Source organism: Lontra canadensis, unplaced genomic scaffold (assembly GCF_010015895.1).
Source record: "Lontra canadensis isolate GAN:19392208 unplaced genomic scaffold, GSC_riverotter_1.0 scaffold77, whole genome shotgun sequence".
Classification (NCBI taxonomy): domain Eukaryota; kingdom Metazoa; phylum Chordata; class Mammalia; order Carnivora; family Mustelidae; genus Lontra; species Lontra canadensis.
Genome location: NW_022631071.1, coordinates 7986 through 80074, shown reverse-complemented (window position 1 = coordinate 80074; position 72089 = coordinate 7986). Strand labels below are relative to the sequence as shown.

The 72089-nt window shown below is 39.3% G+C and overlaps 2 protein-coding genes across 2 annotated transcripts; both read left to right on the top strand.

Moving 5' to 3' along the window:
* Positions 1-5759: 5759 nt before the first annotated feature.
* Positions 5760-8506, top strand: LOC116881791 (melanoma antigen preferentially expressed in tumors-like). The gene is made up of 3 exons (XM_032881819.1): positions 5760-6068; positions 6516-7118; positions 7958-8506. The coding sequence occupies exons 1-3, from the start codon at positions 5779-5781 to the stop codon at positions 8469-8471; spliced, it is 1407 nt and encodes a 468-aa protein (XP_032737710.1). The 5' UTR covers positions 5760-5778; the 3' UTR covers positions 8472-8506.
* A 51461-nt stretch (positions 8507-59967) lies between these two features.
* Positions 59968-70747, top strand: LOC116881790 (nuclear RNA export factor 2-like). Its single transcript, XM_032881818.1, has 21 exons — positions 59968-60095; positions 61299-61482; positions 61716-61869; positions 62174-62257; positions 62373-62477; positions 62594-62674; positions 62795-62864; positions 63011-63099; positions 63220-63327; positions 63506-63615; positions 65014-65050; positions 65464-65532; positions 65619-65674; positions 65814-65921; positions 66042-66100; positions 66210-66325; positions 66418-66460; positions 67036-67108; positions 67661-67843; positions 70315-70375; positions 70514-70747. The coding sequence occupies exons 1-21, from the start codon at positions 60083-60085 to the stop codon at positions 70556-70558; spliced, it is 1848 nt and encodes a 615-aa protein (XP_032737709.1). The 5' UTR covers positions 59968-60082; the 3' UTR covers positions 70559-70747.
* The last annotated feature ends 1342 nt before the right edge of the window (positions 70748-72089 follow it).

Here is a 72089-nt window from a genome sequence, read left to right as displayed (position 1 = left end):
TTACCATGTGTTCCTGGACAGAATTTTGTTCATAGGGAGTTTTTTGTTACTGGTTCAGTTTCTTTGCTGGTTATCAGTGTGTTCAAGTTTTCTGTTTCTTCCTGTTTCAGTTTTAGTAATTTATATGTTTCTAGGACTTTATCCATTTTTAGGTTGTCCATTTTGTTGGCAAAGAGTTTTTCCATAATATTCTCTTATAATTATATTTCTTTGGTATTGGTTGTCATTTCTCCTCTTCAGTTGTGATTTTTGTTTATTTGGGTTCATTCTCTTTGTGAAAAATCTAGCTAAAGTTTATCAATTGCATTAATTTTTTCGAAGAACCAGATCCTACTTTCATTGATCTGTTCTATTGTTTTTTTAGATTACATTTCATTTATTTCTGTTCTAATCATTATTATTTCCTTCTTCTGGCTTGGGTTTCATCTGTTGTGTATTTTCCAGCTCCTTTAAGTATTAGATTAGGTTTTTTTATTTGAGATTTTTCTTTCTTCTTGAGGTAGGCTTGTATTGCACTAAACTTCTTTCTTAGGACCACCTTTGCTGCATGCCAAAGATTTTGGACTGTTGTGTTTTCATTTTTGTTTGTTTCCATGTATTTTTTAATTTCTTCTTTTATTTCCTGGTTGACCCATTCATTGCTTAGTGGCATGTTGTTTAACCTCCATGTATTTGTGGTCTTTCCAGGTTTTTTTTTTTTTTTTTGTAGTTGACTTCAAATTTCATAGTATTGTGGTCAGAAGAGGTGCATAGTATGACTTCAAAATTTTTGTATTTGTTCAGGCCCATTTTGTGACTTAATATGTGATCTATTCTAGAGAATCTTCCATATGTACTTGAAATTTTTGCTGTTTTAGGATGGGATGTTCTGAATATCTCTTTTGAATCCATTTGATCCAGAGTGTCATTCAAAGCCATTGTTTTCTTGTTGATTTTCTGTTGTTTCTGTTTAGGTGATCTATCCTTTGATGTAAATGGGGTGTTAAAGTCCCCCACTATTATTGTATTATTATTGATTAGTTCCTATATGTTTATTATTAATTGTTTTATATATTTGGGTGCTTCCATGTGCACAAATATTTACAACTGTTTATCTTCTTGTTAGATTTTATCTTTTGTATTTCTTTGTTACTGTCGTTTTAAAGTCTGGTTTATCCAACGTAACTATTGCTGCTCAAGCTTTCTTTTGATGTCCATTTGCATGACAAATATTTCTCCATTCCCTCACTTTCAATCTGCAGGTGTCTTTAGGTATAAAATGAGTCTCTTGTAGGCAGCATATAGATGCCTCATTTTTTTGTTATCCATTCTAATATCCTCTGTCTTTTGATTGGAGTGGTTGTTCCATTTACATTCAAAGTAGTTATTGATAGATATGTATTAAGTACCATTTTGTTATTTTGTCATTGTTTCTGGATATTTTCTCTGATCCTTTCTCATCTTTGTCACTTTTGGACTCTCTTTTCCACTCAAAGTGTCACCTTTAATATTTCTTGTAGGGCTGGTTTGGTGGCCAAGAACTCCTTTAATTTTTGTCTGGGAAACTCTTTATTTCTCTTTCTATTCTGAATGATAGCCTTGCTGGGTAGAATGTTCTTGGCCACAGATTTTTGCTGTTTATCACATTGAATATATTGTGCCTCTCTCTTCTGGCTTGCCAGATTTCTTTTGTAAAATCTCCAGCTAGCCTTATAAATTTTCCCTTGTAAGTTAAGGCCTTTTTCATGTTGCTTTTAAGATTTATTTTTCTTTATCGCTGTATTTTGAAATTTTAATTATAATATGTCTTGGTGTTGGCTTGCTTTCATGATCTTGATGGGAGTTCTCTGTGCCTTCTGGATCTGGAAGCCTGTTTCCTTCCCCAGATTAAGGCTGTTCTCAGCTATTATTTCCTCAAATAATACTTCTGCCTCCTTTTCCCTTTCTTCCTCTGGGACTCCTATAATACAAAAATTATTACTTTTGATTGAGTCACAGTTCTCTAAGTCTGTTCTTATGTTTCATTATTCTTTCTCTTTTTTTCAGCTTCACTGTTTTCCATTATTTTATCTTTTATATTGCTTATTCGTTCTTCTGTTTCTTCCATTCTTTTGTTAATCACATCAAGTGAGTTTTAACTCTGTTATTTTGTTTTTCATCTCTGATTGTTTTTTAATGCTTTTATCTATGCAGTAAGGACTTCCCTGAAGTTTTTCATTCTTTTCTCAATCCCATTGAGTATCCTTATAATTGTTGCTTTAAATTATTCATTTAACATATTACTTGTACCTGTTGTGTTTGGATATCTAGCCATGATTATATCTTGTTCTTCATTGGGGATGAAATCCTCCATCTTTGCATTTTGCCTAAGTCTCTACCTTCTTTTTTGTGTTAGAAAGGCTAGTTGTGTTTCCTGCTCCTAAAAGTAATGGCCCTATGCAGTCATGTAGTGCCCAGGGCCTGGTGCTTTAGGTAGTGTCTCTGGTGTGTGCTGCATGTGCTCTACTGTTGTGTTTTGGCTGCTCTGTACTTCAGGCTTGTCATCTACAGAGTCTCTCCTTGCTTTCTGTGGGAAGTGTTTGGTCCCTGGCCTTGAATGGGGCAAGTTTTATTTAGATATCCTCTGGTCTGCTTATGAAATGAGACTGGACACCTCTTCTACCAGAGCTGAAGCCTGCATAACATTTTGGTCAGGAGATGTGGTTTAGGCAGTGGTTTGTGCTGGTCTTCTGGGGTAGGAGCCTTCCACAGTGTGACTGAGACAAGTATGACTGGGATGGATAGATAGTTCCATGGGAGTGCAGGGAGGTGGGGCTTGGTGTAAGCAAGTTAGGCAGCCAGTGTCAGCAGTACACTGCTTCTGATAAGTGGCTCTGTGTTTATGCTGAGCAGCAGGGGAGGGAAATGGTACTGGTCAGCTACTTTATTCCAGAGAAGTGTCTCTGTGAATGCTGCCTCTCAAAATTGCACTCTGAGAAGAGTAAATTATCTCCCCACTGTGTGCCTCAGATGTTCTCTGGATTGCTATTTCTACATTGTCTGCTCCTGGGTTTGCATTCCTTCTCTCCTGAGTAGCACAGTGTCCTACAGGCTTTATCCCAGCCAAGCCCACTGACCTTTAAAACTCTAGGCTTTAAGCCCTCTGGTTGTAAGAACTCACAATTCAGAGCCTCTCATTTTCCAAGTCCATGACTTTGGGGAAACATTTTCCTTTTCTGTTCCCCTGTGTGCTCCTCTGTCTCTTGCCCTTCTCTGTGCCATGTCTCCCTGCACTCTGCAGGACCCATGATCCATTTCTCCTTAAACACCATCTCCATACTTTTTGTCTTCTTTGATGTGACCTTTTCTCTCCATTCAGTTGTAACATTTGTTATGTCAATATTCTGGTCGATTTCTGGTGTATTCAGGATGATTTGATAGTTATCTAGTTGTGTTCATGGGATGAGGCAAGCATAGAGTCTTCCTACTCCACTCCCATCTTCCTTCTACCAAGATTTGTATTTCCTTTTAACTTAAGAATTTTTAAATAGAAGCTTATAAAAACTTTTGCAGGTAGAAAGCTCTTTCTGCTTTCTGTTTTGTTAGTAAGCTTAACTTTTGTTGTATTGTGATTAGATTGTAATAATTCTACTTTATGGAAGTTAATGATGTTGTTTCTCTGAAATAATTATCAATTTTTAATAGAAAGATTTGAAGAAAATGTATTCTGTATTCCTTGTCTCTCTCTCTCTCTCTCTGTGTGTGTGTGTTTGTGTGTATGTGTGTGTGCACTATGTGGTTTACCTTATTGATTATGTTGTTTATATTTTCTACATCTGCATTCTTTTCTTATACCACTTGATCTTTCTTGTACTGAGACTGGTTTCTTAAATCCCCTATTATTACTGTTTTTTAAAATCTGTCTCCTTTCCCTTTTGCTTTATAACAGTGGTTGCTGTGTTACTTGGTAAGTAAATATTCCTAAGTGTTATATCTTTATTGTGCATCTTGGCTTTTATCATCAAGACATATTGTCATGTTTAATACTTTTAAAAATTATCCTTAACCACCTATTTTCTTAACAGTTTACTATCTTGTCCATTCTTCATCCCCCCACTGGTATCATTTAATACCCACCTGCTGCATTATGGAAAAAAGTTTACCCTATTCTATTTCTCTCCTTATGCTCATTTTTAGTCACATGATTTCTGTTTTTCTTTTCACAACATGAAGCATTTGTACATTAGCCTTTCTTCTTTTCCCCTATCTTGATTTTAGTGTTAGATGTTAAAATCAGATATTTTGGTGACATTTTCCCTGTCATCACATGTAAGCTCACATTCTCAGTTCATCTTTTCAAAGATTACTTTCTGTAAAGACTTTCTGTAAAGAGACACTTGGTAAATATTTTAAGCTTGTGGGCCATAGTGTCTCTGCTTTAACAGCTTTGCCATTGTAGTGCAAAAACATCCATAAATAATACATAAATGGTTGATCACAACTTTGTTCCAATAAAACTTTATTTACAAAATCAGGCAGTGGACTATATTTGGCATAATCTGGCCACAATTTGCAGAGCCCTGCTCTAATAGATTCCTCAGGAAAGACTGAGGGGTGGGGAATTTCCTAAGTTCCTGTATGTTGAAAAACTCACAAGAGTCTTAGTTTAATGATGTCCTTTTCTGTTATTGTAGTAAAGTCCAGATCCTTTACTTATTTTGTATGTTTTTTTGGTAATGGAGGGAGGTATGAATGCACTGGTTTTGTGGTTCTTTGGTGATTGGATTGTGTGGCAAGATCCTTCCTCTTCCTCTTTTGTTTATTTCCCCTGTCATACCTAGTTGCTAAAGGGTGCTTCTCCCTTCCTTTTTGCCTTTATTCTTTTCTAGAAGTTATGTCTTTCAAAGACTGAACCTTTAAATATTTCTTCTCCTTTACATGCTCATATTTTGGAGTCCCTTCCCTTGGTTACCTGCTCTCATCTTCCAGGGTATCTTTTTCAGACTTGTTTTGTGCTTTGTCATTCTTTTATAGTTTTAGATCAGCTTTAAGCTCCTCACCATCTTTCTTCTTCTGTATCTTTTGAAGCTTTTCTTATTCTGTCTTTGCTTGCCACGAAGCCTACTGATGGGAGTGTAACAGATTGTATTCTGGGATTTTATGAGTTTTTTTTTAACTTAAAATTATTTTGAAGTTTCACACTTTCCATTTTATTTTTTTAGAAAGAGAGAGAAAGTGAGCACAAGTGGGGCAAGGGCAGAGGAAGTGGAAGAGGGAGCATCTTAAGTAGGCTCCATGAGCATTGTAGAGCCCAATGCAGGGCTCAATCTCACAACCCTGAGATCATGACCTGAGCCAAAATCAAGAGTCAGGCACTTAGCTGACTGAGCCACCCAGGTACCTCTGGAATTTTCCATTTTAAAGTAATGATAAAGATATGGCTTTTATTCACATTTACATTTTCCTTCTTACTGGTTTATATCCTTTGGGCAGGAAATATTGGGAAGAAGGCAGCTGGGTGGTTAACATTGTGTTCTGCTAACTTACCTCTGATTTCTAATGGCCTTTTATCTTATGCAAATATATATATGTGTGTGTGTGTGTGTGTGTGTGTGTATGCATGCACATATATACTTAGACACACATAGAAGTCTATTTTTGTTCTGTTTCTTTAGTAGAGGTCACCTGAGTTGGCTGTCTGATTCACTATATATTTATTCAATAACCATCTCATTCGTATCTAATCTTGGAGGCAGATAAGACTATAGATATCTTCTCAAGATTTCTAAATATTCCTCACCCTGAAGCACCTTCACAAAGATGGACCAAAAGGCCGTAGCCACACTGCTAGAGCTTGCTGCAAAAAGTCTGCTAAGTAACGAGCCTGCGGCTATCCATGCCCTGGAAGAACTCCCAAGAGACCTCTTTGTTCCCTTGTTCGTTGATGCCTTCGTGGGAGGGCATGAGAAGATACTAAAAGCAATGGTGAGGGCTTGGCCCTTTCACTGTCTCCATATTGGGGCACTGAGTGTACAAGAGTCATATTATGAAATCTTGGAAGCCATGATTGATGGTCTGCAGATCCTCCCTGACCAGAACTCTTCCTCTTGGTAAGCCTATGTCCAGAAGAAACAGTCAGCTGAAGAGTATGCTAGAGCCTGGGTCAGGGGGATACCTAAAAGCCTCCCAAAAGTAGCCAGTGGTAAATGCTGAAGATCTCTGTGGGGCTATTGGTCCAAAACTTGAGGTTACCTTAGGGGCTCTAGTGTCTTACAGGCTTGATTATAGAATAGAGGTTACTGAGGTGGTGGATTTATCTCCTGAGTGTGATTACATAGAAGTACATGGGTGATGAAATTGGGGAGGACCAGAGGTGAAGTAAGTATGGAAAAGAATGAAAGATGCTGAATTTGTATAAAAGGACTTCCTGGTGAATGGTATACGGAATGAAAACCAGGGATAAAGAGTTCTGTTTCAGCTTCCCATCATGGATCTTACTGGGTTATATTAAAACCAACTACTTCTCATGTGTGTTCTGTCTCCTCCTCTCCTTACAGGGGGCCAAAACTGAGGATCCTAGATTTGAGGCAGGACCCAGACTGTGGAACAACATGCTCAGAGATCAGTACCACATTTCCTTTCTGTTTTCAGTCTTGTGTTTACTCTCAACACTCTATCCTTAAAACAGAAGAAGCCCAGCATAGTATCAAGTGTCTTGGAATTGTTAATTCAGAGTCTGAGCCTCTGTCAACCCAGAAACCCATGGAATTATTAGTGGACCTTTCTTTCAATGGTACCTTGAGAACAAAGCAATTTCTTTCTTTCCTTCAGAGTAAAGTTGAGCAGAGCTTTGGGTCTTTGCACCTCTGCTGCAGAGATTTGCAAATTGATAAAATGTCTGCCCACAAAAGTGTCCTGCAGTTTCTGGATCTAGGATGCATTGATCACCTGGAATTGAATCAGGCTTATCTGAAAGAAGTCACCACACTATTGGCTCAGATGAACCACCTGAACAGCATTAGTTTGTCTAACATCTCCTTTAAACATTGTAAGAGGGAAGACTTCAGAACTTTTCTCATCCAGCTTGGGCAACTACCCAACCTCCAGGAACTCAGCTTGGCTTTATTCTGCCTTACAGATCAACTTCATAAACTGCTCAGGTGAAGGGGTGGGGAGGAACCTGGGTTCCCTAAACACCCCATTGTTAAAACAGGAGAAGAGACCATACTTAGATAGCCCAGGCTCCTTGTAACCTACATCTCCTTCTGCATCAGCATGTGCACTGGCAGGAGCTTGAAACTGGCCCGGCTAGTAAGAGGTATCTCATTGTGAAGAGACAGACAAGACAATATTTGAAAAGAAAGCTGTGTTCATTCTTTTATTCATTCATTCAGTTGACCATGTGCAGACAGTATGAAAAGTTTGTAAATATATTGGTGAAAAATACTCAGTTTTTCTATTGGTGTATATAGCTTTCTAGACAGGAAGGGGAGGCATTCAGATGTTGCACATCCCCATAGGCTAGCTGCAATAATTAACACTGCCCGATCATTTTGCTCCTGCGTTTTCTCCAAGGCTTAGACCCTGAATGGAGAACTTGTTTTCTGGGACTTAGTCAAAGGGAACCCTCAGTTGAATGCTTTCCTAGACCTATCTTCACTGACTAAGTGAACAAGATCCATTATTGACTGTGTTGTATATACCAAGTGCATACAACTTTTTTCACTTAATCTTTCCCGCAATGATGTATCAGAATGTATCAGAATAACTGTTGTGTGCACATTTTAAAGATTAAAAACCTGTATCTCAGAGGGGAAAAGTAACTTTCTCAGAGTCACAAGCCTATTAAGTCTGATTGCAAAGCCCACATAGTTAACAACTGTTGCAAAATATGTACAAATTGTTTTATTCTAGAGCCTTAGGTATTTATAATTCTGGTCTCGTTGCCCTAATCCAATCCTCATTTTTCTGAAATAGCCTTTCTTTTTTCTCTCTACAGAATCCTGCCACCTCAGTTGGATACATTGTGTCTATCTTTTTGTGGCCTGTCTAACAGAGATATCACTGTCCTGTCCCAGAGTTCTCAGGCCACCTACCTAAAGCTATTGAATCTCAGCAACAACCAGATATTCTCAGAAGTTTATGAGCCCTTCCAGACTCTGCTAGAGAAGGTATCAGGCACCCTGCAGTATCTGGAGATAAATAATTGCCTGATAACTGATTCTACTCTCTCTGCTGTCCTCCCAGCCCTGAGCCACTGTACCCACCTCCGTGTCCTTAGCTTTGCCTTCAACCCCATTACAATGCCTCTGCTCATGGGCCTTCTGCAGCATTTAACATGCTTGGTAGACCTGAGGCATGTAATTTGTCCCGTTCCTGTCCACTGCTATGAACAATGGAATTTTCCTGGCAGTTTGGACCGACAAAAACTTGCTAAAGTGCAGGCCCAATTGACAGCAAGGCTGCAGGTATTACGGCGAGATGACATGACCTGGACCACTTGTCCTGAGTGATTTCCATAGTACAAGGAGTTGTTTGAACACTGATGTGTGACCATTAAAGCATTCAGTGTTTTGTCTAAAGCTCAGATTAGTTAGACGCACAGATAAAATTCTACTGTTTGAGGAAATGGGTTAGGGAGATTGGGTCTATACCTGACCTCTATAAAATAAAAACTCTAAAAAGAAAATAGAAGAATTTGAAAGGTCCTGTGGACCTTTTGCTCATTCCCCTCTACATCCTTTTCTGGTTACTAACCACAATGTTGGATATATGAGATAGGCTAACCCAGTGACTGTACCATCATTTTTGTTGTCACACTGATTGGTCCACTTATCCACTTATGGACATATGACACAAGTCAGAACAATTAAAACTTCCTGGTTATGGTAGTTATTGAAGCTAATAATTTTACCCTTTAGGGTCCTGCAAACTTCTTATATTTATGATTGCCTTGGGTTGCTTATGAGAAATCCTGTATGAGTAAAAGGAAACAAACTATGCCTATGACCTACTGGTGTTTTTTGTTGTTTGTTTTTGAGTATAGTTGACACGAAATGTTACGTTCATTTCAAGTGTACAGAATAGTGATTGTTTCTCTGTATGTTATGCTATGCCCACCACAAGTATAACTACCATCTGTCACCATACAACCCTATTACAATATCATTGGCTATATTCCCTATGCTGTGCATTTTCCTGCTGATGTTTTTGTTAATGTGTTGCTTCCTGCTTTCCCAGGTCTCAGACCTCTGGCTCAGTTATTCCTTATTTCACATACATTCACCAAATACCTATTATAATGTAAGTATTGTTCCAGGTGCTGCAAAATATAAGGTCCTTGATCTCAAACCAGTCAGCGTATAGCTAGTCCTGTGATTTTTCGGTTTCTCCACAATTTTTTAGGGCATTTGCAAAAATTATTTGCCCCTCCCCCCCAGATTTGTTTCACCTTTTCTCTTACATACTCTGCTCAATCCATGTTGGCCTCTTTATGTTATTGTACTACCTTCAGGTCATGGCTTAAATTTTTCCTCCTCAGGTAGGTTTTTTCTCTATCCAAGTAGATTGTCTTTGCTGATGCTCTCTCTTAATATACCATGTACATTTCCTTCATGGTACACATAATTCCATATGTATTTGCTCCCTCTGCTCTTCCACTAGAGTTACACTATTCTTTATGGTACACATTAGCCATATGTGGCTACTGAGCACTAGAAATTTGCTCCAAGTGTTAAATGCACAGTATACATCCAAGACTTGATAAGAAACAAAGATATAGCATAACAAATTGATAACTTACTGATATTCTTTATATATTGAAATGATGATGTATGGCATGTCAGAGACCATAAAGAAAAAAATGCAAATTAACTTTTTATTTTTTTAAATTTAATTTTATTTTTTCATTGTTCCAAGCTTCATTGTTTATGCACCACACCCAATGCTCCATGCAATATATGCCTTCCTTAATACCCACCACCAGGCTCACCTATATCCCCAACCCCTCCCCTCCAAAACCCTCAGTTTGTTTCTTAGAGTCCATAATAATGTTTACATTTTTTAAAGATTTTATTTAGTTATTTGAGAGAGAACCAGAGACATAATAGGGTAGGGGCAGAGGAAGAAGCAAACTCCCCGCTGAGCAGGGAGCCTGATGCCCTACGCAGCTTGATCCTGGGACTCTGGGATCATGACCTGAGCTGAAGGCAGTTGCTTGCTTAACCCTCTGAGTCACCCAGACACCCCATATTGTTTGCATTTTGAAATAATAACACTGTATTTCAAAAACTTGTTAAGAAAAAAATGTTAATGATTTTTTTTATATATTTACATGTTGGAATGATAAAATATTGCATTTCAAAGACTTATTGAAGAATAAGAATCTAAATTTATTCCTATCATATGTTACAATGATAACATTGAATTTCAATGATTTAGTAACAAAAAAATGAATGGAAAATAATTACTACTTTGTGTATAGTCTTTCCTTGTTGAATGAAAACAGACTTTATTTTAAAGAAGAATGTACAAGTAACAATGATATGTTGACGTTGTTTCCATGTTGAAATAAAACATGCATTTCAAAGACTCACTAAATTTTTTAAAATTATTTTTTCTTATTGCTTACAACCCTGAAATGATAACAAACTGCATTTCAAAGACCTAGAGAAAAAAATATGAAAGTTGATCATTAATAAAAATAGTTAATAACCTGTTATTTCCATTGTGTGATAACACGCTGCTTTTCTGACTTAGACAAACATGTTAGAATAACTAATAAGTGAATTGTATATACTGTTTCATGGCATTTCAAATGTGTCATATGAAAAAAAGAATACAAAATTAGTAGTTTCATACTGTTTACATATTGAAACAATGATATAATGCACTGCATTTCAAAGACTTGGTATAAAATATAAAATTAATTCATAATTTATTCATACTGTTCCCAGGTAGAAATGATAATTTCTTTAGTTTTGTGTTAAAAATAATTATTAGAATTAAGTTCACCTTTTCCTTTTAACTTTTTCTTTGGTTTTTTACTTTTTTTGGTCTGGCTCATACTGCATTTCTCTTGGTCAATATGGCACTAGACCATTAACTCCATTTGGGCAGACTGTTTCTGTTTAGTTTATGTATTAATCATGCCTTTTTATTTTCTGTATTTTCTGATGTTTTGACATCTGGGGTCTTGCTGACACTGGAGAGACTGCCTCTCCCAAGGCTAGCTAATTCTTAGGGAGTGGAAACTACTCATCTGTGAGCATGCCTTTCTTACGCAAACCAGCCAATACAGAGCCCTAACCCCCAATCACCTTCTTTGTGCTCTCTCACAAGGCTTTTAATATTCTGGGCTACTATTCTCCTGCCCCAATCACCCCAGGTACAGGTAACAAATAACTTGGAGACAATCTCTATGCTGCAGTGCCCACTGAAAATACTCAGGCTAGGTCATTATAAGCCTATTTAACCTTCCTTGCCTTGTGTTTCCCTTAGAAACCACAATAAATGTCAAGACTTCTAGAACGCTATGCAAATAGATAATTAGGAACATTATTCCTGTGGTGCTGACGATGTGAATGACATGTTTAGATTTTTTTTTTTTGACAGATTAGTGGTTCCCAATGCTTTGCTTTCAGAAGATTGGAAGAATGACCTAAATGACTCATCAGGGAATCATTAAAAATAATTTTGGAGGAGGGGCACTTGGGTGGCTCAGTCAGTTAAGCCTCTGACTCTTGATTTCTGCTTAGGTCATGATCTCGAGATTGAGCCCCACATTGGGCTCAGTGCTGCTGAGCATGGAGCCTGCTTAGGATTCTCTCTCTTCCTCTCCCTTTGCCCCTCCCCTGCTCTCACTCTCTAAAAAAAACAATAATTTTGGAGGATATCATAAGACATTCAAAGAATTGACTTCTATTTCTACACAAAAGTTCTGTATTACTATTTGTTAGGGTCATAGAGATAGACTGACCTAAGTCCAGGAATTCATTCCACTGTGTGTGTATGCCACATTTTGTTTATCCATTCATTCATATATTGTAATTTGGTTATTTTCACTTTTTGGTATTGTGAAATAATGCTGCTATGAAAATTTGTGTGGAAATATTGTAAGAGTTCCTGATTTCAGTAATTTCAAATGTATACCTAGAAGTGGAATGATTAGATCATATTGCATGGAGCACTGGGTGTGGTGCAAAATCAATGAATTCTGTTACACTGAAAAGAAATTAAAAAGAACTCTATGTGTGATTTTTTAAACAATCACCATAATTTGTTTAATATTGGAAGCACCATTAAAAATTCTCATCAGCAATGTAGTTTCCCCATATTCTGGTCAATCCTTGCTATTTTCTGTTATTATTATTTTTTGGATAATAGCCATCCTAAAGACTCTGAAGTGGTTTGTCATTGTGGTTTTGATTTCCCTTCTAATCTTTTTTTTCTAGAATTTTAAAGGTTTTCTACATATAAAATCATGTCATCTGCAAAGAGATAATTTTTCTTCCTTTCCAATTTATATGCCTTTTACTTCTTTTTCTTGCCTAATTTTTCTGCTAGAGTTTCTGATACTATGTCTTTCAATTTTCTCTTTATTATTTTTAATGAATATATTTAAGGTATATAACTACATGATTTGATGTACTTATACATTGTGAACAAATAACCACAATCAACTTATTACTAACATATCCATCATATCACATACTTACCTTTCTTTTATGGAGAGAAAACTTGGGATCTATACTCTTAGGACATTTCAACTATACAGTATGGTATTGTTAACTAGAATCACCATGATATACATTTCATTATATGTATGTATCATACATTCTTTATCCATTCATCTGTTGACAGGTTGTTTCCATATCTTGACGATAAGAATGCTGCAAAGAACTTATGAGTGCATGTATCTCTTCAACATCATGATTTCAAATCCTTTGGATAAATATCCAAAAAATGGGATTGCTGGATCATATGGTAGTTCTATTTTTAATTTTTAAGAGAAACTCCATAATATTTTCCACAATAGCTGTACCTATTTATATCCCCATTACAGTGTACTAGAGTTCCAGGGTGTACACACACACACACACATACAAACACACAGATTAAAATATTACTCAGCCTTAAAAAAAGAAATGCTCTTATTAGAGATAACATGGATAAACATAGGGACATTATCTTAAGTGAAATAAGTCAGAAAGACAAATACACACTGGGTGTGGTGCATGAACAATGAATTCTGTTATGCTGAAAAGAAATAAAAATAAAGAAAGACAAATACAGTCAGACAAAGTCAGACAAAAAGACAAAAAATACAGAAAGACAAATACAAGGACAATACCACTTATTTTCAGAAATTTTTTATTATGTTAGTCACCATACAGTACATCATTTGTTTTTGATGTAGTGTTCCAAGATTCACTGTTTACATATAACACCCAGTGCTCCATGCAATATGTGCCCTCCTTAATACCCACTACCAGGTTCACCCATCCCTCAACCCTCTTTCCTCTAAAACCCTCCATTTGTTTCCCAGAATCTCATGGTTCCTCTCCCCCTCTGAATCCCCCCCTTTATTCTTCCCTTCCTTCTTCTAATGTCTTCCATTATGTCTCCATATGTTCCACAAATACATGAAACTATAGATAATTGACTTTTCCTGCTTGACTTATTTCATTCAGCATAATCCCCTCTAGTTCCATCCATGTTGATGCAAAAGCTAGGTATTCATCCTTTCTGATGGCTGAGTAATATTCCATTGCATTTATAAAAAAGTCAAATAAAGTTAATCTCATAGAAGCAGGGAGATTGGTGTTTATCAGGGCTGGAGATTAGGGACAACTGGGAGACGTTGGTCAAAAGATACAAAGTTTCAGTTTCATAGGATGACTAAATTCTGGAGATCTAATGTACAGCATGGTGATTATAGTCAATAATATTTGTTTCTTAAAATTTGCTAAGAGAGTAGATCATAAATGAATTGCCACCAAAAAAGGTAACCATGTGATGTGATAGAAATATTAATTAGCTTGATTATAGTAATAATCATTAATCATTTCACAACATATACAAATATAAAAACATAATTGTTATGGCATCTTGGTGAATTGATCCCTTTATCATTATTATAATAACTTCATTGTCCCTTGTGCCACTTCTTGACTGAAAATTTATTTTGTCTAATATAAGTACAGTCACCCTGCTCTTTTGCAGTTGACATTTGTGTGAAATATCTTTTTCTATCCTTTCCTTTTCAGCCTATGTGTGTCTTTTAAGCTAAAGTTAGTCTTTTGTAAGCAGTCTATATTTAGTTCCTGTTTTTTGTATCCATTACCCACTCTATGTCTTTTGATCAGAGATATAATTCATTTATATTTAAAGTAATTATTGATAGGTAAGAATTTACTATTGATATTTTGTTGTTATCTGACAGTTTTTTTTGTCCCTTTGTCCATTTATTCCTCTCTTGTCGTCTTCTCCTGTAATTTGGTACTTTTTTTGTAGTGCTATGCTTTGATTCCTTTCTTTTCATCTTCTGTATGTCTACTACAGATTTTTGCTTTGTGGTTACCATGAGGTTTACATAAAACAGAGAGATAACAATCTTAAGCTGATAACAACTTAATTTTGATTGTATGCACAATTCACATCTTTTTATATTGTGGGTCCATTAAACATTATTGTAGCTATACTTTAATAATTTTGACTTTTTAATTTTTCTACTAAAGTTAAGTGTTATTTATTCATTACAGTGTTAGATTGTTCTGAATGTGACTATTTGCTTATCTTTACTAACAAGTTTTATATTTTCATCTGTTTTCTTATTGTTAATTACTGTCTTTTTGTTACAACTTAACTTCTTTTACTTTTTCCTTGTGTGTCCATTTTCATTTTTAATTGACTGAAATTATTTTTTTAAATTTTTATTCAATTCCAGTTAGTTAACATACAGTGAGGTATTAGTTTCAGGTGTACAATATCATGATTCAATTTTTCTATACCTTATGTTCTGCTCACCACAAGTGTAGCTATCATCTGTCACATACAAGTTTATTACAATATTATTTTTTTGTCCATTCATTTTTTTTAGATACACACAAGAGTGAAATCATATAATATATGTCTTTCTCTGACATACCCTCTATATCCATCCATGTTGTTGCATTTGGCAAGATTTCATTCTTTTTAATGGCTACTTATCCCTGTTTATCCCTTCAGATCTGTTAGTATTAGCTTAATATATTTAGGTAACCTAATGTTGGGTGTGTATATTGTTGGGTCCATGGTCAAAGGAGTGAGACTGATACAAAGCGAAGGTCAAGCAAAGCTTTATTTCACGCCAAGCACTGAAAATCAAACAGACTGGTTTCCCAGACTTGTTTCTAAGTAAGTTCCTCTGGGGGGGGGCAGGGTCAATCTAAGTTTACTGCATAAACAACAAAATGGCTCGCTCTGGCTAAGCAGGCCCTTACATATATATTTATGATTGTTACATCTTATTGATGAATTGAACACTTTATTATTATATAATGACCTATTAATTCTTGTTATTGTTTTTGGCTTAAGGCTATTTTGTCTGATATAAGTGTTGCTATTCCTGCTTTCTTTTAGTTTCCACCTGCAAGGAGTATCTTCTTACATCCCTTCATTTTCAGCTTACATGTCCTTAAAGCTGCAGTCAGTCTCTTACAGGGAGCATATAGTTGGATATTTTTTTTTAATCCATCCACATACTCTGTGCCCTTTGATTGGTGAATTCAGTCTATATACATTTAGAGTAATTATTGATATGTAAGTGCTTACTAATGACATCTTATTAATTGCTTTCTAGCTGTTTTCTAGTTCTATTTTTTCTTTATTCCTCTGTTTCTGCCTCCCTTATTGAATTAGTGATTTTCTGTGGTGATGTGCTTTGATTTCCCCTTCTTTATCTTTTGTGAATCTACCATAGGTTTTTTGCTCTGTGGTTACCATGAGTCTTACATAAAACACATTACAGATAAAACAAATCTAAGATAATAGCAACTTAACTTTTTTCACTTACAAAAGCTCTAACATTTTACTCTCCCCCTTATGTTTTTGGTGTCACAACTTGCCTTTTTTTGTTTATTATAGTAGCTATAGTTACTTTAAATACTCTTTTCCTTTAACTTTTATACTATAGTTAAGCAGTTAATACCATCCTATTATAGCACTGGAGTTTTCTAAATAAGGCTGTAAATTTACTTTTACCCAGTGTTACTAATTAGTGTCTTCTTTTCATCCTAAAGAACTCGTTTCATCATCTCTTACAAGGCAAGCCTGGTGGTAATGAACTCCCTCAGCTTTTGTTTATCTGGAAAAGACATTATTTATTCTTCATAACTTTACTGGAAATTCTTGGCTGACAGTTTTTTCTTTTCTCTCAACAATTTGAATACATCATTCCACTCTCTCTTGGCCTGTGGGTTTTCTGTTGAGAAATCTACTGATGGCCTAATGGTTTTTTTTTTGTTGTTGTTGTTGTTGTTGTTTAGACATTAAAATTTTCTTCTTGCTGCATTTAGGATTCTATGTTTTTTTTTTAAATTTTGACAGTTTTATTCTAATATGTGTTGGAGAAGGCCATTTTGCATTGAGATAATGAGGTGACCTATTAGTTTCATGAATTTGGATATCCAAGTTTCTTCCTAGGTTTGGGAAGTAGTCAGCTATTATTTCTTTAAATAAACTTTTTACCACCTTCTCCCTCTCTTTTCCTGGAACTCCAATTTCAATATTTGTATGTGTGGTGGCATCCCATAGATCCCATAGTCTTTCTTTGCTCCTTTCATTCCTCTGAGTTATTTCAAAGTTTCTTTATTTTCTGTTTGGTCTGTTCTACTGTACTAGAATGGTAATTCCCTGTTGCATTTTACATTTCATTCACTGATTTCTTCAGCTCCAGAATTTCTGTTTGGCTCTTTTAATGCTTTCTATTTCTTTGTTAAATTTCTCATTTTATTTATGTATTATTTTCCTGATTTGGTTGAATTACCTTTCTGTGTTCTCTTGTAGCTCATTTCATTTCTTCAAAACAGCAATTTTGAATTTTTTATCAGCTATATTGCAACAGTCTGTGTCTTAGAGTTCAGTTGCTAGAGGATTATTGTAATCTTTTTTATTGTGGTAACATGTTTTCTTGATTTTACATATTCCTTGGATTTTGTGTTGTTGCTTTCACAGTTGAAGTAGGAGACACCTCCTCAAATAGTTACTAATTGTCCTCTGGTAGGTGATATTTTAGTTAGTCCTGCTTATATCTGGGATTCCTCCACCTGTGAATACACTTCTCTAGACAACTTACTCCTTCTCATGACTGAATTCTTAAGCTTGTATGTCTTCTCTGATTCTTACAACTCACCGGGCTGGGCTGTTGGAAACCTCTCTTTTGTTTTCCAGAGGGTCGCACTACAGATCAAGTTTGTGATTTCTCTCTTGCTCACAGACTCTGGCTTGATATTCTGAGTGCACTTGCAATTTACTAGAGCTTGCTCTTGCCAACACACTCAGGAGAGAACACAAGGAGACAGTTGTAGAGTAGGAGGCATTGTGGGTTTAGCACTTGGAACGCTGGGGTGCCCATGGGCCAGATGGGGAAATCCTTAGATGAGGATTTTCCAGCAGCTTGTGGGTAGGTTTCCTGCTGGAGTCCTGAACACAGTCAGCAGGAACAATGTCCCTTTAATGTCCTTTGATATTCTTGTCTGCCTCTTTTCTCAACTCCTCCTACCCCCTACTTATGGAGGTCTTGCCTCAATATACTGGGTGCTGCTGGAAAGAAACAGGTTTTCTCTGACAGGATCCCATACAGCTGGAGTAGCCAGGCACTCACTCACTGCTTTCCATTTCTCCTGCAGGAGAGGTTGCCACTAGCTATTTCCGCTCTGTACTCATCTTGGGATAGAGGCAGCACTGGCAAAGTTCCTCTTTTCCTTTCTATTGTGTCTCTCTCTATATATAATTTGCTCCAGCTGAGAGTACTGGAGTATCTCATTGGGAACCTGAACTTCTACAAAGTCTCTCTTATCCATGGGTATCTACCCAAGTTAGTATTCTTCAGATTTTTCAACCATGACTGAGAGAAGTTGCAACCAGTTCACTTAGTGGACAGAAAAGGGGACAAAAAAGAAGGATGTCTTACATCACGGTGATACTGATTACACTACTAGATTAATTTTACATACAGACATTGAAATCACTCAGGATTGTGCTAAAACTACATATAGAAACTCTGAGTAAGTTGTAAAATGTTTGATTAAAGATAAATATGTTGTTTTTATTTCCTTTGCCTTTCCTTCTCTCCCTCCTTCTTCCTTCCTTTCTCCCTTCCTTATTTCCTTCCTTCCTTCTCTCTCTTTTTTTATTGAGGTATAATTGACATATAACATATTGGTTTCAGGTATACAATGTAACAATTCAATATTTGTATATATTGTGAAATGATTACCACAATAAGTCTAGTTAACATCCATTACCAAACATAGTTACAATTTTTTTGTGCATGATGAGAACTTTTAAAACCTACTCCATTAGCAACTTTCAAATATGCAATACAGTATTATTAAGTATAGTCGCCATGCTGTACATTACATCTCCATGACTTATTTTATAACTGGAAGTTTATAATTTTTGACACTCATCACTCATTTTACTCATCCCCTAATCACTTGCCTCTGGCAATTACTAGTTTGTTCTCTGTATCTATAAACTCAGATTTTTTTTCTAGATTCCACATATAAGTGTAATCACATGCTACTTGTCTTTCTCTTTTTGCCTTATTTCACTTACTATAATGCCTTCAAGGTCCATCCATTTTGTCCCAAATGGAAAGATTTTATTCTATTTGTGGCTGAATAATATTCCATTGTGTGTGTGTGTGTGTGTGTGTGTATGTGTGTGTGTGTGTGTATCATATTTTCTTTATTCATTCTTCCATCACTGGACACTTAAGTTGTTTCCATGTCCTGGTTACTGTACATAATGCTCTGTGGATGCATATCTTTTTGAGTTAGTGTTTTTCATTTTCTTTGAATAAATATCCAGAAATGGAAATGCTGAATCATATGGTAGTTCTATTTTAAATTTTTTGAGAAACCTCCATACTGTTTTCCATAATTGGTTTGTACCTATTTCCATTCTCACCAGCATTGCCTAAGGTTTCCCTTTTCTCCACATCCTTTTAAACACTTGCTGTTTCTTCTCTTTTTATAATAACCATTCTAATAGGTGTGAGGTGGTATCTCATTATAGTTTTGATTTGCATTTCCATGGTTATTAGTGGTGTTGAGCATCCTTTCATGTACCTATTAGCCAGCCATCTGTATGTCTTTTCTGGAAAATTGTTTATTCAGATCCTCTGCTCATTTTTTTCCCTCTAGCTTACTTTTAAAAAAAAAATATTTATTTATTTATTTATTTATTTATTTATTTTCAGTGTTCCAGAATTCATTGTTTATGCACCACACCCAGTGCTCCTTCAGTGTTCCAGAATTCATTGTTTATGTACCACACCCAGTTCTCCATGCAATACATGCCCTCCATAATACCCACCACCAGGCTCACCCAACCTCCCAACCCCCTCCCCTTCAAAACCCTCAGGTTGTTTCTCAGAGTCCACAGTCTCTCATGGTTTGTCTCCCCCTCCAATTTCCCCCAACTCACTTCTCCTCTCCATCTCCCCATGTCCTCCATGTTATTCCTTATGCTCCACAAATAAGTGAAACCATATGGTAATTGACTCCTCTGCTCATTTTTTAATGGGGTTGTTTTTTTGATATTGAGTTAGATGAGTTTTTTATATATATTTTGGGTATTAACCCCTTATTATATAAATGTTCTGAAAATATTTTTTCTCATTTGGTAGGTTGCCTTTTCATTTTGTTGACTGTTTCTTTTGCTGTGCAGAAGCTTTTTAGTTTGGTGTAGCCCCACTTATTCATTTTTACTTTTGTTACCTTTGCTTCTGGTGTCAAATCCAAAACCAAAAATCTGAAAAAATCATCACCAAGATTCTGGAACACTGAAAAGAAATTAATGTCAAGGATCTTATTGCCTATGTTTTCTTCTAGGGTTTATGATTTTAGGCCTTATATTCCAGTCTATATACCATTTTCAGTTAACTTTTAGATATGGTATAGAGGGTGTTCCAGTTTCATTCTTTTGTATGTGGCTGGCCATTTATCGATGACCCTGTCCTTTCCCCATTGTATATTCTTGTCTCCTTTGTCATAAATTAACCATATATGCATGAGTTTTTCTGGGGTGTCTATTCTATCTATTTTCTTGCACTGATCTATGTATCTGTTTTTGTGCCAAAATCATACTGTTCTGATTATTAAAACTTTGTAATATAGTTGTAATATAGTTTTAATAAACTTGTAATATAGGTGGAAATCTGGGCATGTGCTCTAGTTTTCTTCTTTCTCAAGATTGCTTTGGCTATTATGGATCTTTTATGGTTCCATACAAATTTTAGGATTATTTGTTTTATTTCTATGAAATAAATTTATTTATAATTTATTTCTATGAAAAAATGCCATTGGAATTTTGACAGGGATTGCACTGAGTCTGTAGAAGGCTTTGGATAGTATGGACATTAAAACAGTATTAATTCATCCAAACCAGGAGCATGGCATATCTTTTTATTTATCTGCAACTTCTTGACTTCTCTCATCAATGTCTTACAGTTTTTGGTGTACCAGTCTTTTACTTCCTTGGTTAAATTTATTTCTAGGTATTTTAGTCTTTTTGATGCAATTGTAAATGGGTTTGTCTTCTTGATTTCTCTTTCTCATAGTTTGTTATTCATGTACAGAGATAATATTTTCATAAAGATTTGGTGTCCTGCAACTTTACTGAGTTTGTTTGTTAATTCTAACATTTTTAGTGAAATATCTATGTTTTTTTAAAATATAAAATATCACATAATCTGCAAGTAGTGACATTGTTATTTATTCCTTTCTGGTTTGGATGCTTTTTATTTATTTATTATTTTTGTTTGGTTGTTCTGGCCAGGACTTCCAATACTATTTTGAACAAAAGTGGCAATAGTGGTCATTTTTGTCTTGTTCCTGATCTTAGAGGAAAAGCTTTCAACTTTTCACCACTGAGTATGATGCAAGTTGTGGGGTTGTCATATACAGCCTTTATTATGTTAAAGTACATTCCCTGTATAATTACTTTTTCAAGAGTTTAGATAGATGGATGATAGATTTTGTCAAATGCCTTTTTTTATATCTATTTTGATGTTTCTATGACTTTTATCTTTCACGTTGTTAATGTCATGTATCACATTGTGTGATTTGTGGATTTTAAAAAATATTTTATTTACTTATTGAAAGAGAAAGAGAGAGAAAGAGGAGGGGGAAAGGTCAGAGGGAGAGGCAGCTAGAGAATCCCAAGCAGACTCCATACTGAGCACAGAGACCGACACAGGGTTCTGTCTTACAACCCTGAGATTGTGACTTGAGAAAACCAACAGTCTGACACTTAACTGACTCAGTCACCCAAGTGCCCCTGATTTGTGGTTGTTGAGTCATCCTAGCATCTCTAGAATAAATCCCATTTGATCGTGGTGTATGATACTTTTAATGTATTCAGTTTGCTAATATTTTGTTGAGGATTTTTGCATCTATGTTCCTCAGACATATTGGCCTATGGCTTTTTTTTTGTAAAATCTTTGGTTTTGTGATCAGGATAATGCTGGCCTTGTAAAATGAGCTTGGAAGTGTTCTTTCCTTTCCTATTTTTACTATTATTATTATTGTTATTACTATTATAACTAATATTTTGGTAAAGTTTGAGAAGGATTGGTATTTATTCTTTTTAAAAATTTCTATTTTAGGCTACTTGGGTGGCTCACTCAGCTGAGCATCCAGCTCTTGGTTTTGGCTAAGGTCATGATCTCATGGATTATTCATGGAGCCTTAAGCTGAGCTCTGAATTTAGTGGGAAGTCTGCCTGAAGATTCTCTGCTTCTGCCCCTCCCCCGGCTCTCTCAAACAAACAAATCTTTTTAAAAAGTTTTTATTTAAATTCCAGTTAGTTAATGTACAGTGTAATGCTATATTCACATGTAGAATTTAGTGATTCACACTTCCATACAATACCTGGAGCTCATCACAATGCAATCCTTAATCCCCAACACCTATTTAACACATCCCCCCACTCACCTCCCCTCTGGATGGTTATCAGTTTGTTCTCTATAGTAAGGAATCTGTTTCTTGGTTTGCATATCTCTCTTTTTGTCTCTATGATTGTTTTGTTTCTTAAGTCCACATATGAGTGAAAGCATATGACATTTGTCTTCCTCTGCCTGGCTTATTTCACTTAGGATAACACTATCTAGCCCCATCCATGTCATTGCAAGTGGTAAGAATTTATTCTTTTTATGGCTGGGTAATATTGCATTTTTTATACCACATTTTACTTATTCATTCATCAGTTGATGGATATTTGGGCTGTTTCCATAATTCGGCTATTGTAGATAATGCTGTTATAAACATAGGTGTGCATGTATCCTTTTGGTTTCATACTTTTGTATTCTTTGGGTAAATACCTAGTAGTGCAATTGCTGGATCATTAGGGTACTTCAATTTTTAACTTTTTGAGGAACCTCCATACTGTTTTCCAGAGTGGCTGCACCAGTTTGCATTCCCACCATCAGTGCAAGAGAGGGTTCTCCACATCCCTACCAAAACCTGCTGTTTCTTGTCCTGTTGATTTTAGCCATTCTGAGAAGTGTGAGGTGATATATCATTGTAGTTTTGATTGCATTTCCCTGATAATCAGTGATGTTGCACATCTTTTCATGTGTCTGTTCACCATCTGGATGTCCTCTTTGGAAAAATGTCTGTTCATGTCTTCTGCCCATTTTTAAATTGGATTATTTGTTTTTTGAGTTTTGAGTTTCATAATTTCTTTATATACTTTGTATAATAACCCTTTGCATATATGTCATTGGCAAATATCTTCTTCTATTCTGTAGGTTGCCTTTTAGTTTCATTGATTGTTTCTTTTGCTGTGCAGACACTTTTTGTCTTGATGAAGTCCTAATAGTTTATTTCTGCTTTTGTTTCCCTTGCTTCAGGAGACATATCTAGAAGAAGTTGCTATCGCTGATGTCAAAGAAGTTACTGCCTATGCTCTCCTCTACAATTTTTATGGTTTCAGTTCTCACATTTAGGTTTTTAATCCCTTTTGAGTTTATTTTTTATGTATGGTATAAGGAAGGGGTCCAGTTTCAATCTTTTGCATCATGCTGTTTTTCCAATACCATTTGTTGGAGAGACTGTCTTTTTCCCATCGGATATTCTTTCCTGCTTTGTCAAAGGTTAATTTTCCATACAGTGTGTGTTCATTTCTGGGCTCTCTATTCTGTTCCATTGATATATGTGTCTACTTTTGTGTCAGTACCATACTGTTTTGATCACTACAGCTTTCTAATATAACTTGAAGTCTGGAATTGTGATGTCTCCCTCTTTGTTTTTCATTTTCAAGGTTGCTTTCGCTATTTGGAGTCATTTGTGGTTCCATGCAAATTTTAGGATTGTTTTAGTTCTGTGAAAAATGCTGTTGGTATTTTGATAAGAAATGCATTAAATGTGTAGATTGCTTTGGGTAATATAGATATTTTAACAATATTTGTTCTTCTGATCCATAAGCATGGTATATATTTCCATTTCCTTGTGTCATCTTTAATTTCTTTTATCAGTGTTTTATAGTTTTCAGAGTATGGGTCTTTTAAATCTTTGGTAAGGTTTATCCTTATGTATCTTACTGTTATTGGTGCAATTGTAAGTGGGATTGATTTCTTAATTTCTCTTTCTGATGCTTCATTATTGGTGTATAGAAATGCAACAAATTTTTGTACATTGATTTTGTATCCTGTGACCACTGAATTTGTGTATCAGTTCTTGCTATCTTTTGGATGAGTCTTTGGGATTTTCTCTGTAGAGAATTGTCATCTGCAAATACTGAAAGCTTGAATTCTTCCTTGCCAATTTGGATGCCCTTTATTTCTTTTTGTTGTCTGATTGGTGTGGCTAGGACTTCCAGTGCTATGTTAAATAACAATGGTGAGAGTGGACATCCTTGTCTTGTTCCTGACCATACAGAAAAAGTTCTCAGTTGTTCCCCATTGAGAATGATATTAGCTGTATGTTTTTCATATATGGTCTTTATTATATTGAAGAATGTGCCCTCTAAACCTACTTTATTGAGAGTTTTTTTAATTATGAATGGATGTTTTACCTTGTCAAATGCTTTTTCTGCCTTTCATAAGAATGGTCATATGGGGGCGCCTGGGTGGCTCAGTGGGTTAAAGCCGCTGCCTTCGGCTCAGGTCATGATCCCAGGGTCTTGGGATCGAGACCCGCATCGGGTTCCCTGCTCAGCAGCGGGCCTGCTTCCTCCTTTCTCTCTCTGCCTGCCTCTCTGCCTACTTGTGGTCTCTGTCTCTCAAATAAATAAAACCTTTAAAAAAAAAGAATGGTCATATGGTTCTTATCCTTTCTTTTATTAATGTGGCGTATCACATCGATTGATTTGGAAATTTTCCAACACCCTTACAAACCAGGAATCAATCCCACTTGACCTTGATGAGTGATTCCTGTAACATACTGTTGGATGTGGTTGCTAGTATTTTATTGAGAATTTTAGCACATGTGTTCATCAGGAATATTGACCTATAGTCCTCTTTTTTAGGTGGAGTCTTTATCCGATTTTAATATCAGGGCAATGCTGGCCTCATAGAATGAACTTGGAAGTTTTTCTTCATTTTCTATTTTTGGAATAGTCTGAGAATAATAGGTATTAATTCTTCAAATGTTTGGTAGAATTTGCCTCTGAAGTCATCTGGCCGTGGACTTTTATTTTTTGGGAGATTTTTGATTACTGATTCAATTTCTTTGCTGGTTATCAGTCTCCTCAAGTTTTCTATTTCTTCATGTTTCAGTTTTGGCAGTTTGTATTTTTCTAGGAATTTATCCATTTCTTCCAGGTTGTCCAATTTATTGGCATATAATTTTTCATAATATTCTCTTATAATTTTTGTAATTATTTGTAATTGTTTGTATTTTGTGGTGTTTATTGTTATTTCTCCTCTCCCATTTGTGATTTTATTTTTTATTTTTTTGAAGATTTTATTTATTTATTTGACAGAGAGAGAGAGGAAACACAAGCAAGGGGAATGGGAGAGGAAGAAATAGCTTCCACTGAGCAAGGAGCCTGATGAAGGGCTCTATCCCAGGACCCTAAGATCATGACCTGAGCTGAAGGCAGATGCTTAATGACTGAGCTACCCAGGTGCCCCATCATCTGTGATTTTATTTATTTGTGAGTTTATTTATTTGGGTCTTTTATTTTTTGATAAGTCTGTCTAGAGGTTTATCAATCTTACTAATTTTTTTCTTCAGAGAACCAGCTGCTGGTTTCATTGATCTATTCTATTGCATTTTTTTTGTTTTGTTTTGTTTTTTTCTTTTTTTTAGTTTATATATCATTTATTTCTGCTCTAATCTTTATTATTTGTTTCCTCTGCTAACTTTAGGCTTCATTTATTGTTCTTTTTCTGGCTTCTTTAGGTGCAAGTTTAGGTTGTTCTTTTGAGATTTTTCTTGCTTCTTAACGTAGGCCTATTTTGCTATATACTTCCCTCTTTGGACCACTTTTTGCTGTATCCCAGTGGTTTTGGACCATTGTGTTTACATTTTCATTTGTTTCCATGTATTTTTTTTAAATTTCTTCTTTGATTACCTAGTTGTCCTATTCATTGTTTAGTAGCATGTCTAACTTCCACATGTTTTGGTCTTTCTAAATTTTTTCTTGTGGTTGACTCCAAGTTTCATAGCATTGTGGTTAGAAAAAATGCATGGTATTATCTCAATCTTTGTTCATTGAGGCCTGATTTATAACCTAATATGTGATCTGTTCTGGAGAATGTCCCATGTGCACTTGAAAAGAATGTGTATTCTGCTGTTTTAGGGTGAAATGTTCTGAATATATCTGTGAAGTTCATCTGGTCCAGTGTGTCATTCAAAGCCATTGTTTCCTTGTTGATTTTCTGTTTAGATAATTGGTCATTTGATGTAAGTGGGATGTTAAAGTTCCCTACTGCTATTCTATCATCAGAGAATTCCTTATGTTTGTTATTAGTTGTTTTATGTGTTTGGGTGCTCCTGTGTTGGGTACATAAATATTTACAGTTGTTATATCTTCTTGTTGAATTGTCCCCTTCATTATGATATAGTGCCCTTCTTCATCTCATGTTACAGTCTTTTTTTTAATGTCCAGTTTATTTTCTGATACAAGTATTGCCAGTACATTTCTTTACATCTATTTGCATGATACATGTGTTTTCATCCCCTCACTTTCAATCTACAAGTTTCTTTACGTCTAAAGTGAGTCTCTTGTGCATAGCATATAGATGGGTCTTGCTTTTATCCATTCTCACACCCTATGTGTATTGATTGGGGCATTTAGTCCATTTACATTCAAGTAATTATTGATAGATCAGTATAGAGTGCCATTTTATTGCTTGTTTTGTCATTTATTTTTCCTCGAGATTTTCTGTGATGCTTTCTTCTCTTTGTCAATTTTGGTCTTTCCTTCCTTTCTGCTCAGAGAGTACCCTTTATTTCTTCCATGGCTGGTTTAGTAGTCAAAAACTCCTTTGGTTTCTGTTTGTCTGGGAAACTCCTTATCTCCCCTTCTATTCTGAATGATAGCCTTGCTGGATAGCATATCCTTGGCCACAGATTTTTACCATTTGGCACATTGAATATATCATGCCACTCCCTTCTGGCTTGCCAAATTTCTATTGAGAAATCTCCAGCTAGACTTATAAGGGGTTCCCTTGTAAGTTAAGGACTTGCTTTGTCTTGCTGTTTTAAAAATTTTTTTCTTTATCACTATGTTCTCCAAATTTAATTACAATATGTCTTGGTGTTGGTCTATTTTCATTGATTTTGATGGGAGTTTTTTGTGCCTCCTGGGCCTGGATGTCTGTTTCTTTCCCTAGATTAGGGAATTTTTTCACTATTATTTCCTCAAATAAACTTTCTGTCCCCCTTTCTTTCTCTTCTTCTTCTGGGATTCCTATAATGTAAATGTTATTACATTTGATGGTGTACTGAGTTCCCTAAATTTATTCTCATGTTGTGTAACTCTCCTTTCTCTCTTTTTTTCAGCCTCATTGCTTTCCATTACTTTGTCTTCTAAGTCACTGATTCATTCCTCTGCTTCTCCCAGCCTACTGTTCATTGCATCAAACATGTTTCTAATCTTGTTTATTGCACTCTTCCTCTCTGGTTGATTCTTTTTTCATCCATTTTATTTCTGTGGTAAGGATCTCAGTGATGTCTTACATTCTTTTCTCAAGTCAAGTGAGTATCTTTATGATTATTGCTTTAAATTCTCCATCAGGCATGTTATATCTGTTTTGCTTAGATATCTGGCAGTGACCTTATCTTGTTCTTTCATCTGGGATAAGTTCCTCCATCTTGGCATTTTGGCTAAGTTTTTGTCTTCTGTTAGAAAAGCCAGCTATGTTTCCTACTTCTGAGAATAATAACTTTATAAAGAAGAGATCATGTAGTGTCTAGGGCCTGGCACTTCAGGGAGTGTTGCAGTTTTGTGCTACATTAACTCTGCTATTGCATTTTGGCTGTTCTCTCCTTCAAGCCAGTCTTCTGCAGAGGCTCTCCTTGTCTGCAGTGGACAATGTTTGGTTCTTGGCCAGAATATGGCAAGTTTTAACTAGGTGTGTTCTGGTCTTCTTGTTAAATGAGACTTGATACTACTTCCACTAGAACCAAAGCCCTGCAGAACTCTCTGGTCAGGAACTCTCTAGGCAGTGGTTTGTGCTGCTCTGCTGGAGAAGGGGCTTGCCACACTGGGACTAAGGCAAGTTTCACTGAGATGGGCAGTCCTATCGGAGTGCAGTGGTGTGGGTCTTGGTGAAAGCAAGGTAGGCAGCCTGTGTCTGCGCTGCCCTGCTTCCTGCAGGTGGTTTAATGTTGAGGGTCTGGAGGGGAGGGAAATTGTGTCAGCCATCTCCTTTGTCTCCAGAGAAGCATCTCTATGAACATGAATGCTGCCTCTGAAGGAAGCACTCCAAGAAGATCAAATAATCCCCCCATCCCCTCCACACTCTATTCCCCAGGCATTTTTTAAATTTCAAATCCCTGTTTCCATGCTGTCTGCCTCTGGGTTATTTACCTGCCTTCTCTCTAGGAGCAGCACATTGCCCTCTGGGCTCTATCCCAGCCAAGATCTCTGACCTTTAAAACTCCAGTGTGCCTAGATGGTTCAGTCCATTAAGTGTCTACCTTCTGCTCAGGTCATGATCCCAGGGTCCTGGGATTAAGCTACTCACCAGGCTCCCAGCTCCACAGGAAGCCTGTTCTCCCTCTCCCACTCCCCTTGCTTTTGTTTCCTCTCTCACTGTGTCTCTGTCAAAATAAATAAATAGATATAGATAGATAGATTATATATATATATATATATATATATATATACACACACATATATATATGTGCATATATATATATATATTTTTTTTTTTTAAACCCTCCAGGTTTTAAGCCCCACTGGTTGCAAGAACTAACAAAAATCAGCCCTTCTCCTTTTCCTAGCCAATGGCCTTGGGGAGATGTTCTCCTTGTGAGTTCCTTGTGTGTTCTACTCTCTCTTGCCCTTCAGGACTGTGGCTCCCTCAGCTCTGCAGCTCCCGTGATCCATTTCTCTCACAAACCACATCTCTACGCTTCCTACCTTCCTTAATGTGGCTTCTTCTTTCCCTTTAGTTGTGGAATTTGTTCTGTCATTTTTTCAGGTTAATTTCTAAGGTATTTAGAATGATTTGATAGCCATCTAGCTGTGTTCAAGGGACAAGATGAGCCTAGAGTCCACCTACTTTGCTGCCACCTTTTCTTCTCTTCCCTGGTATTAATTCTTTGAATGTTTTAGCAGAATTTAAAAGTGAAGCTCTCTAGTTCTGGATTGTTTTTTTTTTTTTTTAGTTTTTTGGATTACTGATTCAATCACCTTCCTAATAATCATTCTTTTCAGAGTTCTATTTCTTCATGATTCAGTCTTGGTAAGGTGCGTATTTCTATGTATTTATCTATTTCTTCTAGATTATCAAATTTGTTGATGATGTTCACAGTATTCTCTTATGATCTTTTGTATTTCTGTGTTATCAGTCATAATGTCTCTTCTTTCATTTCTGATTTTATTTATTTGAGTTCTCTCTCTTTTCTTCTTGGTGAGTCTAGCTAAAGGTTTGTCAATTTTCTTTATCTTTTCAACGAACTGGTTCTTATTTTCATGGATCTTTTCTGTTGTCCTTTTAGTCTATGTTTCATTTATATTTTACTCTAATCTTTGTTACTTCTTTCCTTTTGCTAATTTTGAGGGTAGATCTTTCTTTTTTCTAGTGACTTCAGGTGTAAACTTGTGTTGCTTATTTGAGTTTTTTCCTGTTTCTTGATGTAAGCATTTATCTTTATAAACTTTCCTCTTAGAACTGTTTTTTTGCTGCATCCCTTAAGTTTTGGTATATTGTATTTCCATTTTTATTAGTCTTAGTGTATTTTTTTTGTCTTAGTGTATTTTTTATTTCTCTTTTTACTTATCCTTTGACTCACTGGTTGTTCAATAGCATGTTGTTCAAACTCCACATATTTGTAAATTTTCCAGTTTTCTTCTGCACCTGATTTCTATTTTAATGACATTGTGGTCAGAAAAGATGCTTGATATGATTTCACTATTCTTAAATTTATTCAGACTTGTTTTGTCGCCTCACCTATGATCCATCCTGGAGAATATTCCATGTGCAATTGAGGAGATTGTGTGTTCTGTTGCTTCTGGATTGAATGTTCTGTATATATCTGTTATGTCCATCTGGTCCACTGTGTTATTTAAGGTTGATGTCTTCTTTTTTTTTTTTAAGGTTGATACCTTCTAATTGATTTTCTATTTGGATGATAGATACATTGATGTAAGCAGGGAATTAAAGTCCCCTACTATAATTGTATTGTTGTCTATTTCACTCTTATGTCTGTTAATATTTGTTTTAAATATTTAGGTCCTCATTTTTTTTCTGAATATGTATTTAAAAATGTTATATTTTCTTTGGATTCACCCCTTTATCATTATGTAATGATGTTTTTTCTCTCCTATTACAGTCTTTATTTTAAAATCTAGTTTGTCTGATATGAGTATAGCTAAACCCATTTTCCATTTTTGTAAAATGTATTTCCCGATTCCTTTTCTTCCAGTCTGTGTGTCCTTCATCTAAAATGAGCCTCTTGTAGGCAGCATACAGATGGGGATTTTTAAAAATTCTACTCAGCTACTCCATGTCTTTTGCTTGGAGGATTTATTTATTTACATTGAAAGTAATTATTAATAGATATGTACTTCTTGCCATTTTCTTAATTGTTTTCTGGCTGTTTTGTAGTTCCTCTTGTACATTTCATCTTCCTTTGCAGTTTGATGATTTTTATTAGTGGTATGTTTAGAGTTCTTTGGTCTTCATCGTGTGTGTGTGTGTGTACTATAGGTTTTTGTTTTGTGGTTGCCATGAAGCTTACATATCACAACTTATATTTATAACCATCTATTTCAAGTTGAGAACAACTTAAGTTTGATGACATTCAAATGCTCTATATTTTTGCTCTACTCCAGCCACATCTGTTTTAGTCAGATTTTACATCCTTTTTTCTGTGTATCCCTTAACTAAACATTATAGTTGTAGTTATTTTTTTTCTTTTTAAATTTTTTCTTTATTTTTTTTAAATTTCTTTTCAGTGTTCCAGAAATCATTCTTTATGCACCACACTCAGTGCTCCATGCAATACATGCCCTCCATAACATCCACCACCAGGCTCACCCAACCTCCAGTCCCCCTGCCCTCTGAAACCCTCAGTTTGTTTCTTAGGGTCCACAGTCTCTCATGGTTCATCTCCCTCTCCAAATTCCCCCAACCCCCTTCTCCTCTTCATCTCCGCATGTCTTCCATCTTATTCCTTATGTTCCACAAATAAGTGAAACCATATGATAATTGACTCTCTCTGCTTGACTTATTTAACTCAGATAATCTCTTCCAGTCCCGTCCATGTTGATACAAAGGCTGGGTATTCATCCTTTCTGATGGAGGCATAATACTCTATAGTATACATGAACAATATCTTCTTTATCCATTCATCCATTGAAGGGCATGTTGTTTCTTTCCACAGTTTGGCAACTGTGGCCATTGCTGCTATGAACATTGGGGTACAGATGACCCTTCTTTTCACTACATCTGTATCTTTGGGGTAAATACCCAGTAGTGCAATTGCAGGGTCATAAGGTAGCTCTATTTTTAATTACTTAAGGAATCTCCACACTGTTTTCCAAAGTGGCTGCACCGACTTGCATTCCCACCAACAGTGTAAGAGGGTTCCCCTTTCTCCACATCATCTCTAACACTTGTTGTTTATTGTCTTGTTAATTTTGGCCATTCTAACTGGTGTAAGGTGGTATCTCAATGTGGTTTTGATTTGTATCTCCCTGATGACTAATGTTGATGAACATTTTTTCATGTGTCTGTTAGCCATTTGTATGTCTTCTTTGGAGAAGTGTCTGTTCATGTCTACTGTCCATTTTTTGACATGATTATCTCTTTTGTGTGTATTGAGTTTGAGGAGTTCTTTATAGATCTTGGATATAAGCCCTTTGTCTGTACTGTCATTTGTGAATATCTTCTCCCATTCCATGAGTTGCCTCTTTGTTTTGTTGACTGTTTCCTTTGCTGTGCAGAAGCTTTTGATCTTGATGAAGTCCCAAAAGTTCACTTTTGCTTTTGTTTCCTTTGCCTTTGGAGACATGTCTTGAAAGAAGTTGCTGTGGCTGATGTCGAAGAGGTTCCTGCCTATGTTCTTCTCTATGATTTTGATGGATTCCTGTGTTACACTGAGGTCAGTCATCCATTTAGAGATTATCTTTGTGTATGGTGTAAGAGAATGGTCAAGGTTCATTCTTCTACACATAGCTGTCCAATTTTCCCAGCACCATATATTGAAGGGACTTTTTTCCACTGGATATTTTTTCCTGCTTTGTCGAAGATTATTTGACCATAGAGTTGAGGGTCCATATCTGGGCTCTCTACCCTGTTCCACTGGTCTATGTGTCTGTTTTTGTGCCAGTACCATGCTGTCTTGGTGAACACAGCTTTGTGGTAAAGCTTTAAATCAGGCAATGTGGTGTCCCCAGTTTTGTTTTTCTTTTTCAACATTTCCTTAGCAATTAGGGGTCTCTTCTGGTTCCATACAAATTTTAGGATTGTTTGCTCCAGCTCTCTGAAAAATGCTGGTGGAATTTTGATCGGAATGGCATTGAAAGTATAGGTGGCTCTAGGCAGTATAGACATTTTAACAATGTTTATTCTTCCAATCCTTGAGCATGGAATGGTCTTCCATCTTTTTGTGTCTTCTTCAATTTCTTTCATGAGTGTTCTATAGTTCCTTGAGTACAGATCCTTTACCTTTTTGGTTAGGTTTATTTCCAGGTATCTTATGGTTCTTGGTGCTATAGTAAATGGAATGAATTCTCTGATTTCCTTTCTGTATTTTCATTGTTCGTGTATAAGAAAGCAACTGATTTCTGTACATTAATTTTGTATCCTGCCACATTACTGAATTGCTGTATGAGTTCTAGTAGTTTGGGGGTGGAGTCTTTTGGGTTTTCCATTTAAAGTATGATGTCATCTGTGAAGAGAGAGAGTTTGACTTCTTCATTGCTAATTTGAATACCTTTTATTTCTCTTTGTTGTCTGGTTGCTGTTGTTAGGACTTCTAATACTATGTTGGACAAGAGTGGTGAGAGTGGACATCCTTGTTATGTTTCCTGATCTCAACGGGAAGGCTGTCAGCTTTTCCCCATTGAGGATGATATTTGCTGTGGGTATTTCATAGATAGATTTTATGAAGATGAGGAATGATCCCTCTATCCCTATACTTTGAAGCATTTTAACCAGGAACGGATACTGTATCTTGTCAAATGCTTTTCCTGCATCAATTGAGAGGATCATGTGGTTTTTTTCCCAATTCCTTTATTGATTTGTTTTATCACATTGATTGATTTGTGAATGTTGAACCACACTTGCATCCCATGAATTAATCCTGCCTGGTCATGGTGGATAATCTTTTTAATGTACTGTTGGATCCTATTAGCTAGGATCTTGTTGAGAATCTTGGCATCCACATTCATCAGGGATATTGGTCTGAAATTCTCCTTTTTGTTGGGGTCTTTGCCTGGTTTGGGGATCAGGGTAATGCTGGCTTCATAAAAAGAGTCTGGAAGTTTTCCTTCTGCTTCAGTTTTTTTTTTTTTTCTGCTTCAGTTTTTTTAAATAGTTTCAGGAGAATATGTATTATTTCTTCTTTGGATGTTTGGTAGAATTCCCCAGGGAATCCGTCAGGTCCTGGGCTCTTGTTTTTTGGGAGGTTTTTGATAACTGGTTCATTCTCATTACTAGGTATTGGTCTATTCAGGTTGTCAGTTTCTTCCTGTTTCAGTTTTGGAAGTTTATAGGTTTCCAGGAATGCATTCATTTCTTCTAGGTTGCCTAATTTATTGGCATATAACTGTTGATAATAATTTCTAATGATTGTTTCTATTTCCTTGGTGTTAGTTAGTTAGCTTCTTTTCATTCATAATTTTATTAATTTGGGTCCTCTCTCTTTTCTTTTGGATTAGTTTGACCAATGGTTTATAGATCTTATTGATTCTTTCAAAAAACCAGCTTCTAATTTTGTTGATGTGTTCTACTGTCTCTAGTTTCTATCTCATTGATCTCTAATCTAATCTTGATTATTTCCCTCCTTGTGTGTGGAATTGGCTTAATTTGTTGTTGATTCTCCAGTTCTTTAAGGTGTAAGCAGAGCTGTAATCTGGATTTTTCAATTTTTTTGAGGGAGGCTTGGATGGCTATGTATTCCCCCCTTAGGATTGTCTTTGCTGTATCCCATAGGTTTTGGACAAAGTGTCTTCATTCTCATTGGTTTCCATGAATTTTTTAAGTTCTTCTTTGATTTCCTGGTTGATCCAAACATTCTTAAGCAAGGTGGTATTTAGCTTCCAGGTGTTTGAATTCCTGCCGAACTTTATCTTGTGGTTGAGATGCAGTTTCAAAGCATTTGGTCTGAGAATATGCAAGGACTAATCTCAATCTTTTGATATCAGTTGAGTCCTGATTTGTGACCCAGTATGTGGTCTATTCTGGAGAAGTTTCCATGTGCACTCGAGAAGAATGAGTATTCTGTTGTTTTAGGTTGGAATGTTCTGTATATATTTATGAGGTCCATCTGGTCTAATGTGTCATTAAAAGCTCTTGTTTCTTTATTGATTTTCTGCTTGTATCATCTGTCTATTACTGAGAGTGGCATGTTAATATCCCCTACTATTAATGTATTCATATCAATATGACTCTTTATCTTGATTAACAGTTGTCTTATGTAGTTGGCCACTCCCATATTGGGGGCATAAATAATTACAATTGTTAGATCTTCTTGGTGGATAGACCCTTTAAGAATGATGTAGTGTCCTTCTCTATCTCTGACTACAGTCTTTAGCTTAGAATCTAATTTATCTGATATGAGAATCTCTATTCCAGCCTTCTCTTGAGGCCTATTGGCACAAAAGATAGTTCTCTATCCCTTCACTTTCAGTCTGGATGTATCCTTAGGTTCAAAATGGTCTCTTGTAGGAAACATATGGATAGGTCCTGTCGTTTTATCCAATCTGCAACCCTGTGCCATTTTATGGGAGCATTTAGGCTATTCACATTGAGAGTGAATATTGAGAGATATGTTTTTATTAACATCGTGTTGCCTGTGAAGTCCTTGTTTCTATAGATTGTCTCCATAAATTTCTGTTCTATGACACTTTGGGGTTATTTCTTCTCTTATAGAACCCCCCCCCCCTTAATATTTCTTGTAATTCCAGCTTGGTGGTCACATACTCTTTTAAACCTTGCCAGTCTTGGAAATTCTTTATCTCTCCATCCATTTTGAATGTCAGTGCTGGATAAAGTATTCTTGGCTGCATGTTCTTTTCATTTAGTGCCCTGAATACATCTTGCCAGTCCTTATGGCTTGCCAGGTTTCTGTGGACAGGTCTGACATTATTCTGATGGGCCTTCCTCTGTATGTAAGGAATCTCTTCCCCATAGCTGCTTTCAAGAGCTCCTGTCTAAAATTATGATTCATCAGTTTCACAATCATGTGTCTCGAGGTCTTTCTAGATTCTATTATCTTGGCGGGGTTGACCTTTCTGCTTCTAGGACACAAATGCTGGTTCCATTCCCCAGATTGGGAAAATTTTCATGAAGAATTTCTTCAACTCTATCCTCTAGTCTTTTTTCTTTCTCTTCCCCCTCAGGGATTCCAATAATTCTGATGTTGGGACGTTTCATGGAGCCATTTATTTCCCTAATTCTGTTTTCATGGCTTCTAAGCTGTTTGTTCCAGGCCTCCTCCTGTTTCTTTTTCTCTATCAGTTTGTCCTCTAGATCACTAATTCTATCTTCTGTCTCAGTTACCCTAGCTGTTAGAGAATTTAGATTAGATTGGAACTCATTGATAGCATTTTTCACATCTTCCCTGGTGGCTTCCACCTCTGCCCTAATTGATTCCATGTTGTCATTAATGGTTTTTTCCAACCTAGCCATTGCCTGGATAATTGTTAGCCTGAATTCCCTTGCTGACATACTGTATATGTCCATATCCAATAGCTCTGATGGAGAGGGCATAGTCTCTGAACTTTTCCCCTGTTGGACATTCTTCCTCCTAGTCATTTTGGTGAGAGATGGCTGAGGGGATGTGTAGCTGAATGTATCAACCCTGATCTAGGCAAGGTGAACCATGGAATGCTTCTGAGCAATCGGGAATCCCCACCAAAAAGAAAGAAAAAAGAAAATAAGAGAGAGAAAGAGAGAGAGGAAAAAAAAAAAAAGAGAGAAGACTCAGCCAGAATGGGCCCCAAAGGTAAGATTTATAAAGTATACAAACAAAAACTGACAAACAAAAAGTCCAACAAAAGTAAATGACGAGAAAAAAAAAGAACCCAGCCAAAATGAACCCCAAGTATAAGATTTATATACTACCAGAACAAAAACAGATACACAGAAACACTGACGGAAGAAAAGGATGGGAGGGTGGTTATAAATCCTCAGTGTGGGTGAAGAAGGTTATTTTGATTCTTCCTTGGTGTATCTTGATATCTTTGTTAAAAGACTCAAGTTTCCCGAGATAAAGGGGGATTAAAACTGGTTTATATATAGGGGTAGTATTGATTGGGGAAAGACGATTACCTTGAAGCTTATCACTATATGAATATTAAAAAAAAGAGAAGCAAAAGAAAAACACAGGCATAAGTATCAAAAATTTCAAGTTAAAATGTTATTATGGAATTTGTTGTACTAAGCCTCTCATTGTGATGGTAAATAGGTTAAAAATTATTAAAAATTAAAAAGAATGAGAATAGGGGGAACGAATTAAAAATAAAAGTTGTATCTATGAAGTATACAGGTTTTAGGGCAATACTGGTAGCTTAATATCTTCTTTTCCCCTGATATTGGGGTTTTACAGTTTTATGGGGATCCTGTGGTAGTTGTCCTCTTGGTTTTTTTGGCTGGATTTCTGGGGGAGGAACCTGCTGCATGGTTTTTCAGGCAGTCTTGCTAGAGTTAAATCCTCCTGCCCCCCTACCAAGGGACTGGGCTCTGAGGAAACCGGTTTTTCAGGCTTTTATTCTCTGGAGGGTTTTTTTGTTTTGTTTTGTTTTTTTTGCCCCCTTTGGTGGCTTTTGGAGTTTCTTGGAGGTTTATAGGAAAGCAAACTGCTCCCAGACCTCCATCTCAGAGATAAGCCTCAGTCTGTTTCCCTCTGGGTCGTCCAGAGCACATAGACTCCCCCTCTGCCACCTCCCACCAGCAGAGCAGGTCCCCAGCCACAGTCTCAGAGGTTGCAGGAGCTCCTGCTTGTCTCTGTACCCTGGTGCTATTGAAACAGTGAACAATATTAGTTCAGAGAGCCCTCCTCCAGTGGCTGCCTTTACCAAGGCTGTCTGGGCAGGTCCAGACCACCGGAGAGATCCCAAACAGAAACAGAGCCCTGAGATTTTCATGTTGGCCAGGGCTGGAAGTGTTCAGACTTTCACAGGTCCTAGAGAGCACCAGCTAGCGCCTGCATGGACCTTTCTCAGGGGAGGGTGTGGAGTGCAGCTCAGACCCCAGTGCATAGTGTGCATGCAGAGTGCAAAAGGCTGTGGTTCTAGAGAGCGCCGGCTGGCATCCACACCAGACTCTCTCACGCGTGCCACCACCCAGATGCTGTCACACATGCCGGCGGCTCATAGACCACGGCCTGTGGGCTTCGCTGCACTCTCTCTGGCATGGCACCGGCAGTGGCCATCCTGGGTCTGTGGGCTTAAGCCCGTGCCCGTAGCCACCCGATTCCACCAATTTCCCCTTAAGATATTTTGCTCTTTTCAAGTGCTTTTAACTAGACTCCAAGTTAATGCTGGTCCCCAATTACAGGGCACTTTCATATTGGGGTATTATTTTCCAATGGGTCACTTCTGGTGGCTCCCTCCCCCTTTTGTTTATGTTCTGATATCAGTCCGATTTTCCCACTGCACTTTTCCTGTCCACTGGCATCTTCTGCCCGCTGTAGAGATCTAGAAATGTATAATCCTACATCTCAGGCTGATTTCATGGGTATTCAGAGTGTTCTGGTAGATAATCAGCTCACTGTAGGGGACCGGTTGAAACAGCGTCTCCTACTTCTCTGCCATCTTGCCCCCCTCCTATCATTGTAGTTATTTTTATTACTTTTGTCTTTTAACTTTCTATTAGCTTCATAAGTGTTTACTTCACTACCTTTACTATATATTACACTTTACCAGTGATATTTGTACTTTCATATATTTTCTTTTGTTTAAAGATTTTATTTATTTATTTATTTGACAGAGACAGAGATCACAAGTAGGCAGAGAGGCAGGCAGAGAGAGAGGAGGAAGCAGGCTCCCTGATGAGCAGAGAGCCCGATGTGGGGCTCAAGCCCAGGACCCTGAGATCATGACCTGAACGGAAGGCAGAGGTTTTTAACCCACTGAGCCACCCAGGCACCCCTATACTTTCATATATTTTCTTGCTACTAATTAACACCCTTTCTCTTTATCATGAAGAACAAGGCTGGTTTAGTAGTGATGAATTCCTTTAGCTTTTGTTTGTCTGGAAAAGTCTTTAATGGTAACTTTGCTGAGTAGATTATTTTTTGTTAAGTTTTATGTTTTTCTTTCAGTATTTTGAATCTATCATGCCAGTTCTTTATGGTTTGCAAAGTTTCTGCTGAAAAATCTGTTGATAGCCTTACAGGGGTTCTCTTAATCCCAACAACTTGTTTTTCTTTTGTCACATTTAAGGTTTGCTTCTTGTCTTCAACTTTTGATGTTTTATTTATTTATTTATAATTTATTTATTTATCTGACAGAGAGAGAGAGATCACAAGTAGGCAGAGAGGCAGGCAGAGAGAGAGGGAAGCAGGCTCCCTGCTGAGCAGAGAGCTCGATGCGGGGCTCCATCCCAGGACCCTGAGATCATGAGCTGAGCTGAAGGCAGAGGCTTAACCCACTGAGCCTCCCAGGTGCCCCAACTTTTGACATTTTAATTATAATATGTCTTGATTTGAGTCTCGTTGGGTTTATCTTACATGGAACTCTGGGTTTCTCGCAGCTGGATGTCTGTTTTCTTTCTTTGGTTAGGGCAATTTTCAGCCATTATTTCTTCATTTTTTTTCTGTTTAAAGTTTTTTTTTTTTTAAATTCCAAGTTTCCATTTAAATTCTAGTTACTTAACATACCATATAATATTAGTTTCAGGTGTAGAATTTAGTTATTCAGCACTTACATAACAAAACCCAGTGTTCATCACAAGTGCCCTCCTTTATTCCTATCACCTGTTTAAGCCATCTCTTTGCTCATTTCCCTTATGGTAACCATTAGTTCTCTAAAGTTAAGAGTCTGTTTCTGGTTTTACTCTCTTTTCTCCCCCCTTTGTTCATTTGTTTTGTTTCTTAAATTCCACATATGAGTGAAATCATATGATATTTATCTTTCTCTGACTGATTCATTTCACTTAGCATAATCCTCTCTAGCTTCATCATCCATATCATCAAAAATGGCAACAGACATCCATTATTTCTTCAAATAAATTTTCTGCCCTGTTCTCCCTCTTCTCTCTCTCTTCTCCCTCTGCAACCTCTGATAGAAATGTTAGTACCCTTGGTGTTATCTTATGATCTCTTAAGCTCTCTTTCCTTTGTAATTAAAAAAAATTGCTGTTATGATTGGATGATTTCCAGGGTCTTGTCTTTGAGTTCACTGACCTATTCTGCTTCATCTAGTCTACTGTTGGACCCATCTAGTGCATTATTTAGTTCTGTTACTGTATTCTTTGGCCCTGCAATTTCTATTTGGTACTTTCTTTTATTCTCTCTTTGTTGAAGTTCTCACTGTGTTCTTCCATTATTCTCCCATGTTCACTGAGCATCTTTATGACCATTACTTTGAGCTCTTTATCAGGAAAATTACTTGTCTGCATTTAATTAAGGTTTTTATGAGGTTTCATCCTTTTCTTTCATTTGGAACACATTCCTCTGTTTCTTTATTAAATTTCTGTTGATTTCTATGCATCAGATAAAATATCCACCTCTCCCAGTGTTGAAGGAATGTGTTTGTTTTTTGTTTTTGTGTGTGTGTGTTTTATTCAATCCTGCCCTAGCTGTTGGTTGTCTCTCAAAACTTTAGATTTTCCAAGAATTATTTGTAATGGCTCCTAGCAGTTAAGGGTTCAAGACCCAATAGTGTCTCAAGGGGAAAGATGTTAGTCAGCTCCTAGGTTCAGGCTGATTGGAAGCCAGATCTTCAAGCAGAAATTTTTTTTAAATATGCAAATGTACATAGTCACTTGGGACTGCAAGTGTAAGTTTTGATAGCCACCAATACTAGATTACCTAGAGTTGTTCCCTGGGAGGCAGTCACAAAAATCAGGACTCTAACTGAATACAGAAACTCCTGCCTGGGAAATACTGGTGAGCTCTAGTGAGACAGAAGGGGAATGTAACAATGACATGCATCAGCCTACATTCCTTGAAAACACATCGATAGACCCCAAGGCATGGCCAAACCTGAAACCTTCCCTCAGGATAAAGCTCCAAGACAAGCCAATATGTCTCCTGCACAGACAAACTGAGAGTGTATTTTAGTCTGCTGTCTGTGCAGTGCTCTGAGGGTAGTAGTTTGTCAAGAACTATCTCTCTAATTGCCATTGTCTTGTGGGACTAAGAAATGCAAACCTCCTTGGTCACAGAGCTAGGTGATCAAAGAACATTTCCTGGGTATCAGCTGCAAAGTCTGAGGCACTAGAAGTAAAAGCTAGGGTACCAGGTATGTGTAAAAGCTCCTCTCTAGGAGATACTGGCATTCTGGAGCACAGCAGAAGGAGAGTGTGAAGATAGTGTCTGACATCCAAAATCTCTGGAAAATATTACAGTCAGCTTTAGATGTGTGTTTAATTAAAAGCCTGATCTTCAGGCTGCAGCTCTGAAGATAAGCTAATAGGCTTTTTTTTTTTCCCACATAAAAATAGCCCCAGGGTCTTTTGTCTCTTGCTGTGCCCTGGAGGTGATAGCCATTTAAGAACAATTTACTGATTAAAGTCTTGTGGAACCCATGAACATAAGCCCTACTGGCTTCCAGAGTTAGGTGATGTCAAGGTTCCTTGGCAGCAGCCAAATAAACCAGGGAACCAGATATAAATCTGGGCAGAAGTTGCATGTAAAAGCTCCCCTCTGTGAGATACACTCTAGAATGTGTCAGAGGATGGTGCTCACTGGCTGGTGTGGGGCAAAGGGAGAATAGAAATGACACCCTCTGGGAAAAAAAGAGAAAACAAAAGAGAATAAAAGCCTAGAGTTAAACAACAATAACAAAAGATAAAGCCCATCAGCTAAAGCAAAGCAGAGTGAGAGTGCAAAAATGGCAATCTCTAGTCTTCATCCCCAGAGAGCACCCCAGGAGGCCCCCAAATGTGTCTGAAAGCAGAGGTGTACCCCTCAGTCTGATGCTCCAAAACAAGCAAATGAGCCTCTTTCACACCAAGTCTGAATGCTCCTCAATTGAGAGCTTCTGGACTGGGCCCTAAGGTGGGTGAGTCCAAGCATGTAAGCCCTCTAAGAGCCTCTTCTCAGATTCTTTATAGCCTTGTGAGTCTCATGGACATGAACTCTGTTGGTTTGCAAAGCTAGATGTTTTATGGGCTTATCTCTCAGGTGCAGACCTTAAATATTGGAGGTATCCAATGTGGGGTTCAAACCCTTTACTCCTCAGGGATGAGCTCTGGGTTTTGAGTTCCTTCCCAGCTGTGGGTCACTGTGCTAGTTAGGCATAGGGTTTATAGTAAGACTGTGTCCCAGACTCTCCTATCCACTTGATGTGGGTCTTCTCTCATTTTCCCTGTGCATAAGAGTTGTTCAGCCAGTTTTTAGGGTTTTGTTGTTGTTGTTGTTTTCAGAAGTTGTCCATATGTAAATGTAGTTTTGGTGTGTTTGTAAGAGAAGGTGAGCTTAAGAGCCTCTTAGATCACCATCTTGAACCAACCTTACCCTGTATTTATTTTAGAAAGCCATCATTTTGGTGCACAAGGGTGGCTCAGTCAGTTAAGTGTCCAACTCTTGATTTCAGCTCAGTTCATGATCTCAGGGTCATGAGATTGAGCCCCATTCAGGCTCTACACTCAGTGGGGAATCAGCTTGAGATTCTCACTCTCTCCCTCTACCCCTCCCTCACCTTTTAAAATAAATGAATAAATCTGTAAGAAAAAAGAAAGCCATCATTTTAAGATTTAAAAAAAAGTCAATAAAATTGTTTCTGTAGTGATCAGATATATTTAAGTTACAAATAAGAGAAGAGTGACATCAACATGATGGTAGAACAGTAGGTCTCCCCATGAAACAAATATTTGGCAGCCATCATGGGGAAAAAAGTGCCTTTGTGGAAATTTTGGGATCCAGGTAGGAGGTTGCAAAACTTCAATGGAGCCCAAGAATGAGAAGGGCTGTTTTGAGAAGTGGGCCTGCTCATTGCTTGTTAGGACCCCTGACCAAGGTCTTGGATATAGATCAGAAGAAGCTCCATCCTGTTGTGAACTTGGCTCAAATCCTTCTTGTCTGTAATCCTGTCTTTAGCCCCCTCTACCAAGGGGCTTGGAAAGAGTCACACTCATCCAGGACCTCAGTTATAGGCCTGGACCCGACTGCTATCCCTGAAGCTGCTCTATGTATGACTCCGCTCCAGTGCTGTTTTACCATGGTTCAAGGTAATCCTGCCTGCCCCAAGACTCAGCCAAGGATCCAAACCCATGGGCATCACCTATAACAGTCCTGCACACTTCAGAACTGATGGAGCAGTTCTGCTCCATCATGGTCCAGATGAAGACCTTCTCAGTCAGGGACCAGACCAGGACCTAGCAGGAACTCAGCAGAAGCAACAAACATAGGTACCCTTGGTAACAGCCCCACTAACCTCAGACCCAAATGCAGTCCTTGAAGTGGTCCCATGACCTGGTACAAATTTCAGTAATAAAGTAAATAAGTCCTGGGGAATCTAATGTACAACATAGTATTAACCATATGAACTATGGTTAATAATAGTGTATTATTATATACTTGAAATTTGTTCAGAGAAAATATTAAGTGTTCTTAAGATATACAAATAGATGATGAATATATATATATGTATATGTATATATATAATATATATGTATATATATATATAATCATGTTGTACACTTTAAATATACACAATTTTATTTTTTTATTATACCTCAATAAAGCTGAAAAAAAATCTTTGTCACCTTATGGGCAAAACCAAATATATATTATAAAACTATCAACATAACATGGTACTGTCATAAAAGCAGACATATAGAACTATGGAAACTATGGAAAAGAATAGATATCCCAGAAATCACATTTGAAGTCAACTGATCATTAACAAGTGTGTCAAGAACATAAAATTGGAAAAGAATAGTGTCTTCAAAAAATATATAAAAATATTTTCTTGGGGCGCCTGGGTGGCTCAGTGGGTTAAGCCTCTGCCTTTGGCTCAGGTCATGATCTCACGGTCCTGGGATTGAGCCCCACATCGGGCTCTCTGCTCAGCAGGGATCCTGCTTCCCACTCTTTCTCTGCCTGCCTCTCTGCCTACTTGTGATCTCTGTCTGTCGAATAAATAAATAAAATCTTAAAAAAATAAAATAAAACCTTAAAAATATTTTCTTGACATTGGTCTGAGCAATGATTTCTTGGATATGAACACAAAGCACAGCAACAAAGGTGAAAATAAAATGAGATTGCATGAAACGAAAATCTTCTACACAGCAAAGGAAATAATCACCAGAATGAAGAGACAACCTATGGAATAAGAGGAAATATTTACAAACCATGTATCTGATAAGGCGTTAATATACAAAATATAAAAGAAGCTCAAACAACTTGATAGCATGAAAACACACAAACCAAAAAAGATTTTAATAAAATGGGAAAAGGACTGGAATAGACATTTCTCAAAAGAAGATACACAAATGGTTAAAATGTACATGTAAATGTGCCCAACATCACTAATCATCAAGGAAACAAATCAAAATGATAATGAAGTATCACGTCACATCAGCTAGGATGGCTATTAACAACAACAAAACACAAGCGATAACAAGTGCTGGTGAGAATGTGGAGGAAAGAGAATCTTTGCATACTGTTGGTGGAAATATAAATTGGTACAGCCATTACTGAAAGCAGAAAGAAGGTTTTCATATAATTAAAAATTGAACTACTATTTGATTCAGCCATCTCATGTTTAGGTATATATCCAAAATGATGAAATCAATGTGCACGTATGCACACACACACACACACACACACACACACAAGAATATTGCTCAGCCTTTATTAAGGAGGAAATGCTATCATTTGTGATAACATGGATGAACCTGGAGGACACTGTGCTAAGTGGAATAAGCCAGACCCACAAAGGTGAATACTATATGAAATCCTCTACATGTGAAATCTAAAAAAAAAACTGGTAAAGTTGAATTCATAGAAGCTGGGGTAGAACAGTATTTACCAGAGGCTGGGGGTGGGGGTGGGGAAAATTAGAAGATGTTGGTCAAAGGATACAAAGTTTTAGTTACACAGGATGAATAAGTTCTGGAGATCTAATGTACAGCATGGTAGCTGTACTTCATAATTACTGTTTTTTGAAATTTGCTAAAAGAATAGATCTAAGGGTCCTATCACAAAAAGAAAGGTAACTATATGAGGTGATGAAATGCTAGTTAGCTTGATTATAGTAATCATTAGCCATTTAACAACACATACATATATGAAAACATACTTGTTATATCCTCTTGGTGAACTGACCTGTTTATCATTACCTAATAATTTCTTTGAAGCTTGCAACACTTTTTTAATGAAAGTCTACTTTGTATAAGTATGGCCACCCCTGCTTTCTTTTGGTTACCATTCTCTTTCTAACCCTTGATTTTTAGCCTATATGTGTCCTTTGAGCTACAGTGAAACTTTTGTGGGCTGCATGTATTTGGCTCTTTTTAAAATCCATTCAGCCTCTCTATGACTTTTGATGAAGATAGAATTGATTTTTATAGAAATCAATTCTTGAAAATTAAAAATTACTGTTGCCATTTTTCTTTTCTGGCTGTTTTATAGCTCCTTTGTTTCTTTCTTCTTTTCTTGCCATTTTCTCTTGTGATCTGATTATTTTTTAAAAATACTGCTATGCTTTGATTCCTTTCTCTTTATACTTTGCATAGCTACTATAGATTTTTGTTTTGTGGTTACCAAAATGTTTATATAAAATATCTTATAGATACAACATCCATTTTAAGCTGATCAATTTTCTTTGAATACAAAAACTCTAAGCTTGCTTCTTATTTATGTTATTGATGTCACAGTTTATGTCTTTTTATATTGTGTGTCCATTAACAAATTATTACAACTGTACTCATATTTAATACTTTTTCTCTTATACTATTATAGTGTTTAGTGTTCCAAGTTTCACTATATACTTACTTTTACATATGAATTTTATATTTTGGTATGTTTTCATGTTGCTAACTAGTGTCTTTTTATTTCAACTCAAAGAGCTTCCTGTAGCATTTCTTTTAAGGAAGGTCCAGTGGAATAACTCTCAGCTTTTGTTTGTGTGGGAAAGTCTTTATCTATCTTTCATTTCCAAAGGATAGCTTTTCCAAATAGAGTATTCTTGGTTGTGTCAGAATTTTTCCCCCAGCACTTTGAGCACTATTATTTCCCTCTCTCCTGACCCACAAGGTTTCTTCTGAGAAATTTCCTGATTGCCTTATGCTGTTCCCTTATATGTCACCAGTGACTTTTCTCTGTTTTCACAATTTTCTCCTTGTCTTTGATATTGTTATTAGAGTGTGTCTTGGTGTACTCCTCCATGGGATGATACTGTTTAGAGACTTCTGAGCTTTGTGAACTTGGATGCTCATATCACTTAAGGATTTGGAAGGTTTCCAATGTTACTTCTGTAAATAAGATTTTTCATTTTTTCTCTTTGTCTCTACTCTTTCATGGCCTCCTGTCAGGCATATATGGGTCCATTTAATGATTCCAAAAAAATCCCCTAGGTTTTCTTCACTCTTTTTCATTTTTTTCTTTTTCTCTTCTGATTAGTTTCAAATTATGTTTTGTTTATGACTCCACAAATACTATCTTCTCTTACTGTTTTTTTCCTTCCAACATTTACTTCCTTCAGGGCAAGGAAGAACCACAAACACAGTCTCTTGTCTTTACTAAGTTCCTCAACTTTAACCACTGTGGAAAATTTGGTCTGTTGTCTTTTCTTTAACTTATTTACATAGCCATGCCACATTGCAGGGACCTAGAAAAATAATCCCAACACATATATAGCATTGTTTGCCTAAGCCAGCAAACCAAAAAGATCAGATCGAATTTATTTCAGGGATGCAAATGAAGCTGCAGTTTCCCATGCAAATCAACAAAGAGGTGTTTGTGGGAATGAGGTTAAAAAAAATATATATATATATACACACATACACACACACACACACACACACACATCTCCCTATAGTATATATTTTCCTTATTTATTTTTTCTGGGGAGGCATGGACAGAATATAAATATAGTAAAATCTAATGAGTTCAGATTCCCCTCATTTTTAACTGCTGTAATTCAAGCAAGAGGACAGGTATGATGTTTAAACTTTACAATATTTCCCTTTTTAGTGTTTATTTAAAAGAAGAAAATGTTTTTAACTAACATCAAGCATTTTATATGCTACTCTTACATACACATATTTCACACTTTAGAGATAGATTTATATCTATACATAAACCTTAATTAAAGCTCATTAAGTAGATTCAACTTTGGGTCTAATTACTGATAGTACTTGAAATTATTTAGGTGGCATTTCAAAGAAATCTCCCATGATCTCAACTTTTCAGTAACCAGGGCTAGTTTTCCAGATTTTGCAATTTAGTCAGACTGAACTAATATTACTTTCTGTTGAGGAACCTGGTGGGTGACCAGAACACAGAATCTAGAGCCGGACTGCCTGTGGGCAACATTTGGTTTGCCACCTACAGTATCTGTGACCTCTTAGGCAAGTGATTTATATACCTCTGTACTTCAACTTCCTCATCTGTAAAGTTCTGTAACAGTACCTCTTCTGTAGAGTTACCTCTCTTAAATGAGTTATGCCTTTAAGATGCATGGACCATACTAATCACTATACACCTTTTTATTCCCCACAAATGAACAATTAAAACTCATTAGATTTGTTTTAATTTCCTTTAGAACTGCATGAAATTTAAGTCATCAACATCTACCTGTATCTACTCCTTAGGTTCTTACAGTAGTTTCTACAGTGTATCCACAATTATGGTTTTTGGGAGGACTTATTGTAGTATTATGTGTTAATTTGTTATCTATTAAATTTCAGGTGGTATTGGGGAAATCACATACAATTAACACATTAAAGAGCAATGGAAGTAGGCAAAGCCCAAATTTGTGTGTTGTGGAAGGTCACCTGGAGGCACCAACATCACAGAAGAGACCAGAAATATGGGTAAACTCAGGTCTCCAGGTCTCCTGAGGATAACATTCACCTGGAACATGAAGATCAGGAGAATGCTACTGTCACTGGACCCTACTGAGGTCCTCCCAGGCACATGAGCTCTGTGGGTTCCTAAGGCTGCTGGTCATGTGGATGTTGGATCTTGTGGACAATAGTTACGTGGCAGGTCCAGTTGTACCTGTCATGTCGGCACCATGACCTCTTAATATCAAAAGGTCATGTGGTCTCTTTGGCCTTGTTGCCACCACAGTCATGTGGTAGATCCAACTCTTTAAGCCACTAGAGCATCATGGACTCCTAAACCCTGCCTATCACATGGATCCTTCTCTCATGTAACCCTTAATTGTTCCCAGCATGTTAAATCTTCAGCCCTTGATGTCACATAAATGACCTATTGCTTAGGGTCATGTAGATGCTATGGTCATGTATACCTCCCCCTGCCATGGTACATGTCAAGCTCAGCCACCTCTGTCATGTGGAGATTGTGAGCTATAAAACTCTGAAGATCCATGTGTAGGCAACAGTGTGGTTCTTACCACATGTAGAACACAAAGCTCTTGCAGTCATGTGAGCCATGCAGCTACCTTATCACTATTGGCCATGTGGATCCTATGGTCGTGCTCCTGGATACAGTCACGTGAGACTCCGTTCTCTTGGTCATGTGAAGATTGAGGGCCGCTGAACTGTGTGGTGGGTCAGATGGTCCCTGGGGTCATGTGACACACAAATGTCCACCCTTTAAGTGTGTGTGGAGTGTTCTGAACTATTGCTGGCTTATCCTTGCAAGAAGTCAGTCTGATAGGTTCAGAGGACCTTTAGATCTGCAGTCTGCACCCTGGCTCAGGGTGATGAGACTCTGGTTCAGATCCCAACCTTTCCATTAACTTTTATATCCTGCCTTAGTGGGTGATACTTGGGTAGGGGGAGTGCCAGAAGGTACTAAAAGTTTATCCAGAGGTAGGTTGGAGAGGAGGCAGCCAAACACCCTCAGGTCAAGGCCTGGCCAAATGGTCTGAGAAAGGGTTGGGTAGAGGCTGGGGGAGGACTTCTGAATGTGGCCTGACTTTTGTACACCTGGAAGAGAAAGCCTATGGGTGTGTGTGAGACCTGATCCTGGACTCAGGGGAGTTGTTGTCTGTAGAGAGTGAAGTGGAGGAGGAGAATGTCCTGCATCAGAGTGGGGTGGTAGGGAGGGAGCAGCAAGGATTCATGGACTTGTCTGTCATCTCTCAGTAGCAGGGCTCTGGAAGCTATGTGGGAGCCCCCTTCCCTGCTCTCACACTAAAGCCCTACCCCTGCTATATGGGGTGCCTGCTATATTCATTGTCCATACAGTGTGACAGCCTCCTCTGCTGTCTTCGACCATGTTGTTATTAAAGACAACAAAGACCTCCCAGATGCCAATTTGTCTAGAGGACTCCAAATCTCATCTTAATTTCTGCCTCTTATTTGATTTTGTAAGATTCTCTATACTCCTTTGATATATTTCCCCAGCAAGCATTCTACACATGTGCTCAGAGAAGTAACAAAGCAGAACTAGAGGGAGATGGAAAAGAGAGGAGGGAAGTAGGGGGAGAAAAAAGGGAAGGAGGGAAGACAGGAAAGAGAAAAAAAGAGGGAAGGAGAGAGTTTATTTTCAAGAATGTGTTATTTCAGGGGCACCTGCGTGGCTCAGTGGGTTAAGCCTCTGACTTCAGCTCAGGTCATGATCTCAGGGTCCTGGGATCGAGCCCCACATCAGGCTGTCTGCTCAGCAGGGAGCTTGCTTCCCCCCTCTCTCTGCCTGCTTCTCTGCCTACTCATGATCTCTCTCTCTGTGTCAAATAAATAAATAAAATTTTTTAAAAAAAGAATGTGTTATTTCAGGATAGTGTCAAAGTAGTCATGATCTAAAGATTTGGACTTTATTTCTTATATTTAGTTTGAAGTTCAGTAGTTCTACAAAGTACATCTGGAAGTGGGGTGACAATCTTTTTGTGCTTAGGGTCTCTAAATGGCTTAAAGTAGTTCAGCCAGGCACAAATACTTTCTGGTGCCCCTCCTCCCAATTTTCTAACCTTTACTTCTTAGATTCCTTGTTGAGAACCCTCTTCTTTCCCTCACTCAAAAAGTAATAGTGAATGGATTTAAGAAAACACCAGGTGAAATCATCTGTGATACTCACATTTGGTACATCATGAAGGTGATACTGAATGAGTAAAGAGGGACTAATAATAAGATTGTGCTTACATTTATAAGATATTTAAATATTTCTTGACACATGACTCTGGATGTTGTCACTCATGTTAGTTCATATTACATGTAGCTTAAATAATCCACTTTCTTTTTCTCTCATTGAAGCATTTCCAAGTTTGTTTGGCAAAACACAAGGGCAAAGAAACAGCAAGAACAAAAAATGTGCCCTATTTTGCCCTAAGTGTGAAGCATAGTGTGGGACTGTATGGTAAGTAAATTTCCATACTGTAGGACTTTTAAAAATTATTATTTTTTATTTTTTTTAAAGATTTTATTTATTTGAGAGACAGAGAGAAGGAGAGAGAACATGCAAGTGGGGGAAGGGCAGGGAGAAAGAGAAGCAGACTACCTGCTGAGCAGGGAGCCAGATGCAGGGCTTCATCCCAGGACCCTGGGATCATGATCTGAGCCAAAAGCAGACAACTGATTGAGCCATCCAGCCCCCCACAGTTTATTTTTAAAGATAATAGGCTAATATGACAGGAATCTCAAAGTTTTTCATTCCTCAGAAATAACCCCAGTTTCTACGCATGTTTCTGATAGCGTGGTGGCTGAAGAAAACTAAGTAAATAAGTACAAATCATTAAGAAGTCTTATCTATAGAAACAAATATAGTGCCCCTTCTAGAAAGCAATATACAGCTTAACTGTTAGAGTCAACAGACATAATACCTCTCATTTTATACAAATATGCCACACTTAAAAAAAACAGTTTTGAAATTATCATTTAATAATTATAGCTGCCATGTTTTGAGTCCCTATTATATGTGAAATACCACAATAATTTTTTCATATATGTTAACTAATTTACCCCTCAGAAAAATCCTGAGAAGGTATTATTTTAATTAACGGATGAGATATGTGAGTCAGGAGAGGCTGGGGTTTTGCCATTGAAATAGACAATCCCTACATCAGTGGCTTATTCCTCACTCCTTTTAGATGTCCACGGCAGGTGCACATCCACCACAAGCTGGTGCATGTTGGCAGCCTGACGATTCTTACTGGAATGACTTGGCCACTCGAACTGACGGCTCAGTCACCATCTAGAGAGTTGTCAGTTACCATGCCTGAGAAGAAGTCTCCGGATGGTTTCAAACCAACAACCATATATTCTGTCCCAGAAATAACACATGTCACTCCCAGCCCATTAACTAGAGCTACTTACATGCACGGCCTTGTGTAAACTAAGGGGTTCAGATAAGAAGTGCAATTCTCACAGGTACCTGGAACAGGGCATAAATGGAAACACTTGGTAAACACCAACACTGACTACTGCATGATGGAACTGAAACTCTGAGAGTTTGAGTATATGCATAAAATCACATAAGCAATAAGTGACAGAGCCAAGATTTGAATCCAGAGAAGTATGCTTTTAAAGTCAATGATCTTTCCATGCTCTTTTCTACTTTGCCTGGTATCCTTTTTTTTTTTTAAAGATTTTATTTATTTATTTGACAGAGAGATCACAAGTAGGCAGAGAGGCAGGCAGAGAGAGAGGGGAAGCAAGCTCCCCACTGAGCAGAGAGCCCAATGTGGGACTTGATCCCAGGACCCTGAGATCATGACCTGAGCCAAAGGTAGAGGCTTAACCCACTGAGCCACCCAGGCACCCACATGCTATCCTTTTAAATGAAGTTCACATATATTTATAATAGAGATGCCATTACTTGAATGCTGCAATTCCCTCTTCCTCATTCATCTGATGTTCCAGCAGAGGGATTAAATAGACATGACAGTCTTGGTTGAGAACACCAGCATTGATGTTCTACAGTCTCTTACAAATAAAAGAATGTATTTGATATTTGAATGCCCATTATATTCAAGGATAAAAAGGAGACAAAGATAACTCATATGACTGCTTCTTTTAAGCATCACACTGCATCTCCGAGGCAGTACAGTAAGCCAAAAACATGCATGTATGCATACATACATACATTAATAAATGTGTACAAGTGAAAATAAATCTGTCACAATGGTATGGCTATCTTCATGTAAATTCAAGGGATGCTATAGAAAATTAAATTAATAGGCTTTAGTAAGTTAGTTCGGTGTAAGACTAATATACACAAAACAATTGTAACAAATAGAAAATGCCATTTTCATTCTGAATAGACCATTTACCATAGCAAAATTTATAATGTTCTGCCAAACTATGAATTGGCTCCCTTGGCAACTATCTCAACACTCATAAAGGCTCTTGTAAGCTTTTTTGTTCTATAGAGACTAGAAAGCTAAAAACATGAAAGGGAATGTGTGTGTGTGCATGCACATGTGTGTGTGCACGTGTGTGTGCACGTGTGTGTGTGTGTGTGACACACATACACATTAACCAGAGCCCCTTACAGCTAGGGTGCTAAATGGGATCTCAGTTGTATCATGCAAATGCACCATCCTGGACTTAGAGCTGTAACTGAATGCCGTAGGAGACACATATGGCTCAATGACATGGTCAGCTATCTATAATGGGAGAGGTTTCTGTTTTTTGTGAAACAACCATAGCAGAGTGCCTAGAATTCAGTCTCTGTCATACATGTCAATTAGCAGGCAAGCAGCAGTGGTGTTTCAGCTATAACAGACCTGCAGCATGAGTGGCTTCCCATGACTATACTACATACAGACTTGCTTTTCTGGCCCCTGTAGAGTTTTTGTAAGCCATGTAATATATTTTTTTAAAGATGTCTCATTTTTATAAAATAGCTAGAGTGAATTCTAGAGCAGGCAAGTAGGAACCTTGATTAGTAGAGTACTTGAAACCAAAATGGGTTGTAAGCAAATGGCCCTGAAAAAAAATGCGGATCTGGGATGGGTTATCTTACCTAGGTGGATCTGAAGATGGTGAGAATCCAACTGAAGTTAGAAGATGAAATACTGGTATTCTATGGTACATGATGGTGAAACAGTTGCTGAGTTATCACCCATGGTCACGTGAATTGAAATGCCTTTGATATAAATGTGTCCATGAAACAAACAGATGCTTTTAGGGACTCAGAGGACGTACCTTTCCCCATAGCACTGAGAAACATATTGATGAGGAGGGCACCTACCTTTGAAGTGTTCTGAAGTGACTGAGTGGTACAGGCTGCAGATGAGTTTAGAGGTCCTTCCGTTGACATGGTCACCCTCATTTCAGTGAGGATGATGGGATCCTGGAGTCACAGGCCAAGAAGAAGCACTTAACCTCCTGGGTCAAGGTGCACACTGATTTGACACACACGGTTGGTTCGACCTACAGCAACCTTTGAAGGTGGCTAATTGATCAACAGATCCTTTGGACCTTGAAATAGCTGAGCATCCTCTAAAGCTGCATTTGATCATTGTAAAAATAAATGAAATATAAATAAATATTCATTTATAATAAAAATGTAAGAACATAAAATAAAAGTAAAACTCTAGATCTGGTGACTTGAGCCATCTTCATGGCAAACGATGGTCCCTTAACCAATTCCCACACCTGAGCCAGAACATCACGAGCAAACGGACTACTGAGGAAAGACCCTACAATGAAGCCACAAGTAGCTACAGTAAATCTTCTTCCTGGGCTTATGCAAAGGGACCTCCAGCCATTTACCAGTGTTACTGTGCACTTGCTTTAAAGACACTTGCTCTAAGCCAGAGCTCCACAGTCTTTTCCTGAAAATATTTTTCCTAAATATTTGCGGTTTTACAGGCCTTTCAAGTCTGTGATGGAACTATTCAAATCTGCCATTGTTGACCGAAAGCTGCCATAGACACAGCATGGCTCTGTTCCAATAAAACTTTACCTGTGGACACGGACATGTCAATTTCAAATATTTTTCATGTCTCAGGAAACATTATTTGTCTTTTGATTTTGGTTGAAAACCATTCAAATACTTAAATGCCATTCTTAGCTTGCAGGCCATACAAAAACAGGCTGTTTGCCAATCCCTGCCCTGAGCTAATGGAATCACTAGCTTCCTAAAATAGCACTGAGAAGAACGTCAGCAGAATGAGGTGGCAGACATTCCTATGGCTTCCAACAGGCCTAAAAGCTGATGCTTTTTAACATAGTGGTTTTCAACCTTGGTTGCACACTGCAGTCACATGAAGAGTTTAAGAACTGTGGTTGCCTAGTTTTGACCGCAAATTCTGCTTTAATTCTTGTGGGTATAGCCTGGTGTTGGTGAGTTTTTTCAGTCTCCTTAAGATGCTCTAGTGTGTAAACAAGGTTGAGAACTACTTGAACAATTTAACTGATGAGAGTGCAAGTATTTTACAATATTTCATTTTAAAATGTTATAATTGTGATTTTGGGATAATAATATTCCAATAACAAATACATATAGTAATCTAAGAAAAATAAATATATAGCTATGCTAGAAAGTATGAAATAAGGATTCCCATGTGAGAAAGGGAGAATTTCTCCTTCTAAAGAAAGAAGGGAAATTAACAAGACAGCAAACAACAAGTGTTGGAGAGGATGTGGAGAAAGGGGAACCCTCTTACACCGTTGGTGGGAATGCAAGATACAGATGTAGTGAAAAGAAGGGCCATCTGTGCCCCAATGTTCATAGCAGCAATGGCCACAGTTGCCAAACTGTGGAAAGAGCCAAGGGGCCCTTCAACAGATGAATGGATAAAGAAGATATGGTCCATATACACAATGGAATATTATGCCTCCATCAGAAAGGATGAATACCCAACTTCTGTATCAACATGGATGAGACTGGAGGAGATTATGCTGAGTGAAATAAGTCAAGCAGAGACAGTGAATTATCATATGGTTTCACTTACTTGTGGAGCATAAGGAATAACACGGAGGACATGGGGAGATGGAGATAAGTGAATTGGGTGAAATCAGAGGGGGAAATGAACCAGGAGAGACTGTGAACTCGGAGAAACAAACTGAGGGTTTTGGAGGGGAGTGGGATGAGGGCTTGGGTGAGCCTGGTGGTGGGTAATAAGGAGGGCACGTACTGCATGGAGAACTGGGTGTGGTGCATAAACAATGAATCTTGGAACACCAAAAACACAAAATAAAATTTAAAAAAGAAAGAAAGAGGAAAGAAAGAAAGAAAGAAAGAAAGAAAGAAAGAAAGAAAGAAAGAAGAAGAAAGAAAGAAGGAAGGAAGGAAGGAAGGAAGGAAGGAAGGAAGGGAAAGGAAATGGGAAAACACAGTGGTAAAGCAGGGGCCACCAGCGTAGGATCAAAGAGGAAACAAAACTGCTGGCAAGGCCAGAACAAAGTATAGATTAAAGCCAAGCACCTTTGAGCCCAGGGCTGACTCAGCAGGGAAGCCTCCTCTGCACGGGATAGTCCCAACTCAGGGTAAGCATGGAAGGGACAGCACAAACAAAAAATCAAATGATTTGCACTGAGGGAATAAAACAAAATAGAAAAGGGTGAAAAAGACTGTAAGATAATATTTCCTCAGAGTGATAAAAGAGTGACAGAGGATGAAATGATATCATTATATAAGAACAGAAGACTGACCAAGAAGATGGTGATTGAACACAAGGAACTGCTTTCACTTCCTCCTGTAACTTCCTTAAAACAACCTTAAAGGTAAACAAATCGATCAATGGGATACTGCTTAGCAATGAAAAGTCAAGGGCATGGATGGATCTTTAAAACATGCTGAGTTTAAAAAGCCAGGCACAGAGGACTACAGGATGCGTGATTCCATTTGTATGAAATTCTAGGACAGGGAAAACTAATATAGAGAGACTGAGAGCAGATCAAGGTTTGCATGCAGCCGGAGGATGAAGAGGAGATTAGCTGGGAACCATTTGGGGTGTGGTATATGTTCCATATCTTGATAAGGTGGCGGTTAGACCTAATCTCCGATTATTACGATTATTACGTATAAGGAGCTGGGATCAGGAGAAGCTGGATGAATTGTCTAGGGTGATACTGCTTATTAATCAGTGAGAAGATACATCTGCTTATAAACAATCGATTACTCCTATTGTGTTGCATAATGGTAAGAATAGTGCTTCCCACCGCTCCCCCACCCCCAACACCTGAAAACACCGTGACCCAGGCACAAACATCCTTTTATGCACATAAAACATCAACATGAAAGCATCACTTTTGGGCGTTCCAACCACCCATTTATAAATACGGTTGACATTCTCACATGTTCTTTTACCCTGACTTCTTTATGTTTACATTTGCGCATAAAAAACCATAAACATTTGTTAATATCTTCTTCTGAGGAAACATACGGTAATATACAGTTTTATATCCTTACTTTTCCTCTTTTCAGATTGTATCATGTGCTGCAAGGGATAGTCTTCTTTGCTTTTTGTAACCTACCACTCAAGCCTGAACTGTTTCTTTTCCTTTTTTTTAAGATTTTATTTATTTATCTGACAGAGAGATCACAAGTAGGCAGAGGCAGGCAGAGAGAGAGAGGGGGAAGCAGGCTCCCCGCCGAGCAGAGAGCCCGATGTGGGGCTCGATCCCAGGACCCTGAGATCATGACCTGAGCCAAAGGCAGAGGCTTAACCCACTGAGCCACCCAGGCGCCCCAAGCCTGAACCGTTTCTTGAACAATAATGGTTCTCTTGCCCAAATTGTGGAAATGGGAACTTAAGCCCCCTACCTAGTCCTTCCATATGCCTGTTTCAGTCTGTGATCTTCTAATTTTGGTTCCCTGAAACAGTATATCAGGTTATTTCCCACCCAGGCTGCCCTGTTTAACCATTGCCACTTTATAAAGTATGTGAATAGCTGACACTGCAACTTGCCTCCATTCACCCATCTGTTTTCCTTCGTGTAACAACAAATGCAGGTAACACCCATTCATCTCTTACTAAGCCTCAGCCATTGTACTAAGTTTTGGACCTAGTAATGACTAGCTTATTTGTGGTGCTTGTTGGGTCCCAGGCATTTCTCCAGGGGCTTTGCCTGTATTGCCAGAATTAGCTCAGTTCTCACAATTTTCTCATGAGGTCGAAACTATCACTACCCTCAATTTAAAGGAAAAAATAAGGTGAGTCACCTGAGAAACAAACTGAGGGTTTTGGAGGGAAGGGGAGTGGGAGGTTGGGTGAGCCTGGTGGTGGGTATTATGGAGGGCACGTATTGCATGGAGCACTGGGTGTGGTGCATAAACAATGAATTGTGGAACACTGAGAAGAAATTTAAAAAATAAATAAATAAAAATTTAAAAAAAAAAAAAAAAAGGTGAGTCACCATGAAGTCAAAGTTACTTGCCCTGGACCACAGACATTAGCCCCAGGATTCAAAACCTGGTTGATCTGACCTCAAACCCAATGCCCTTAACCAATAATGTGTGACTCCGTGTTAGGGCTGAAATGAGTACTGGGACTCAAAGTCCAATGGCCAATGATGGATGTGGTATCTGGGACCAGCATGACCTGAACTCCAGCCCTCTGTCCAGGAGACCCATTGCTGCACACTGTTCCCCTGTACCATCTCTCCTTTCTCAGACTGTGTGGGAACTGTTTCCCTGGCATTCAACATGAAGACAAAGTAACAGAGACAGACAAGATATGTGTGGAAAGAAAGGAAGGTTTCCAGTGGGGTGTGTAACACCAGGATGCATCCAGTTCCTCAGAGGCTTTTTCTACTTGTGTTGCATTCTCTTCCCAATGATCACCCTCACCTTTCTGGCTCAGACATCCATCCCTTGGCCTTTTTACTCCGTGTGTCACATACCTATGCCCCCTTCTTTCCCATCCTTGATTTGAGGGACAACCATTTCTACCCCTCTTCTGTCAATATCAGCCACTCCCAGATCCCATTGTCTTTCTGTGTCAAAGAGCCTGTAAAGAAGAATGAAATCATGCCATTTACGACGACATGGATGGAGCCAGAGAGTATAATGCTAAGCAAAGTAAGTCAGTCAGAGAAGACTAATACCACATGATTTCACTTATATGTGGAATTTAGAAAACAAAAGAAATAAGGAAAGGTTAAAAAAAATGAGAGGGGGAGACATAGAGAGAGTGAAACGAGAGAGAGCAGAGAGAGAGAAACAGACCCTTAACTATAGAGAAAAACCTGAGGGTTACCAGAGGGGAGGTGGGTAGGTGGGGGATGGGTGAATTAGGTGATGGGGATTAAGGAGTGCACTTGCCGTGATGAACACTGGGTGATGTATGGAACTGTGGAATTACTATATTGTACACCTGAAACCAATATAACACTGTATGTTAACTATACTGGAATTAAAACTAAAACTTTCAGAAAAGCACAAACTTCCAGTCCTAAGAGAAATAAGTATTAGGGGTATGATGTACAACATGATGACCATAGTTAATACTGCTTCATGGTATATTTGAAAGGTGTTAAGAGAGTAAATCCTAAGAGTTCTCATCACAAGGAAAAATCTTTTACGTCTTTTTCACTTGCTGCACTTTTTTTTCAAAGATTTTATTTATTTATTTATTTATTTATTTATTTATTAGACGAGAGAGAGAGAGAGAGAGAGAGAGAGAGAGAGAGAGAGAGGAACAGCAAGAGAAGGAACACAAGCAGGGGGAGTGGGAGAGGGAGAAGCAGGCTTCCTGCGGAGCAGGGAGACCAATGTGGGGCTCGATCTCAGGATCCTGGGATCATGACCTGAGCTGAACGAAGGCAGGATCTTAATGACTGAGTCTCCCGGGTGCCCCCATTTACTTTACTTTTTGCATCTATATGAGATGATGGATGTATAAGTAATTGTGGTAATTATTTATGTAAGTAGAATCATTATGCTGTGATCCTTAAACATACACAGTGCAAGATGTCAATTATACCTCAACAAAGATGGGGTTAAAAAGGGGGGAAAGAGCCTGTAATCCACAGCCATATAATTATAGGTATATATTTTGGCAGAAAATACTTTGTATGATAAATTTTAAGTGAAATGTCTGGGTCAAAGCATAAGCATGACTTCTAAATGGTTAAACATACTCTAGGAAATTAGACTCTCCTACACTGTTAGTGGAGAAGTATATTGGTGTAAATATGCTTAGGAAATTGTCTCGTATAATTTAAAATATTTATGTGCTTCTTCTGGGAAGCTATAGAGCACAGACACAAATCTTGGAACTGCCCTAAATCCCAAGCCACGCTCCACTGGGTAATTTGGCCTCCACCATTAGCAATACCTTGTATGGAGGATTCTAATACTTTAAATTTGAGAATCAATCGAAATATTAAAAGGCTAAGATGTAAAAAAAAAATAAAATAAAGGGCGTATTAAAAACAAGAAGCAAAAATTGGGTATATATGTTATATGTTACATGAAAAGAAAATGTACGTTTGTGTCCAGTTTTGTGTGGCAATGCACTTTCCAGCATGATTTGAAATACATGTATCTGTAATCTAATTGTGCAAATGTAAAACATAAACTATTAGCACATACCCACGCACACGCATGCGCATGTGCACACACACACACACACACACACATGCTCATGCACACACTCTTGCTTTGCTCTGAGACAAGTACAATACTGGCTGTCACAAAGCTGAGCACCCACAGACATGTGTGTAGGCCCAGAACACTCTTCTTACACATACCAGGCACCCAGGGAGCTATATCTGCTAGATTTAAGGAAAGCCTCTCCTTACTTCTGTGACACATTTGCAAAAGCCTCTCTTGCTCTGGTCAGAAAAGCAGTAGTTTTAGCATTAATCAGGAGGGGGGTAATTCACTCTATTTCTAACTGTACACTAGTGAAAAATACTATTTTTGCAAAGGACAAATTCAACACATCGTAGTTTTACAAGCAGTTTATGAAACAGTTCTGCAGCTCTTTCCCCCCCACACCCCCCAGAATAAATAGTTGTGGGTAGAAATGGTTGAGATGTATGGATTCTCAAAAGTGGCTTTGTTGATCCCAAATCTACAACATTCACTTAATGAATACTAATTAGGCCCCAGTATATGCCAGACACTGCCACCTCAAAGTGACTCCTAATCGGCAAATGCTGTGATCCAAACAGATTTCTTCATCTAGTTCAAGACCGATATCTCCACTTGGTCCAAGGTACCTGGACCCACCCAAACAAGAGTGACTAACACCCGCTCACAAAATATCATCCCTTGTCTGCTCACAGAAATCTGTCCTTGAGACCTGAAAGTCCACCATTAAAGGAGAACCAGCACACTAGCTGGAGGAACACTTAGGATGTGGAGGCAGACCAATAGGTGGGGACACAATTTCTGTTCCACCAGTCTTGGCTGAGGAATCCTGGGAAATGTACCTAATGCCTGTGAGCCTAGTAGTCATGATCTGGAAAGGGACTGTGGATACAATCATTTTTGGACTTCTGCGAGGAGGTCAAAAAACTCTAGTGAGTCTGCCCAACACTGAGCAAATGTTGGTTGCTGCTGGGCAAGTGTTTGTTTACTTCTCACCCTGTTCTTCCCCTACCATAGCAGGGATGCCACTGCCATGCACTCAATGGCATAGCAATGATGTAGGCAGAATTCCAAACCGACACAGGAAGTAAGTACCATGTGAACACACATGATGTCATAAAGGATACTCACGACCGTTTCTTCGCGGGAGGATCAGTTAATACTCTGGTAGAGACGGAGGGGGATCCCAAGCAGCCTGGGGAAGAGGCACCAGCTGATTTCCGATGCTCCTGGCTTTGATTTTGTCAGAACGACGGTGAGACAGGGATCGTGCTGAGATGCAACCCTTCAGTAAGTGGACATGCATGCGCACGCACGTGTGTGTGCGTGGTCTCTCTGGCTTTTTAATCACATGCCCACTCTCCTGTGAGATTCCCAAAACAAAGCTATGCTTGAGATTGCTCCTGTCTGATTCACCTTGATGAGGGAGGCCTCTGGCCCTGTTTAGGCACCCAACTTAGCTGGTCAGTCTGAGGACTGCTGTGGCTGTTAGCTGGCTCACTTTTAACACTTTCCCCTTGACAACGTTATTTCTGAAGTAATGTCAGTTCTCAAAGATGACTCTGACGCCCCCATACGCCATATGCTGACCACGAGCCGTTATTTCCTCCTTTCAATGTATGAGTTTTTCCTTTAATATTCATCAAGCTAGATCATCTCCTGGGCCACCAAACAAACTTCAGCAAATTTTAAAAGAATTGAAATCACACAGAGCACGTTCTCCGCCCATAATGGACCCATGTTAGAAATCAGTAATAGAATGAGAAAGGAAGAATCCCTACACACTTGGAAATGGTAGTTGATGTATTATCCCAGTTTGTCATTCAGATCCTTGTTATAGAGGAGCTGAGGTTAGGAAGAGTTGTCCCCTCAGCTGAAAGGCATTTCAGGGTGGGCAAAAAGAAAACTCACTCTGGATATTTCAAACTGAGTATTGTTGACAACAAGGCTGGAGGGAGGGGGACAGCTTAGGAGGCTGTTACATCAGTCCCACCTGACATTAAAAGTTGAAGTACACCAGCAAAGGAAGTACAGCTTGCTGATTGTTAGGGGGATCAGTTTGGTGGCTGATTGAATTTGGGAAGCATGAGAAAGATGGCCACCCTGGTATTGGTGTGGTTTTTAGACAGGCCTGAGAGAAGGTACAATTCAGATGTCTTCCTAGTGTATGGCTGGTTTCCAGTCTAACCCATGGATGCACAGATCTCTGTTTTTTATAAATCCTGCTTCATTCTTTAAAAGGTTCAATACAGTTTCCTCCTCCTCCTCCTCCTCCTCCTCCTCCCCCAAGATCCTCCCCGATGGTGCCATCTGTCAAATAAGGCTCTCCTATCTGGACAAGCAGAGGAGTTTCCTTTCTGGGGTTTGGGGGAATTGGACCCTTAAGGCAGGTTAACACTTTGCTTGCCCTACCATGGTGTTAGCCTAAGATGGGTACATGGTAAGTGGACCACTGATGTGTCTTCAAACTTGTATTTTTGTTCCCCTTTTGAGAATACAATGATGGTGATAGCTCACCTCAAGGAAGAAAGAACGTTTGGAGTTCTCTCCGAGGTAATTTTGGCAGGAGGAACCCTCGTTATGAACGTGGTGGATATGAGCCTCAGCCTTCACACCTCCAGGAGGATGATGGAAGTGTGCTGATGAGAGATGCCCGGGAGGACCCCCAAATAAGACAGTAAGTGATGGGGCAGACTGGCTTGCATGTAGCAGCCCCTGGGACTATGCGACTCTTTCACTCTCCCTGGTCTTCTTTTTCTTCTTTCACTGGAAGACTGAGGAAGGCCAGAAGTGGAATAATGGTTAAGCGATCCTAATTGTAGTCCTGGTGACAGAGAGGTGAGGGTGTATAGAAGAAGACTTTCTTAGCATTTATGGCCCTACCTCTGTCTTTCCTCTTCCCCTCCACAGCACTCCCTATAGCACCCAGCGTGACAAGAGGAGAGTGAAATGGCAAAATGAAGGCCATATCCATATTACTGTGTGGAGAGATAGAAAAACTCCAAGGAGAGGAGTGGGGGAGAACACACAAAACGGAAACCCAGGGAGCTGGTTCAAGATCACCGTGAGTGTCTTGGCAAGGTCTGCATTAGGTAGAATATCCTGGAACCTTATAAAAAAGGAAGAGCACATTAACCAACCTTACGTCAATTATTTGGAGGAGAGCTTTCCAGTGGAGATTTCTCTTCTCCATCGGAGGGTCCAGGAAATCCACATTTGGCACGAAAATAAGAAATAATGCCAGTGGTCCCTTCTTTCAAAGTCCTATGCAGCTCAATAGAAGGTCAGATAAGAACGCTGTTGGGTCTGTTTCCAGCTTTATTTCTATGTTGTCTCTCCTCACTCCCATCCCTTCTTCTCACCTTTAGATTCCCTATGGGAGAAAGTATGACAAGACATGGCTAATGAATTCAATCCAGAGCCATTGCAGTGTCCCCTTCACTCCAGTGGATGTAAGAGAGGATGGTGAAGCCAGATGAGTGGGCACAGGGAAGTGTGGGTGGGGGAAGCCAACTGAGCCAGAAGACTCTATCCTCCAAAATTATTGTTGCCTCCCCCCTCCTGCAGTTTCACTACGTGAAAAACCAGGCTCGGTTCTTTGTCCAGGGTGTTGGCACTGCCTCTGCACTGAAGGGTGTCAGCTACAAGATTTATGATGAGGAGAACCGAAAGGTATGTGTTGAGGGCATTACCTCTCCCTAGTCCTGGGGCAGGAAGACAGGGCAGGGGCTGGTCATCTTCTCTGGAATGAAAGCTCTTGGTGTTTACCCCACCTCTCCTTCCTGCAGATATCTATCTTTGTCAATCCCTCCTCTGTACCCTACTCTGTGAGGTATAAGTTGGAGCCAGAAGAAATGGAGCAGCTAAAGGTAATGCAGACTCAAGGCCCATTGCATGCCCACACCCAGACCCACCTCTTCTTCCTCCAGCCCCTGATTTTCCTATCCCCACCAGAGCCTTCCAGTGGCTCTCTGCATCTCTCTCTGCAGCTGACCATGAGCAAACGCTATGACATCTCCCAGCAAGCTCTTGACCTCCAGAGTCTCCGCTTTGACCCAGGTACACTTGACAGCAGTAATTCTAGGGTAGGTGAGGGCACAGGGATCTTTCTGGGAGGGAGACTGAGGGATGGCGATGTGGGGAGGGTTTGGGCTGGTCCTGGACCGCTCTCAGCCTTCTGATTGCCTCCTCTCGGCTTCCTGAAGACTTGGTGGGCCATGATATAGATATAATCCTGAACCGAAGAAACTGCATGGCTGCCACCCTGCAGATCATAGAAGAAAATTACCCCGAGGTGAGAGCTTAGGCCCAGTGCTGTTATTAATGGTAGGGGGTGGAACACATGGGGTGGAGGACAGAGCTGTCTCTGAGGCCCTAGATAGTAACTGTCACTCTAACTCTTCTTCACCAACAGCTGTTGTCCTTGAACTTGAGCCACAACAAATTGTATGGGCTGGATGGCCTGTCTGACATCATAGAGATGGTCCCCACAGTCAAGATCCTGAATCTCTCCAAAAATGAGGTGAGAAGGGGGAGACTGATCAAATTTGGGGTTGACAGTGGGTGGTAGTGCTCATCAGAGTAGTGGCAGGAGGCAGGATAAGGTACCTCTGTGGAAAGGTGGGGGCTGGGGGTGCCGGGGCCTGTGTGTGTCCCTTTCCCTGGGACTCCTTTCCTGTTTCTTCCCCGTACTTCCTCAGCTGAACGTGGTGTGGGAGTTAAACAAGATGAAAGGGCTAGAGCTTGAAGAGCTTTGGCTAGAAGGGAACCCCTTGTGTGACACCTTTCCAGACCAGCCCACCTACATAAGGTCAGTGTGAATCCCTGTCACCCTTCCTGGGGACCTTTGGGCCTGGGAGCCTGAACTGTCCCTGAGAATGCATGTATGCAGGAAGCTGCAGCCCTGGTCCTCGGGAATGACTGTAGGCCCCACCTTCTCCTCTCTCCCGGTGCCTCACCTGTAAGGAGTTTCCTTCCTCTGACCTGCTTGGCCTGGGGTCTGGGGTCTCTTTCCACCTTTCTGCATTCAGTGTTCTTGAGCATGCCCTCCAAGAGTGTGCTCCAGGAAGCAGAGCTCCTCCTCTTCCCCAGGACCAGGAGTGACCAGCTTGAGCCAGATGCTGGTGCCCTGGACTGAGAAGGGTCCTCCGGCCTGGGGCCTCATGCTGAGACAGGCTTTCCTACTCCCTGCTAAGATGGGACTTCCCTCCCTTGTTCTGAGAGGGGACCTCCTCTCAGAAGCACTTTCCTCCTCTCTTCCCTCCACACATCACATCATCACAATTGGTCTTTCAGAAAAGCCCTGGGTAGCCCAGCATAGGTACATTTCCTCAGGCCAGGAACCAAAAGAGACAGGCACAGGTGCACAGGGGCCATCAGGAGGGAAGGTGGTGATCGAAAGAGGGGGCCACAGACCCTCAGCTCCATGCTGATCTGGGGCTTGACCCTCTACTCCCTCCAGGGAAGGTCTCCTGCCCCCGTGGCTGCCTCATTTCCCATGCCTGGCTCAGGCTGCGCCCACACAGGTGACAAAGTTTCAGCCAGCATGCAATGGGCCCCCAGCCCAACCAATACCTGCAGGTTTTCCATTACTACCTTGGGTGCCAGGGCCAGCCAAGGCAGATGCAGGAAAGGACTGCAGCCAGGGAGCCATTTCCCCCTTCTTCTCTCTTCCTCCTGATCCCCACCACTGTGGTAGAGCCTCTTTCCCTTCCCTTTGTTTTGCATTCTCTTCCTCCTTTGTCTCTGGTTCCCCTATGTCTCTCCCACCTCTCCCTTCCTACCTTTACTCCCTCTTCTGTCTTCATCCCCCTCCCTCCCCCTCCCTGCCTCCTGGGCCTTGCCTCACTCACCTCCCTGCCCCAACATTCTGGGCCATCCCTGGGGTGGGGGGGCATGTATCATGGTCCTGCAGAATGCTATACCCCTAGTGATGTAGCAGAGCACTGGGCTCCCACTCCATTCCCTCTTCTCTCTAGAGTATTCAGTGGGGATTTGGAGGAAGGAAGGGAAGGAGGGAGGGGAAGGCAGCCCTGGAGCCTGGGCTCCACATGTTGCTTCTTTGTGGCACTGAAGAAGGGAGTCAGGGCAGTCTAGGTGGAAGCTACCCAGTAAAAAGGAGTGGTGGGGGAAGGGAGAGGAAGGGTAAGAGGGAGGCTTGGCAACCCTGACCTATCAGTCACTTCTTTCTATTTTGGATTTTGGACAGTGCCATCAAGGATTGTTTTCCTAAGTTGTTACGCCTGGTAAGTGACTACACTCATCATTGTCTCTTACTAACATTGATCACCACCACACCTGCTCTCAAGCTCTTTAGGTCTTCTCTAGATTACATGTTTGTGTCAGACCCTTTTCCATTTTAGGGTACCAGGACTCCTGAAAATGACATGAATATGCTCTCTGGAAAAATGTGTGCATGTGTACACATGCACACACACACACACACACACACACACACACCAGAAAAAAGTTGCATATAATAGTAAATACTTTTCAGACGTCATGTTGAAGACACACACTCTAATCTTGTCCATGTAATTTCCAGTGCGCTTTCATACCTAACCTCTGACCCTCACCCTCTCTTGGGCTCATCTTTTCCCCTGATCATCCAGGGCCACCTCCCTGGTCTCCACTGCTGACTTCTTCTTCCCTTCTCCAGGATGGCCAGGAGTTATCACCACCAGTTATCACTGATACTGACACACCCTGCTTGTTAAAGCCCTGCAAGGTGAGGGAAAATTGACCAAACAACATTTGGGCTATTACAAGGGAGGTTTTATCAGCCACATGGTCTCAAATGTCTTTTGATTCCAGGAAAGCTACAAAGGATCTGATGCCCTGAAGAGTCTAGTCCTGCAATTCCTGCAGCAGTGAGTACTCCTGGGAATCTGGAGAAGGGGATGGCTAGGACGGGTGAGGCCACCCAAGCTCAGAACTGCTCACTGGGTCTGGAAATCTCATTTGGGGTCCAGACCACAGAAATAGACTGTCCTCATTACTCTCCCACAGGTACTATTTGATCTACGATTCTGGAGACCGTCGGGGTCTTCTCAATGCCTACCATGATGAGGCCTGCTTCTCCCTGGCCATTCCCTTCAACCCCGAGGACTCAGCCCCGTGAGTAGCAAAGCTCAGACTCTGTTCCTGGGCCCTGTGACTCCCCAGCAGACACAGGGCAGCTCCTGGAATCACCCACACTGGCCAGACCACCACCTTCTGTTCTTCTTTCTCTGCTAGAAGCAGCTTGTGCGAGTACTTCAAGGAAAGCAGGAATATGAAGAAGCCCAAGGACCCCTGTGCGTGTGTGATGGGGAAGACTGGGCATGGAAAGGGGATGTTCAGGGTAATTATAGGTCCCAGGGTGTGGCGACCCCCAATCTTTGCTTGCTTCTCCTCCCCCCTTAGCCCTGTGTGTTCAGCCGCTGAAACATACAAAATGTGACATCGTGGGCTCCCTCTGTGCGCTGCCCAAAACACAGCACGATCTCAGCTCCTTCTTGGTGGACATGTGGTTCCAGACAGTAAGCACTTTCTTCCTCCCAAGGGCAGCCCCAGAAAGCCATGGGTGGGTAGGAAGTATAGGTGACTTAGCACCTGGGCTCTTCCCTTTCAGGAGAAGATGCTCTGCTTCTCTGTTAACGGGGTGTTCAAGGAGGGTGAGTGTGCACAGAGCCCCTCCCCAAATGCCCCCCTGCTCCCTCCCCGCTGGCTGGGATCCCTCTCAGAACTGTCCCAGCTTCCCTGATCCCTTTCCTTCTCTTCCTACTCCTGCTGTGTTCTCCTGCCTCCACTCTGTCCCCAAACCATCCTGGTCCGAACTGGCTCTATGCCGGTCTGCCCCACACAGCTTGAGCATTAGGGACACAGTCTGTGGAGTTTCATGGCTGTCATCCCAGATCCTCATTCTGAGAGCTACTTGGGGCGGTTACCTAACCTCTAAGTTTCCTCGTTTGCAAAATGGGGCTAACAATAACCACCTCTCAGATAACTGTGAAAAATGAAATCAAATAAACTTGTGGAGTGGTTGTCACAGCACCTGCCACCTGGTAGAGGCCCTGTCACTGGGCGTAGACTGTCCCTACTGTTGCTATCCCCATGCCAGACACCCTGACTCCCAGTGAACAATTGTCCCCTTCAGCATGAGTATCGAGTCAGACCCTGACTGAGGAACACCGTGTGGGCATGTGACGTATGTGTGACTCTAAGAGGGTATTGTTGTTTGTTGTTGAAGTGGAGGGAAAGTCTCAGGGTTCTGTTCGCGCTTTCACCCGGACTTTCATCGCCATCCCTGCTGGCAATTCCAGGTGAGTGCTATGTTGTAGGTGGGGATGCTCATCCAGGCCTGGGCTCAGGGGTGTGGGAGCATGGTGGTGAAGACATCTTGGTTTTCTCAGTACTGTGGAAAGCCAACAGGTAGATCCAAGGAGCAGTCTGGTCTGGTGGTTAAGAGTATGGGCTCTGGAGTTAGAGCACTGGGTTCTCTTCTTGACCCGAGCACTCACTGGGTGTGTGTGATCTTGGTTAAGTCACATGACCTCTCTGTGATGCATTGTCTTCCTTGGAAAATGGGGATTAGACTGCCCATTCCCTTGGGCTATTGTAAGGGATAAATGTGGGTATAAAATCAACCCTGGGTTGCAGGTTAAGTACACATCTAGTGAGTTTGGTAGATAGTCCCTGCAAAGGTGGGCTCTGTGGAGGGGTGGAAGCACTAGCCAAGGACTCTGGGGTGCGGGGTAGGCACAGAAGGGGTATGGAAGGAATCTGGTTGGTGAGGGGCAGTGGGATCAGGATCATTGTTGGGGATGTGGAGTTGTACATTCGTCCACTTGTCTGAGGGCCCATTTTCTCTTCAGTCTGTGCATTGTGAATGATGAACTGTTTGTGAGAGATGCCACCCCCAGTGAGACTCAGAATGCGTTCTCCAACCAAGAGCCTACACTGACCACCAGCTCCATGCCCACCCTCTCCCAGGAGCAGCAGGAAATGGTGTATGCTTTCTCCACTCAGTCTGGGATGAAACTCGAGTGGTCTCAGAAGTGAGTGGTGGGTGTGCATGGGAAGAAGGATGAGTTGGGACAGTGACTTGGGTGGGGGAGCGTGAATCAAAGACACTTGCAGGAAATTTGGAAAAGTAACATTTTGGAATCGTTTGCTTCCAAAAAAGAAAAAGAAAGAAAGGAGAAAGAAAGTGGGCCCATGGAGAAGGTATCATACTATTATATATGTGAAGGATTTAAAAAATAGTATAATGCTCAATGACATTGTCTTATATATAGAAAATCTGAGAGAGTCCACCAAAAAGCTAATAGAGCTAATAAACTCAGCGAGGTTAGGGATAAAAGGCCACTATACAAAACTCATTTGCATTTCTATGTGCTTGCAATGAGCAGTCCAAAAATGAAATTAAGAAAACAAGTCCATTTACAATAACATCAAAGTAGTAAAATATTTGGAAACAAATGTAACAAAAGAAGCACAAATCTTATACTCTGAAATCCATAAAACGTTGTTGAAAAAAATTAAATAAATAGAAAGACACCCCATTTCCGTGGGTTGGAATATTGCTAAATGGCTTAATATTGTTAAGATGGCAACAATACCTAGAGCAATCTACAGATTTAATTCAATCCCTGTCAAAATCCTTCTCTGCAAAGATTGACAGGGTTATCCTAAACTTCATATGTAAGTGCACCAAAACAATCTCGAGAGAAAAGAACAAAGTTAGAGGACCCACACTTCCTAATTTCAAAACTTGCTAAAAAGGTACAGTAATCAGGACTATGTGGTGCTGGCATATGGACAGTGCATGAATTAAGGAGTAGAATTGAGTGTCCACAAATAAACCCTCACATTTACAGTCAACTGATTGTCAGTGAGAGTGCTGAAAAAAAAAAATCTGTTGTAAAAAAAAATAGTCTTTTCAGCAAATGGTGCTGGGGCAACTGGATATCCACATGCAAGACAATGAATTTTGACCCCAGATTCACATACTGTACACACGTAGACTATAAATGGGTCAAAGATCTAAAGTTTAAGAGCTAAAACTATAAAAAATCTAAGAAGAAAACACAGGTGTCAGTCTTCATTAATTAGGCAAATGTTTCTTATATATGACACCAAGAGCAAAAGCAACCAAAACAAACAAACAAACAAACAAACAAAAACAGATAAATTAGGCTTTACCAAAATTAAAAGCTGTTGTGCACCAATGGACACTATCAAAAGAGTAAAAATCCTGCCAAAGGAACAGGAGAAAATATTTGCAAATCACATATCTGACAAGAATATGTGAAGAACCCTTGCAGCTCAACAGCAAAAGGACAAAACACCCAATTTTAAAAAAAGTGGGAAAGGGGTCTGAATAGACATTTCTCCAAAGAAGATATACAACAGGCCAACGACCACATGAAAAACTTCTCAGCACCATTAAGTCATTAAGGAAGTGCAGATTAAAACCACAATGAATCACTACTTCACACCCACTGGGATGGCTTTAATCAATAAAATGAATGATAACAAGTGCTGGTGCAGATGTGGAGCAATTGGAGTTCTTATGTATTATTGATGAGCATATAAAATGGAGCGGTGGTTGGGAAAAACATTTTGGCAGTTCCCAGAAATGTTAAATATGGAGTTACCCTATGAACCAGTAATTCCATGCCTAAGTATCTAATGAAAACATCTGTTCACTCTAAAACTTGCGCAGGAAGGTTCATAGCAGCATTATTCATAATAGCCAAAAAATGTGGAAACAACCCAAATGTCCTTTAGCTGATGAATGGATAAACAAATCTGGTATGTTCACATGGTAGAATATTATTCAGTCATAAAAAAGAATACAGTTCTGTTATATGCCCTGCCATGGATGAACCTCAGAAACATGCCAAGTGAAAGAAGCCAACCTCAAAAGGGCACATATTATATTATTCCATTTATATGAAGTGGCCAGCACAGGCAAATCCCCAGGGACCAAAAGCAGATTAGTGGTTTCCAGGGTCTGGGGAAAGGGGAGGAATAGGGAGTCATCTCTAATGTTTAAAGAGGAGGTTCTTTGTTTTTTTGGGTTTTTTTTAGGCGATGAAACTATTTGGGAATTAGATCACGGTGATGGTTGTGCAGTCTTGTGGCTGTACTAAGGAAACACTGAATTGTACGCTTTAAAATGGTATGTGCATACAAAAATAATAAAATGGTATGCACACTATCTCAATAAAAATGACTGGAAACTTGAACTTTTAAATTTCCCATTTATTTTCTTGAACATCTTTTTTAAAATCGATATATAATAAGTTCCCTTGTTCTTTCGGAAAGGTCTATTTTTCTGTTTTGAATTCTAGTGGGCATGAACGCCAGTGATAGACATTTTCACTAGGTCTTTCCTCATCATTGCACATAGTGTTCATTCCGGTACATGCATCCCAGCAAAGAACTGGCACCGATTTAGCATCCCACGGTCAGCATGTCTGTACTGTGATACTAATGGAGATCACCTGTTCTTCCACTCCAGGTGCCTTCAGGACAACGAGTGGAACTATACCAGAGCTGGTCAGGTCTTCACTATGCTCAAGGTGAGGTCTGGGAATCATTAAGCGGGCAACCGATGGGCATTTCTGGGCCTTCAGGGAGGCCAAGGTAATGGAGGCTGGGTGGCCTGGGAATGAAACTCCGGATCTGGCTCTTCTGATGTCCCAACTCCTTCCCTCCAGAATGAGGGCAAGATCCCAGAGGAGGCTTTCAAGCAAACCACCTAAAAGAAGCCTTAGATGTCCACGTCATCACTGTTTCTCTTTTCTCCAGCCTAAGGCTATACCCATGACTGGGGATGGAGGCCTGGCTGACCAAGAAATCAAAATTACCTTGCAGGCCAGGTAACATAAGCACCTGAAGGATCAGTTGTTCCACGTACTTTCCCCACTCATGATCGCTGTTTATTTTCATAATAAAGAGTTACGTTGCACGTTGTATGTTGTGTATCCTGGATCGCTCTTCTCCTGCCCCAACCGTGAACCAGTGAGTCCAGGACTGAAAGGCCCTGTCCTCTTCCCGACATTGTTCACCCTGGCACAGCAGGTACACAGGCTTGACTCCACAGGTAATATGTCAGTAAATTCTGGTGAGAAGGTACACACACTAATTCCAGGGATTGGCCTTTGGAAACAGTGTGACTCAGATGCTCTACCTGGAGGCCTGCAGAAGCAGGCATGGGCCTGGAACAATAGGGGCTTTGCAAGGGCTGCCTACCAGCTAGTGAGGGCAGTGGAAGGAAGGAAGATGAGGTCTCACGTGTATTTACTTCTTATTCCTAATCACTTGGATGCATTCAAAGGCATACCATCAACAACTTTATGACTTGCACACTGGTGAATGGTCAATGGGCCTTTTCACACCTCTCACCACGCTTGCATTTGTCTTCTCATCTATCCACTGTACTGCCCCCTCCCCCTCTCTGAAGGTGCACTGTGGGAGGGGTCTCACTTTAGCTCCTGAGAGTGAGGGAGAGTCAACCTGCTTGCCCAGTGCATTTTTTTAGAGCGGTGACAAGGGTGCTCCGTGTCCGTGTGCTTGAGGGGGATCAGACATTTAGTTTCACTTCCAGGCAAACAACAATAGTATAGAATGAAAAATAAACTAAAATAAAATCTTAGAGGGAGGCACACCATAAGAGACTCTATAGGTAGTTAAAAAATAGGATTACTCGGGGGGGGTGGTATGCAACGTGATAAGTGATTGCTTGGTAACACAGAGGGCACCTGTTGGGAGGAGCACTGGGTGTTATATGCAAGTGATGAATCACTAAATTCTACTCCAGGAACAAGTGCTACCTGACATGGTAACTAACTTGAATTAAAATAAAAAACCTAATATATGTTTGTAATTGAAAGGAATCAAACAATATAGGTATATATATGTGGAAAATAAAATAATCTTGTATCTACCTTCTTTCATCCTGCTGAGCCATCCTTTGCTAATGGTCTGGAGCGCATTCTGCAGATGCTTTTCTCAAATGTATATGTGCAAAATATGTGCAGATGCACAATACGTGTGAGCAGATATACACACTTTTTTGTAAGAATGGGGTGGCAGCAAGCCTTATCATGCAATGTATCTTTTTTAGCTGAAGATAAAATTATCAGGACTTTTATATTTGTCCGTTTATTGCTGTTGACTATCTTTTCATAAGTTTCTTTGCATTCCTATAGTTTTCTGTGAGATTTTTCGTTTTCATTTATTTATGTCCTTCCTGATTCAAGAGAGCTCCTGGTATACAAAGTTTGTGTTGCA

Coding starts and splice junctions, on each gene's coding strand:
- LOC116881790 (XM_032881818.1), top strand. Junction 62,675..62,794: donor AAGAAATGGAGCAGCTAAAG/GTAATGCAGACT, acceptor CTCTCTCTGCAG/CTGACCATGAGCAAACGCTA. Junction 66,461..67,035: donor TAACGGGGTGTTCAAGGAGG/GTGAGTGTGCAC, acceptor TTGTTGTTGAAG/TGGAGGGAAAGTCTCAGGGT.
- LOC116881791 (XM_032881819.1), top strand. CDS start 5,779: ATGGACCAAAAGGCCGTAGCCACACTGCTAGAGCTTGCTGCAAAAAGT. Junction 6,069..6,515: donor GACCAGAACTCTTCCTCTTG/GTAAGCCTATGT, acceptor CTCTCCTTACAG/GGGGCCAAAACTGAGGATCC. Junction 7,119..7,957: donor CAACTTCATAAACTGCTCAG/GTGAAGGGGTGG, acceptor TTCTCTCTACAG/AATCCTGCCACCTCAGTTGG.